The following is a 69,248-nucleotide window of genomic DNA, read 5'->3' on the forward strand; positions in this document are numbered from 1 at the left end:
TGTCCGTCTCTCCTTATTCCTCAGCTGGAACGGACAGGAATTTCCACAACACAGGCAATTCCAGCTCACACAGAAGACGGGACCCACCCTGGCCTTCTGTCTCCCTGATTAGCCTGCCCGCCTGTGTAGCGGGCCGGTGTGGCTCCCCTCCTTCCCGGAGAGGGTTGAGCCCTGGACCCAGGAAGAGGCGGGGTTACAGAGTGGTGGGCCCGCCCCTCAAAGGGTCAGGCAGCGACCCGGAAGGATAAAAGCCAGCCCATCCAGCTCAGTCAAGCCCCAGCCACCACAGGGAGCAGACTTGCCTGAGGGAGCTCCTGACGAGAAGGCCGCTGGAGCCCCGAGCCCTTGCCCGGACTGGCCGGAGATACCCCTGACTCGCTACTGGGAAGACCTGCCAGAGCTTCCCCGCGCCACCTATGAAGAGGAGCCGCTAGGAACCTCCCCATCACCGTGCTGCTACCCCGAGGAACCCCCGGAGCAGGATTGGCCGGACTTCCCCGAGGAGCTGCCCGATCTACCCCCCAGCCCGGGTTGTGAGGAACCCATGCAGTGGGACTTCCCGGGACCTGACGCCGTGGACCAGGTAGGACCAGAGGGGGATAGTGGAAGTGGCCCGGGGGCAGCCGACCTCAGTCGGGCTGCTGACCAGACAGTGCCCATGTCAGTGTGTTGCGGTCAGGATCCCCACTGACCATCAGCGGTAATGACCGCTGCCTAGGGCCCCGGGCCGGGACACAGTGGAGTGGGCGGGCCTGTGTCCCCCCTGCCACCCCACTCACGGGTGGCAGTTATCCCCCTCACCTTACTGCTCAGCCTTGCTACAAGAGGCCTGAGCTCTCCTTGTACTGTTTGCAGCCCAGCCCCTGCACCAGAGGGCCTGGGCCTTTTCTAGACTATTTGCAGCCCAGCCCCCGCACCAGAGGGCCTGGGCCTTTCCTAGACTGTTTGTACTATTTGCAGCTCAGCCTTGCAGCAAAAGGCCTGAGCCCCAACTGACTCTGCCTTTGTTGCCTAGCCTTAAAGGGACAGGACAGAGCCCCCGTGAGACCAGCGGGCCGTGTGGCTCCCCTCCTCCCCTCAGAGGGTTGAGCCCCGGACCCACCTGTTACAGCCTGTCAATCAGGCTGACCTGGAGATTGGCCTCTTGCCATTGTTCTTGGGGACTGTCAGTCTCAGGGTCCTGATTTCCCATCGACCCCTCCCCTTTTAGTGCTGGGAGCTAGCAACCAAACCCCCCACTGAATGTTAGTAAGGGGGCAACAGTTCCCTTACATTTAATTGGACCAACTTCTGTTGGGGAGAGAGACAAGCTTTTGAGCTGCTGTTTGAAGAACGCTGAGCAGCTGCAGATGCTGTTCCCTCACCTGTGTCTCCTTGCAGGAGAAGGGCTGCCAGAGTTTTGTTTGCTGACTGAGAGCCAGGGGGGCTTCCTGGCTTTCTCCCATTTCTGGGAAAGGGGCAGCTCAGCCTGATGCTTTTGGTTTCCATCAGAGTCAGATGAAAATACGTGCCCTAAAATAGCTCTTGGGACTGTCAGAAGCGCCCTGTAAATCAGACGGGGCTGTCTGAGCGATTTAAGATTCTCCATTGCCTGCACCTTGCAAACTCAGGCCTTGTCTACAATGGATTTTGTCGACAAAAGTATTATCAACAACCCAAAAGCATTATAATCACATCGTCAGTGCATGTTCACACTACGCTGCGTGTGCTGACAGAGCGCATCCACTCTTGGTGCTTTACCATTGTTAGGCCTGAATAAAGATGTAGCACAAAACCAGTTGTGCCAACCTGACTAAAATCAGGCTAGCAGAGGTTTCTGGGAAAACCCAGAGTGAAATACTGACAGGCAGAATTGTCTCACAAAGCCCTGGGAAAGAGCAAGATAAGTGAGGGGGCTGATGCCAGCTGTGTTGTGTTAAGACACAGTGTTTGAAGGACCGATAAGAAACACAAGCATCTCACAGTTCTGACTAACTCCCTGGTTTAGTGTTCGGTGTGTTTTTAACTCCCTCACATTCCTAACCTTTGGCGCTTGTTGAGATATTAATAATATAATGCTGTAGAGACTAGGCATGCGTATATATTAAAAGGTGTCTAATTTCTAGTTGTTAGACAAAGGGGGTGGATTGCTTAAGTAAATGATTTATGACGTAATAAAACTGTCTATATAAGCTATACTAAGCTGTAAAGGAGTGGGCTGGTTCTTTTCGGATACGAGCTGTTCTTTACTGATACGTGCACTTGGCAATAAAGAACTTTTGATCGGACCTTGCTGGTGTTGCCTGTCTCTCTCTGAGGTCAGACAACGAACTTCGCTGTTGGGGTTCGAGTCCCCGACACCGTCAACAGTGAGAGCAGTGCACTGCGGGTAGCTATCCCCAGGTCTAGGTTGGATATTAGGAAACACTGTTTCACTAGGAGGGTGGTGAAGCACTGGAATGGGTTCCCTAGGGAGGTGCTGGAATCTCCAGCCTTAGAGGTTTTTAAGGCCCGGCTTGACAAAGCCCTGGCTGGGATGGTTTAGTTGGGGTTGGTCCTGCTTTGCTCAGGGGGTTGGACTAGATATCTCCTGAGGTCTCTTCCAACCCTGATATTCCATGATTCTATGATTAAAATGCCAATAGGCCGGCCCCAGCCTCTCTGAGCTGAGAGAGGCTGTCACGGTCACCAGAAGATGATCCGAGAACAGGCCCGGCCAAATGCTGGAGGTGTCAGCCCGTGACAGATGGAAGCATGATAAATAAATTCGGTCCAACTGGGAGTGGTGCGACCGATCGTCCTCCACCCAGACATAGGTAAAGGTGCTATCATCATCTGGGTGGTGGTTGCACCAGACGTCCACCAGGGAGTGATGATCCATGATCTCCCTGAGGACGCCCTCAGCAGCATGGCAGCTCTTGACTCCTGAGCGGTCCTGGTCTTCAAAGGGGGTGTTGAAGTCCCCACCCAGGACCAGGCACTTGTGTGGATCCAGAGTGTCGAGGAAGGCCAACACCTACTGATAAAAATGTACTTGTTCTGGGTCTGTGTTCGGAGCATAGATGTTGACTAAAGTCAACACCAGTCCCTCCGCACAGGCCAGGACGTGCAGCAGATGACCCAGCATGACCTCAGCAACCCCCAACGCCTCGGGCTGTAGCTCGGGGGAGAACAGGGTGGCCACTCCAGCTGAATGGGCGCTGAGGTGACTGAAACAAACTCCGTCCCCGCACTCCAGCCGCCAGCGAGCCTTGACAACTGGAGCCGTGTGGGTCTCCTGCAGGAAGATCACAGAGTACCCCTCAGGGGCGGCTCTAGGATTTCCGCCGCCCCAAGCAGGGCGGCGCGCCGCGGGGGCTGCTCTGGTGGTCGATGGTCCACGGCGCCGGTGGACCTCCCGCAGACGTGCCTGCGGATGCTCCACCGGAGCCGCGGGACCGAAGGACCCTCCGCAGGCACATCTGCGGGAGGTCCACCGGCGCCACAGGACCAGCGGACCTTCCGCAGGCATGCCTGCGGGAGGTCCGCCGCAGCCGCCTGCCGCCTTCCCGCAGGACAGCCGCCCCAAGTGCGCGCTTGGCGCCCCGGGGTCTGGAGCCGGCCCTGGTACCCCTCCTCCCGAAGGAAGGAGCGCACCTGGCACCTGCAGAGACCCATCCTACAGCCCCAGGTGTTTAATGTAGCAAAGATGGTAACTGTCCTACAGAGGGCTGGGGGGGATCCTCACAGGCAGGGGAGTCAACGGCCCCCAGCAGGCCCCACAAAAACCTGGTTTTGACCCCAAAGGTCAGCAGGGAGTGGCAGAATTTGCAGGCGCGCCGGTAGGCCATGATGTCCTGCCTCCTGGTCCATCGTCCCTCCCACAAAAGGGCCTTCATGGCCCAGAGGCTGTGATGGAGGCGAGATGCACCTTGTCCTTTGAGCCACGGGTGTCCGCCAAGAAGTGGCGCAGCGGGAGGCACAGTAACAAGCCCGCTGCCGTCCTCTGGCTGGGCCCCTGAGAAGACCTCGCGGCCCATCGGGAGACTGGCAAACACGGGGCTGTCCCCATCCCCGGCACAGGAGGGGTTGGCGGAGGGAATAGTTCAGCCCCCACAGTGTCCCGTACATTTCGGAGGCTGCCACAACGGCCTTGGGCCCCACCACCCGCGTCAATGCCCACACCTATGTTTCAACGTGGGGCGAGGCGGGCGCCAGGAGGCAGCGGACGCCAGGCCTCCTGGTCAGTGAGGGGAAGGGACCCCGGCCACCAGGGATGGTACCGGAGGCGGCGGTTGGGGGGGATGGCGCAGTGGCGTGTGGAGGGGCGGCGGCCACCTGGGTGTATGCTCTGGGGGCCAGAGATGAAACTCCCCCAGAGCAGGTGGGAGGAACGGCAGGGGGAGGAGGGGCCGTGGCAGGTGTCAGAGCCATGGCAGGGAGGGCAGCCTTCGCCGGGGGAGGCTTTGCCTTCCGGGCGTGGCCTTTGCCCCTCTTGTTCCGTGGCCCTTTTTGCCAGTGGAAGGGGGAGCTCCCCCTGAGCAGGAGGGGGCAGCGGCCATGTCAGCGACAGATTCGGGACCAGTGGTGGTGGAGAGCTCAGCCGCAGGGGCAGGCAGGGGCAGTGACGGAGGGGGGACCATGGGGTCAGCAGGGGCAGGAGCAGGGACCTCCTCCATTTCAGTGAGGGGTCAGCAGGGGCAGGAATTGGGGCAGGGTCCTTCTCCATATTAACAAAGGGCCGGAGGAGGCACTAATATGGGGTTGGGAAGAAGGGCAGCTGCTCCTCCCCACTAGCCAACACACAGGGGAGGAGGTCCAGTGGGGGGGCAGGGGGATGGGAGAGAGAGAAGGGGGCCAACTGCTCCTCCCCGCTAGGCTGCAGGCAGGGGAGGAGGGTACCAAGGTGTGTGTGTGGGGGGGGAACTGAAGGGGGCACTGGGGGAAGGGAAGAAGCAACCGCTCCTCCCCGCTAGGCTGCAGGCAGGGGAGGAGGGCGCCAGCGGGAGGGGGACACGGGGGGGAAAACAGGGGGCACGATCACAGGCGCAGGGCAGGCTACCGGCTCCTCTGGCTGCACTCGGATGGGGAAGGGCTACAATGGCATCGGGGCGGGGGGGGGGGCAGTGATCAGGGCAGGCAAAGTAACAAACTCAGGAGCCCAGGGCGGGGTCAGGGCAGGGCAGGCAAACTAACAGCGGGGGGGTGGGGGGGGAGATGTTCCAAGGGGCCACGGTATGTGGGGGAGGAAAACAAAGTGAGCTGCAGGGAGCGGGCAGGGCAGGCCACAAAGGGCAAAAGGACAAGCCTTTATGGGGGGGGTAGTGGGGAGCTCCCTGTCACAGAGTGTGGGGGTGTCCGGCCCTGCACCCCTCTTCCTGGGACTCACAGTGACTCTCAGCCAGCCAGTAAAACAGAAGGTTTATTGGACAACAGGAACACAGGATACAGCAGAGCTCGTGTTCAGAGCCAGGGCCCCTCAATCTGGCCTTTCTGGGGGTTCAGGGTGTCCGGGTTCCAGCACAGGTTCCCCTACAAACCCCCCACCCAGCTCCCAAAGCCACAAAACTGACCCCTGACTCCACCCTCCCCACTCAGCTCCTTTCCTTTGTCTCTTTGTCTAGCTTCCCGGGCAGGGGTGTCGGCCTCCCCTCCCCGCTGCCTAGCTCATGTTACAGCTGAATACCTGCCTCTCACCTATCTCCGACAGCCCCTACTCCATCACACCTCTCCCCCCTTCGAGGCTGAACTGAGCGGGGTCACTGCCCAGTGACCCGGGGAAGTTCGGGGCCCCCTCTCCGGGACAGCGCGTCCGCTATCAGGTTGGCACTTCCCTTCACATGGACCACGTCCATGTCATAGTCCTGCAGGAGCAGGCTCCACCTCAGGAGCTTGGTGTAAGGGGACTGTTGCCCCCTTACTAACATTCAGTGGGGGTGTTTTGGTTGCTAGCTCCCAGCACTAAAAGGGGAGGGATCGATGGGAAATCAGGACCCTGAGACTGACAGTCCCCAGGAACAATGGCAAGAGGCCAATGCTCCAGGTCAGCCTGATTGACAGGGCGGGCCGGCTAATCAAGGAGACAGAAGGCCAGGGTGGGTCCCGTCCTCCCTGTGAGCAGGAATGTGCCTGGAGTCAGACAGAGTGGGGCCGAGCTAAGGAGAAAGCAGGGGGCCCAAGCTGAGCTGGAGAGCAGAGCCAGGCCAGATCCAGAGGGGCCAGAGCTGCAGCCAGAGAGCCAGAGGCACAGCCCAGGAAGAGCAGATCCAGTGCTGGGAGCAGAACTGCAGCCCAAGAGCCAGAGACGCAGCCCAGAGAGAGCAGATCCTGTGCTGGGAGCGGAGCTGCAGCCAGAGAGCCAGAGGCACAGCCCAGAGAGAGCAGATCCTGTGCTGGGAGCAGAACTGCAGCCCAAGAGCCAGAGGCACAGCCCAGAGAGAGCAGATCCTGTGCTGGGAGCGGAGCTGCAGCCAGAGAGCCAGAGGCACAGCCCAGGAAGAGCAGATCCAGTGCTGGGAGCAGAACTGCAGCCAGAGAGCCAGGTGTGGTGAGCAACTGGGGCCAGCCAAGGGGGGAACCTTGGTAAAAGGGCCCAGCGCAGGAAGACACCCCAGCCCAGGGTCCATGCAGGCCAGGCTGGGAGGGGGATCTTAACCTGACTGGGGGGCTGGCACTGGGAAGAAGGGTCCCACCACCCAAAGCCTGGAGGTGTGTGGTCACCGCCATTGCAAGTGTCTAACCGGCAGCATAACTGCAGCACAGCCAGGGCCTGAGAGGGCAGCCTGGGACCTACAAGGAACTGACTGCAAAGTGCTTTGATGTCCAGAGACACTGTTTGTGATGTTCCCTGCCACAGAACAGGGTGATGTGTTTTCCTGTAACCTTTCCCGTTTTTTCTTATTCTTTTCTTTAAATTAATTGTTAAGTAAACAACTTGTATTTGCTCTATATTGTATGGAATAATCAGTGGGTCAGGGAGGTGCCCAGTGCAGAAAGGGTACCCCGGAGTGGGGACACCTTAGCCCCTGTCCTAGGTGACCACAGCAGGGTTGGGGGTCGAGCCCCCCAGGAATCCTGGGCCCAGCCTTGTTGGGGCTACGAGAACTCTGCCAGACAGGAGAGTCCTCAAGGGCAGGGAGGCCTCTGGGTAAAGGAAGAGGGAGCGAGGACTCAGATCCTTTCGCTCGCCCACTTCACCGGGGTAGCACAGAAGCCAGGAAAGTTCCCCACAATAGTGGGACCATTCCCCCGCTTACATTGGCGTTGGCTCCTTTCATCTGGTGCAGCCAGGTCAGGGGAGAGTGGTCGGTGTACACGGTGAAGTGGCGCCCAAAGAGATATGGCTCCAGTTTCTTAAGGGCCCACACCATGGCCAGACATTCCTTCTCGATGGCCACGTAGTTCTGCTCCCGGGGTAGCAACTTCTTGCTCAGGTACACGATGGGGTGTCTCTCCCCCTTTTCATCCTCCTGCATCAACACCGCCCCCAGGCCTGTGTCTGAGGGGTCGGTGAACACCAGAAAGGGCTTGTCAAAGTCTGGGTTTGCCAGAACTGGGCCTCTGAGCAGAGCCTCCTTCAGCGCCTGGAGAGCCTCCTGGCACTGCTCGGTCCAGACCACCTTATCCGGCTTCCCCTTCTTGCACAGCTCAGTGATGGGGGCGGCTATGGCGCTAAAGTGGGGCACAAACCTTCGATAGTACCCCGCCATCCCGATAAAGGCCTGGACCTGCTTTTTGGTCTGGGGAGCGGGCCAGTCTCTGATCACCTCCACCTTGGCTGGTTCCGGCTTTAGGCAGCCGCTCCCCACCCAATGGCCCAGGTAAGATACTTCAGCCATCCCCACCTTGCACTTCTCAGCCTTTACGGTTAACCCAGCCTCCCGGAGTCGGTCCAGCACTTGTCTAACCTGGGACACGTGGTCCTCCCAGGTCTGGCTGAAGACGCAGATGTCGTCAATATACGCCACAGCAAAACTCTCCATCCCCCTCAGTAACTGATCCACCAGGCGCTGGAAGGTGGCCGGCGCTCCCTTGAGGCCGAAGGGCAGGGTCAGAAACTCATAGAGCCCCAGAGGGGTGATAAAGGCCGATTTCAGCCTGGCATCTGCGTCCAGCGGCACTAGCCAGTAGCCCTTTGTAAGATCCATGGTGGTGAGGTACCGAGCACCTCCCAGCTTGTCTAGGAGCTCGTCAGGCCTGGGCATGGGGTAGGCATCTGATACAGTGATGGCATTGAGCTTTCGATAGTCCACACAGAACCGGATCGACCCGTCCTTCTTGGGGACCAGCACCACTGGGGAGGCCCAGGGGCTGGCGGACGGCTGGATCACCCGCAAGGCCAGCATGTCCCTGACCTATCTTTCTAGGTCTTGGGCAGTTTTCCTGGTGACCCGAAAAGGGGAGCATCTTATAGGGGGATGTGACCCGGTCTCCACCCGGTGGACAGTCACATTAGTGCATCCAGGCTGGTTGGAAAACAGCTGTCGGTATAGGAGCAGTACCCCTCTGATCTCAGTCTGCTGGGCCGGGGTCAGCTGATCAGAGAGGGGAATCGCCTCCGGGGGAAAACCAGCCTTTGTCCCTGGGAATAGATCCACTAAAGGGTCATCCCCCGGCTCCTCCCAATGTCCACACACGGCCAACACCATATTCCCCCGGTCATAATATGGCTTCATCATATTCACATGGTACACCCGGCGGTGATGAGCCCGGTTCGACAGCTCCACCACATAGTTTGCCTCATTTAGTTGCTTGACAATCTTGAAGGACCCTTCCCAGGCGGCCTGGAGTTTGTTTTTCCTTACGGGGACGAGAACCATCACTCGATCCCCGGTGGCAAAGGCGCGGGCCCGCGCCGTGCGGTCATACCAGACCTTCTGCTTCCTCTGGGCTCGGGCCAGATTCTCCCTGGCCAGGCCCATGAGCTCGGCAAGTTTTTCCCGGAAGGTCAGGACATACTCCACCACCGACTCTCCATCGGGAGCGGCCTTCCCCTCCCATTCGTCTCTCATCAGGTCCAGGGGCCCCCTTACCCGCCTTCCATACAACAGTTCGAAAGGCGAGAACCCAGTTGATTCCTGGGGTACCTCCCTGTACGCAAACAGCAGGTGAGGTAAATACTTGTCCCAGTCCTGTGGGTGCTGGTGCATAAATGTTTTTAGCATCATCTTTAGTGTCCCGTTGAACCTCTCCACCAGCCCGTTGGTCTGGGGGTGATACGCTGAGGCCCAGCTGGGTCGGACCCCACATTTCTTCCACAGGGACTGGAGCAGGTTTGACATGAAGTTGGACCCCTGGTCCGTTAAGACTTCCTTGGGGAACCCCACCCGGCTGAAAATGGTCAGCAGCGCATCTGCCACGGTGTCTGCTTTGGTAGAGGACAAGGCCACCGCCTCGGGGTAGCGAGTGGCGAAATCTACCACCACCAGGATGTGTTTCTTCCCTGACCGGGTCGCCTTGCTGAGAGGTTCCACCATGTCTATGGCCACCTTCTGGAAAGGTTCTTCTATGATGGGCAAAGGCCTCAGAGCTGCTTTTCCCTTGTCCCGGGCCTTCCCCACCCGCTGGCAGGGGTCACAGGATTGGCAGTATTGTCGGACATGGGTAAAGACCCCAGGCCAGTAAAAGTTCTGTAGCAGCCTCTGCCTGGTGCGCCAGATTCCCTGGTGCCCTGCAAGGGGGATGTCATGGGCCAGGTACAGGAACTTGTGGCGAAACTTCTGGGGAACCACCAGCTGCCTCCTGATCCCCCATGACTCCACTTCCCTGGGGGGAGCCCATTCTCGGTACAGGAACCCCTTCTCCCACAGGAACCTCTCCTTGCAACCTCTCCTCATGGTCTGTACTGCACTGAGGTTAGCCCAGTCCCTGAGCTTCAGCAAGGAGGGATCCTTCTGCAACTTGGCCTGGAACTCAGCAGCTGGGACAGGGACGGGGATCTGCTCTCTCTCACTGGCTGGGTCTGCGGCCGCAGCCCCTCTGGGCCGTGTCTCTGGGCGTTCCCTCCCCACCAGGTCAGGGTCCTGCGCCTCGGGCAGAGTACCTTCCCCGTTGTCAGGGCGCAGAGCCCTGCGCCGTCTCTGACTACGGGTCACGACCAGGGCACCCCGGGCCTTGCCTGGCGAGGCCTCGAGGTCCCCCCCCATTAACACATCTGTGAGCAAATGGGGGTGCACCCCCACATCCTTGGGGCCCTCCTTGACCCCCCACTTCAGGTGCACCCTCGCCACAGGCACCTTGAATGGGGTCCCGCTCACGCCCATCAGGGTCAGGTAGGTATCAGGCACCATCCGATCTGAGGCTACCACCTCGGGCCGGGCCAGCGTCACCTCTGCGCCCGTGTCCCAGTACCCAGTGACCTTCCTCCCATCCACCTCCAGGGAAACAAGGCACTGTTTCCGGAGGAGCAGCCCCGTGCCCACCCTGTAGACCATAAACCCTGTGTCTGGAGCATCCAGCCCCCCAGAGGAGCTGGCCTGGGGCCCTCCTCCCTCCTTCCCGGGTGGAACACTGCCAGCCCCCCTTTCCTGGGAATGTTGCCCCTCATCCGACTGGGTCTTTACCCAGTTAACCCTCTGCGGGTTGGGTCTGCTCTGTCTGTCCCTGAGCTTGGGGCACTGGGCCCGTATGTGGCCTTGTTGGCCACAGCGATAGCAGCCCCTGTCTCGTGGGTCCCCTCGAGGGGGTCGGGTGGACCTGACGCTGGATGTTCCCCTTTGGTAGGGGTTCTCCATAGGCCCCTGCTGGGAGGCCCCGTGGTGACTCTCTCTCTGCGTTGAGGCAGGCCTGCTCCTTCGAGACGCCTCCCTGCCATCCCCTGCCCGACGGTCCACAAACTCGTTGGCCAGCTGTCCGGCGTGCTGCGGGTTCTCCGGCTTCTGGTCCATCAACCACAGCCGCAGGTCGGATGGGCACTGTGCATACAGGTGCTCCAGTACGAATAGGTCAAGCAGGTCCTCTCTAGTTTGGGCCCCAGCTGTCCACTTGCGGGCATACCCCTGCGCCCGGTTGACCAGTTGTAGGTATGTGACCTCCCGGGTCTTATGTTGGCTCCGGAACCTCTTCCGGTACATCTCCGGGGTCAGCCCAAACTCGCGGAGCAGGGCCTCTTTGAACAGGTTGTAGTCCCCTGCCTCCGCCCCTTTCATTCGGCTGTACACCTCCACGGCGGTGGAGTCCAGTAAGGGGGTGAGGAACGGGATCCTGTCTGCAGGGTCAACCCGGTGCAGCTCGCAGGCATTCTCAAAGGCCGTCAGGAAGGCGTCTATGTCCTCCCCCTCCTTACGCCGGGCCAGGAAGTTCTTAGCGAAGCTCTTTGTAGGCTTGGGCCCCCCCTCACTCACCGTAGCCGGGGCCTTACTGTTGTTCAGCTGGGCCAGTTCCAGCTCATGTTTACGTTGCTTCTCCTTCTCCTCCCGCTCCTGCTGGCTGGTTCTCCTTCTCCTCTCGCTCCTGTCTCAGTTCTTGCCTCCTTAACTCGAGCACCTCCCTGTCATATTCCAGCCGCCTCCGCTCCAGGGACAGGGAGCTCTGCCGGGACGATCCCCTGCTGGCCACTGAGCCCTCGGTAGTCGCTGGGCTCCCCCTCCCCCTACGCCTAGGCGTGGGGGGTCTCAGGGAGCCCTCAGCGGCCGGCTGACCACTCCCAGCGGGGACAGACACTGGTGCCTGTGCTGCATCTGCCGGGCTGCTTCCCTCAGAGACAGGGACCGGTTCATTGACGTGGTCTCTCTCCTCCAGCTGGGCAATCAGCTGGTCCTTGGTGAGCTTCCCACTGCGCAGCCCTCTCCGCTTGCACAGCTCCACCAGGTCACACTTGCGCTGCTTGGCATACATCTTCCTGCTGGCCGCTCGCAGGCCGGGGTGCTTGCCGCTCCCCACGGGTTCCAGGGGGACCCCTAGTGTGCCAGTCCTTCAGGTCGAGCTGCAGACTCCTCCACCCCTGGGACCGCTCGCTGCGATCCCCCGGGTGACCCTGTTACTGCAAAGTCCTTCTCTCTGGCCACACACTCCCAGGGGTGAATCGCCCCTTCGTTTTACTGCTCCCCAGTCACTTACTGCAGGAAGCGCCGTCCACGGGGTGCAGTAGATCCCACCCCTGCCACCAGTTGTCACAGAGTGTGGGGGTGTCCGGCCCTGCACCCCTCTTCCTGGGACTCACAGTGACTCTCAGCCAGCCAGTAAAACAGAAGGTTTATTGGACAACAGGAACACAGGATACAGCAGAGCTCGTGTTCAGAGCCAGGGCCCCTCAATCTGGCCTTTCTGGCGGTTCAGGGTGTCCGGGTTCCAGCACAGGTTCCCCTACAAACCCCCCACCCAGCTCCCAAAGCCGCAAAACTGACCCCTGACTCCCTGACTCCACCCTCCCCACTCAGCTCCTTTCCTTTGTCTCTTTGTCTAGCTTCCCGGGCAGGGGTGTCGGCCTCCCCTCCCCGCTGCCTAGCTCATGTTACAGCTGAATACCTGCCTCTCACCTATCTCCGACAGCCCCTACTCCATCACACTCCCCCAATGCAAATGGAGGAGCGGGGCCAAGTCCAAGAGAAGGGGGGGCAGGTGCGCCCACAGGTGCTTGTGACGCTCAGTCCCAGGTGTCTGTGCGGGAGGAGCAAGCGGCCCCGCCGAGGGGCGAAGCGCAGGGCCCGGTGGGAAGCTGGGCTGGGAGGGGATGGCAGTGGGGGGGGGTGGAGGAAAGGGGGGGCAGCTGGACTGGGGGGGCTCCGCACCTCTCCCCCGGCCCCCCCCAGCAGCAGAGGCTACCACCGCCCCCGGAGCCCAGGTGTTAGAGTCACTCAGTCCAGCAACCCCCCCCCACCCCTCAGTGTCTAGCAGGAGTCTCCTCCTCCTCCACCAGGCAGCAGGCTCAGGCTCAGGCTCAGGAGCAGCAGTGGCAGGTGGCAGCAGCAGCCATGTGAGGGCCCAGGCAGGGAAGGGGGTAGCTGTGGTTGCAGAGGGGTCCTTGCTTCTCCCTCTGGAGGGGTGGGGAAGGGGGGGGTCAGGCCGGCAGGGCCCCCCCTTCCTCACAGCAGTGGCAGCAGGGAAGGGAGCTCCAACCGGCCAGCAACAGCAGCCCAGGGCAGGGAGAGCTCGAGCCGGCAGGGCAGCCTTATGGGAGAAACCGGGGAGGTGGGTGGGCACAAGCCCACCCACTTCTAAATGCCCCTCCCCCAGCCTAGCGGGAGGGACCACTGGACCCGGGTTCCAACTGAATACTTGGGGCAAGTAATGGGAAAAGAGGGGTCGGAGTGATGGTCGCAGGTTCAGAACAAGGGTACTGGCTGGGGACACCGAGCAGAGGACCCCAGACAGTGCTCACTGCTCCTCAAAGCTGTCAAGGGAGCCAGCGGACGCTGCCCAGTGGAACTCTGCCCAGAGGCGTGAGACAAGTGAAGACCGGAAATCCCCACAGTCACAGAGCGCCCCCCTGTCCACCATCCTCCTCCTGGTGTTATAAATGGTGACTAGGGGCAGGAGGAGGCTGAGAAGGAGGTCTCGTGACTGTGTGGGGCTATGGACAGGGTCAGTGATGAGCTGCCAAAATCTTAACAATCGGTTCCCTATAAAAAGTTCTGATTTAAGGGATGTTTGTCCACAGTATGTATTTTTGTATCTTTTCTCCATAAGAAATGGCAATGCATTGAATCATTGGAAGTCATACTTAAGAATAAAAAAACATTTTTATAAGTTTATTACAATAGAAACAAAGTATTGCTTTATTACATGAATTTAAAATACATTTGAAAAGAAAAAAATATAAAGATGTATGAGTAAGCAAACAATAATAAAGAATTAAATGCCTTTTCTTGTATTTTAAAATATTACATGTGAACTAAGTTATTAAAAAAGTAATATATTTATGTTGAAGCATACAATGCAACAACAAACAACATTTTAAAGAATATTTAAGTACATTTATTACTAATTAGGTAGTAATTTCCAAATGGCTTCTTGATCTTCTCCATAATCTTTGGTGTTGGATACACGAACTCTGGTATCTAATGCAGATCGATGACTTCTCATCCATGATTTAACATATGGTATTGGGTTCCAGGAACTTAGTGGTTTTCCCAACAAATTGATGGTCATAAAGCTTGAGATATGTTTAATTGTTAAATTTGCCCTTTTATCACTACAAATAATATTAATCAACGAAAAAGCTCTTTTTGCTTCTGCAGAACTAATTGCAATTGTGTTCATAATTTGCTTTGCTTTCCTTCTAATAACCAGGGAGGAGTATAAAAGTATTGTTCAGGCATGCAGGTGTGAAATCAGGAAGGCCAAATCACACTTGGAGTTGCAGCTAGCCGGAGATGTTAGGAGTAACAAGAAGGGTTTCTTTAGGTATGTTAGCAACAGGAAGAAAGTCAAGGAAAGTGTGGGCCCCTTGCTGAATGAGGGAGGGAACCTAGTGACAGAGGATGTGGAGAAAGCTAGTGTACTCAATGCTTTTTTTGCCTCTGTCTTCACAGACAAGGTCAGCTCCCAGACAGCTGCACTCTGCAGCACGGTATGGGGAGGAGGTGACCAGCTCTCTGTGGAGAAAGAAGTAGTTCGGGGCTATTTAGGAAAGCTAGACGAGCACAAGTCCATGGGGCCGGATGCGCTGCATCCGAGGGTGCTAAAGGAGTTGGCCGATGAGATTGCAGAGCCATTGGCCATTATCTTTGAAAAATCATGGCGATCGGGGGAGGTCCCGGATGACTGGAAAAAAGCTAATGTAGTGCCCATCTTTAAAAAAGGGAAGAAGGAAGATCCAGGGAACTACAGGCCAGTCAGTCTCACCTCAGTCCCTGGAAAAATCATGGAACAGGTCCTCAAGGAATCAATCCTGAACCACTTAAAGGAGGGGAAAGTGATCAGGAACAGTCAGCATGGATTCACCAAGGGCAAGTCATGCCTGACTAACCTAATTGCCTTCTATGACGAGATAACCGGCTCTGTGGATGAGGGGAAAGCAGTGGATGTACTATTTCTGGATTTTAGCAAAGCTTTTGATACAGTCTCCCACAGTATTCTTGCCAGCAAGTTAAAGAAGTCTGGGCTGGATGAATGGACGGTAAGGTGGATAGAAAACTGGCTAGATGGACGGGCTCAACGGGTAGTGATCAATGGTTCCATGTCTAGATGGCAGCCGGTATCAAGTGGAGTGCCCCAAGGGTCGGTGCTGGGGCCGGTTTTGTTCAATATCTTCATTAACGATCTGGAGGATGGTGTGGACTGCACCCTTAGCAAGTTTGCAGATGACACTAAACTGGGAGGAGTGGTTGATACGCTGGAGGGTAGGGATAGGATACAGAGGGACCTAGACAAATTAGAGGATTGGGCCAAAAGAAATATGATGAGGTTCAACAAGGACAAGTGCAGAGTCCTGCACTTAGGACGGAAGAATCCCATGCACTGCTACAGACTAGGGACCGAATGGCTGGGTAGCAGTTCTGCAGAAAAGGACCTAGGGGTTACGGTGGATGAAAAGCTGAATATGAGTCAACAGTGTGCCCTTGTTGCCAAGAAGGCTAATGGCATTTTGGGTTGTATAAGTAGGGGCATTTCCAGCAGATCAAGGGATGTGATCATCCCCCTCTACTCAGCACTGGTGAGGCCTCATTTGGAGTACTGTGTCCAGTTTTGGGCCCCACACTACAAGAAGGATGTGGATAAATTGGAGAGAGTCCAGCGGAGGGCAACAAAAATGATTAGGGGGCTGGAGCACATGACTTATGAGGAGAGGCTGAGGGAACTGGGATTGTTTAGTCTGCAGAAGAGAAGAATGAGGGGGGATTTGATAGCTGCTTTCAACTACCTGAAAGGGGGTTCCAAAGAGGATGGATCTAGACTGTTCTCAGTGGTAGAAGATGACAGAACAAGGAGTAATGGTCTCAAGTTGCAGAGGGGGAGGTTTAGGTTGGATATTAGGAAAAACTTTTTCACTAGTAGGGTGGTGAAGAACTGGAATGGGTTACCTAGGGAGGTAGTGGAATCTCCTTCCTTAGAGGTTTTTAAGGTCAGGCTTGACAAAGCCCTGGCTGGGATGATTTAGTTGGGTTTGGTCCTGCTTTGAGCAGGGGGTTGGACTAGATGACCTCCTGAGGTCCCTTCCAACCCTGAGATTCTATGATTCTTGTTTCCAGATCAGGAAGATTTTTTGATTGAATATTATTGTCTACATAGTCACGAAAATCATTTAAATCGACTACAAATTTTATGAATTTACTTAATTCATGCACTTTTTCTTCTCCTGATTTCCAAGGTAATCTGACTTCTTCAATATTCCATGAAGTGGGATCCATAACATTGAATAATTCAACTATTTTAGGTGTATTACGAGAATGACCTAAATTGTCTTCTTTATATTTAATGTGCTTTTCGTTTAATAATCTTGCCTTCATTTTTTCAATAATGTACTCTATTACTTTGTCTCGTGGCAGTGATCTAAACTTTACATTATCTTCAAACTCTATGCATTTAAAAGCATCACTTTCTATCATTTCATTAATTTTATTTTCGTGTATACCAAAACTATCTTTTAATTGTATGAAAAAACCAATCGTTCGTTTGATTAGTTTATCTGCCTTTGTTAAACTCAATTGTCTCGCTTGCGGTGCATTTGATAATAATGCAAATTCATCCAAAATGTCAATCATTAAATGCCAAGTCTTTTAAAAATTCTTTGTTTTTTAATCTTTTTGCCATGCCAGAAAATTTCTGATTTTTGGAAAAGTAAATATAAAGAGCTGGATACGCTCTCCGGACCGCTTTGACAGCTCTAAGGCTACAAGAAGCCCATCGTGGACCAAAAACACGTCCTATTTTGATTATTGCAATATACAGTTCTTCAGAAACTTGTTTAAGTTCAAACTGACTTTTATTTGACTGATGAAAAATTGCATAAATCTTGTCCAAAAAAATCTTGAAATGGCTTATTTCATTGATATCATCTATAGCATCATCTAAAGCCAGTTGTAGCCGATGATTCAAACAATGCCAAATTATAACATTTGGAAAATCTTCAATTAGTCTTGTAGCAACTCCTGATTTATGTCCAAGCATGGTGCTCGCGCCATCAGAACAAAATCCGATTAAATTTTTCTTTAAATATTCTGTGTCAAATCCTGTATCAGTTAATGTATGTCTCAAAGCATTATAAATATTTTCTGCTTTTGTTGATTCTAATTCCACCAAATCGAGAAAAATTGTTGGTGAAGAATCTTGTAGTTCACATTTTAGAAGAATTACAAGCACAGTTTTACTTGAAATTGTAGAAGCTTCATCAATAATAATACAAATCTTTGAATAGTTTTCAATGATTTTACTAAAAATTTGTTTTTTTATTAATTCAGCAATATGTTCTACGATTCTGAGGCCGAAAATTGAGAATGTAGGCAGTTCCCTAAATCAGTTTCATTCTTAATTTGTAGCTCTACTTCATCTTCCATATCTGACATTGGTCGGTTTCTTTTTACTAAGCGGTAAACGATGTTGAAAATGTTGCTGGTTGTTGCAATATTTTGTTCAGTAAGTTTATCAATCACTGTAGTGAGAGGTTCTTTTTTAGATTCATTTAAAATATTTATAACTCTCAAATGACAGCTTGATTCAAAATGTTCCTTCATTTTTTTTCTTAATGATGCTTGCTGAACTTTTTTATCAGTTCCAGATGCTTTAATAGTACACTTTTGCCATTCTGAAGAAACGTGTAAAGATTTTCCTCCAAGGACCCCCAAATGTGATGCCTTTGCACAGTGGGAACAGCCAAGTTTTTTGCCTTCAATTATTAAGCCATTATATTTCTTTAAAAAATATTGTGCCTGCTCGGAAGTCCAACAATCGGGTAGTACATTTTCACAATCATGTAAATCCTCTTCCATTGTGGACACCTTTTCAGATAATTCAACTTTTAAGATATTTTCATCACCAAAATTGTCATCAGCGTTTTCAGTAATTAAATCATTATTTTCACTACTCGAACTACTGACTAATGATTTTGTCATTTTACTGGAAAACCAATCACTAATGCTTTTCTGGCGTTTCATTATGAAGGGTAAATAATATTGAATAGAAAACTTTAATCTTCGAATAACAGTCCAGTTAGTATTACACACTGAAATATCACACGCAATTTACTAGAAACAAACAGACCGACTATGACTGGTCGTGTAGAAAACAGTTGCACAAGTGCACGAACAAGGCAAGTGAGGCTACAATTAATTAACACCAGAAACAAGACGTTCTCTCTCTCTCTCTCTCTCTCTCTCTCTCTCTCTCTCTCTCAACAAGATGAACTTTGGGAGCGATGACATTTGACTCACATGTGTATATCAACTTAACGAACGAGGCAAGTGCGACTCTGTTAATAAAATAATAAACTAGACTGGGGTGAGCAAACATTGGCAGGGCCGGCTTTAGACCGATTCCACCGATTCCCCTGAATCGTGCCCTGTGCCCAGTGAGAATCCCTTCCCTGGCTAGAGGTGCCTTTTTAATTTTTACTTACCCAGCGGCGCTCCGGGTCTTTGGCGGGTTCTTTGGGGTCTGCTTGGGGCTCTGAGAACTGCAACAGGCAGCTTGTTTGCAGAAAGTGACCTAGACAGAATGTGTGTGCAGATACTTGGACGGCTGCAGCAACTGTCTGCAAACTCCACAGCTAGTTGCTGCCAGCCAGCCCCAGACGGCCGCTGGGCACAGCACTGCCAAGTGCTACCCAGGCACAGGCTGCTCCATTTGGCTTACCCGGGATAGGATGACCAGACGGCAAATGTGAAAAATCGGGACAGGGGGTGGGGGGGGTAATAGGAGCCTATATAAGAAAATAAACCCAAAAATCGAGACATCTGGTCACCCTAACCCAGGACCACGGACCCTGCCCCGCAAGCCACCGCTCGCCTTACCAAATGCTACTGCAGGAGAGATCTGAACCCACCCAGAGGCAGAACTGGGGGATGACTCTCCCCTGGAGGATAAAAGGAGCCCCCCACACCCTAGTTCATGTATTATGGGAATAAGTAAATAGCTTTTCCTTATCCACTTTCTCAACATCACTCATGATTTTATATACCTCTATCATATCCCCCCTTAGTCTTCTCTTTTCCAAGCTGAAGAGTCCTAGCCTCTTTAATCTCTCCTCATATGGGACCCTCTCCAAACCCCTAATCATTTCAGTTGCCCTTTTCTGAACCTTTTCTAGTGCCAGTATATCTTTTATTGAGATGTGGAGAACACATCTATACACAGAATTCGAGATGTGGGCGTACCATGGATTTATATAAAAGCAATAATATATTCTCAGTCTTATTCTCTATCCCCCTTTTAATGATTCCTAACATCCTGTTTGCTTTTTTGACCACCTCTGCACACTGCATGGACATCTTCAGAGAACAATCCACAATGACTCCAAGATCTTTTCCCTGACTCGTTGTAGCTAAATTATCCCCCATCATGTTGTATGTATAGTTGGGGTCATTTTTTCCAATGTGCATTACTTTACATTTATCCACATTAAATTTCATGGGCCATTTTGTTGCCCAATCACTTAGTTTTGTGAACTCTTTTTGAAGTTCTTCAAGTCTTAACTATCTTGAGTAGTTTAGTATCATCTGCAAACTTTGCCACCTCACTGTTTACCCCTTTCTCCAGATCATTTATGAATAAATTGAATAGGATTGGTCCTAGGACTGACCCTTGGGGAACACCACTAGTTACCCCTCTCCATTCTGAGAATTTACCATTAATTCCTACCCTTTGTTCCCTGTCCTTTAACCAGTTCTCAATCCATGAAAGGACCTTCCCTTTTATCCCATGACAGCTTAATTTACGTAAGAGCCTTTGGTGAGGGACCTTGTCAAAGGCTTTCTGGAAATCCAAGTACACTATGCAGTGGCGTAGCCAGGTTCTAAGAGCAGGGGGAGCAAACATAAAAAAGGCACCCCCCTCCTTGGTTCCTCCACCGGCCACCCCCCCCTGGCTCCTCCGGCCATGCTGTGCCCCCTCCCCCCATTGGCTGGCTCCTCCGGCCACCCCCCCCCCCGGCTCCTCCGGCCATGCTGTGCCCCCTCCCCCTGTTGGCTGGCCACACTGCGGCCATGCTGCGCACCCCCTTGCTCCTCCGGCCACGCTGCCCCCCCATGGCTGTACAGGGAGGCTGGCAGAGGACAGGGGGTTTGAGGGGAGGTGGAGGAGAGGATGTAGGGAGGGTGGCAGAGGACGGAGGTACGTGGGGAGGTGAAAGGGAGGGAAAGGCAGGGACATGGGGTACATGGGAGGGGTACACGGGGTATGGAGCTTGGGGAGGGGTTACCGGGGATGGGAGTGGGCTGGGGTGCTTCCACTGAACCCCGCTAGCTATGCTACTGACACTATGTCCACTGGATCCCCCTTGTCCACATATTTGTTGACCCCTTCAAAGAACTCTACACACAATTTCCCTTTACAGAAACCATGTTGACTATTGCTCAACAGTTTATGTTTTTCTATGTGTCTGACAATTTTATTATTTACTATTGTTTTGACTTATTTGCCGGTACTGACATTAGAGTTACCGGTCTGTAATTGCCGGGATCACCCCTAGAGCCCTTTTTAAATATTAGCGTTACATTAGCTATCTTCCAGTCATTGGGTACCGAAGCCGATTTAAAGGACAGATTACAAACCTTAGTTAATAGTTCTGCAACTTCACATTTGAGTTCTTTCAGAACTCTTGGGTGAATGCCATCTGGTCCCAGTGACTTGTTACTGTTAAGTTTATCAATTAATTCCAAAACCTCCTCTAGTGACACTTCAATCTGTGACAGTTCCTCAAATTTGTCACCTACAAAAGCTGGCTCAGGTTTGGGAATCTCCCTAACATCCTCAGCCATTAAGATTGACGCAAAGAATCCATTTAGTTTCTCTGCAATGACTTCATCATCTTTAAGCACTCCTTTTGTATCTCGATCATCAAGATACAGACTTGTGGCCAGCCTCATGTTTAGAGATCCAGGAGATCTGGGTTTGAATCCAACATCTTGTGACCTGGGACAAATCACTAGATTTTCAAGAATCAACCCACCATGAGCGCCCAGTGCACTGGCTAAGAGGGGAACATAATTCATGTGGGTAGGAGTTACATAGTGGGGGGCTGTACCCTGGAAAGCAGCGATTTGGGAAGGACCCAGGGAATGCTTGTGGAACCCACTGGGTGGAGCTCCCTGCATGACAGGTGAGTACAGCCCTTGGAGGGAGAAGCAGGGGATTAGAGAGTAGGAGCTGGGAGGTGGGGTCCCCTCTGGATGCAGCATGGGGGGGATCATGACTGGAGACTGCGCCCAGCTCTGGGGGGGAGCCACACATCAAACAGGACATTAGACAATTGGGGAGGGTTCTGAGAAGAGCTACAGAAATGATTTACCCCCAGGTGAGAGTGAAGGGAATCGGCACCCATGGCATTACTCCTGATTTACCCCAGGGTGACGCCAGCCAGCGTACGGAGCACCTGGGGCCAGGCTGGGGAATCCCAAGACTTCAAGCTGTGGGTCCAGTGCAGGGGAATGGCAGGGAATGTGGGTGAGGGGCTGGGCCGTGGCCCAGAGCCAACAAGCCAGGGGTGGACACATGGGCTTGGGTCCTGATCCTGGGCCTCAAATCTCCTTCCTTCCTCCCTCAATCATCAGGTACCCGATGCCTCTTCACTGCCACCCAAGTGGGACAGGTAGGGACTGGGAGATGGGTCCACAAACCTGTAATGACCCTGACAGAACTGCCAAAAACCCTCTGGCTGTGGTGAGTCCTGGAGCACAGTCCCCTACTCTACCCACTAGACCATACTCCACTTCCCTCCCCTCCCCTCCCAGAGCTGTGACAGAGCCCAGGTGTCCTGGCTCCCAGCCCCCCTGCTCTAACCATTAGACACCACTTCACCCGGCGGGCTGGGGCACACATCCCAGTCACATGAGGGGAATCTCTGGGGAGAGGGGGGCTTGGACATAGAGGTGCTGTGTGTGTGTGTCTGTGTGTGTGTGTTGCCCCACACCCAAGATACATGGGGGCGGGGGATTTACTCAGTCCCATGGCTGTGTCCATGTCAGCTGGCAGTCATGAGAGTTCTCATTTCCTGTGAGTCCCAGGTCGCACCAGCATGGAGTAGCTCAGTGGGAAGTGTCTGCACTATTTTGTATGAAGACCATCTGTGCCTCCGTTTCCCTATGTGCCTCGCTGGCCCTTAGGGGCTGTAAAAGGGCTGTCTTCTCTCGGGCAGCTTATCACCCGGGGCAGCTGATCCTGGCTGTCTCAATTTGGGGCCTGTATCGCTGGCAAGTCAATGAAGACAATGGCAAAGCCAACCTGCTGGGACATTGCTGATCTAGTAACTAACCCCCAGGGTGATGCCCCCCCTTGCAGGCAGCCAGCTGGGAGAGCGGGGGCCGAGGGCGGACACGCTTGGCTGGGCCCGGAGCTGCCCATGGCCCAGGCTGCAGCTTCCGGCTCTCTGGGCTGACCGAGGACTGGCCATGCTGGGTGCAGCCACCTAACAAACCCACCTGCCCTTCCCCCGCCGGCTGGGAGCCCCAGCAGATGCTGGGGGCGGTGCCCCCTTTGGGGTACACGGCTCCCTCAGGTGCCCGTCTCAGGCGGAGTCGCTGGAGGGAGCGAGGGGGCTGGAGGCGCCGAGGTTGGGTCCCAGGAGGTGGTGAAGCCAAGTGGCTTCCCCTGCTGACAGAGCGAGACCCTAAGGCACCAGCCCTGTGGCTTCCTGACTTCGGCGTCTGCTCCCTGGTGCTGGTTCCGCTGCAGCGCGACTCCAGAGCCCCCTGCTCCACCCTCGGGCCCTGTGGGCAGGTGGGTTCTGGCCCGGCCGAGCCCAAAGCGCCACAGGCCGGGTCAAAGCCCAGACCTGCCCCCCTGGGAGCCCCCGCTGGGGAATGAGCTCTGACTCACCCCCCCCCCCCCGGCCACCCGCCATCGTGCCTGGATCTGGGCTCCCCGTTTGGACATGAAACGAGGCAGTTTGCAAAACCTGGGAACAGGGCCGGCTCCAGGCTTGGGGCGGCCCAAGGGAACGGGGCAGCACGTCCGGGTCTTCGGCGGCAATTCGGTGGCGGGTCCCTCAGTCCCTCTCAGAGGGACCGGCCGCCAAACTGCTGCCGAAGAATAAAGCGGCGCGGGAGAGCAGCCGCCAAAGTGCCACTGATTGCGGCTTTTTCTTTTTTCTCTGGAGCCAGCCCTGCCTGGGGAAACCCTGGGACCAAAGCTGGGACCAGCGTGGCAGTTTTGAAGTAACAAAGAAAAATCAGGCCAAGGTTTTCAATTCTTTTTTGTTTAAAAAAAAGGGGGGGGGAACATTTTCAAAAACCCAAACCACAAACTTTCAGCCCAAACCACCACCTGGGTTTTTATTTTTACCAGAAAGGGGTTTTGAAAATGAATTCTTTTATTCTTTTGTTTTTTCAACAAATGTCTCCCCCCTCCCCCCCCGAAAAAAAAATTGCAGGAAAAATAACTGTAACCAGAACATTTGTGGTTGAGGTTTTTGCTTCTCTCCCCCCAGTTACTCCTGATTTACACCAGAGTGAAGGGGAATTGGCCCCTTGACATCAGTGGAGTTATTCCTGATTTACACCAGAGAGGGGAATTGGCCCCATTGTCGTCCCCCCCAGTTATTCCTGATTTACACCAGGGGCCGGGAGGGGAGCCTGGTTCTAGGGCCGTTGGCCCAGCTCGCCAGCCGGGACAAACCAGTACGACTCAGGCCTGCGGTTTTGCTCAGTTCCCTTTATTTGCTGCGGTTCCCGGCTGCCAGCCCCACATGCTGGGCTCTGCCGGGCTCATTAACCGGAGCAGAGCCCGGGGCAAAGCCTGCCCGTGCGTGTGCCGCGGCCAGGGGGCGCTGTCCTGGCTCTGCCTGCGCAGCTCAATGGGCGACGCCGGCAGGATTCTGGCCCGGCCCCTCTCCCATTCCCGGCTGCTGCTCCGAGATCAGGGCCATGTAGACCTCAGCCGCGGCAGCTACCAACTGGAAAGACTTGCAGGCCGGTGCCAGCGCCTGGAGCTCCTGCTCCAGGTGCCGGGCGGCCGCAGCCAGGGCGTTCCTAGCACGACGCCCCGTGAGGACATCGGGCAGGTGGTCACCCAGACTTTGCACCGTGCCGGCCCCAGAGACGGGGCCATTCTCGGGGGGCTCTGCAGCCGTTTCCCCAGTTGGGTCCCCAGGGGTGGCACAAGCGGAAACAGCCCTGGCGATCTCCTCGGTGCTCCGGAGCAGGGCGTCCATCGGCAGGCGCAGCACCGGGGAGGCCTCCGCCTCCCGCAGAGCCGCCTCCAGCCGCTCGGGGAGGCCGGCGTTCTGCAGCAGCACGGCCACCACGGGGCCACCCACGCTGCCGAAGATCCCCATGGTGGCCTGGTGGAAGTCCCGGACGATGGCCCCCTTCTCCTGCAGCGGGGTGTGGGGGGAGGCCATGCGGGCGTACAGGTCCCGGCTGGCGTTCTTCCGCACGTGTCTGTCCGTCTGCTCCGCCGCGGCGTGCATCTCCCGCGCTGCCCGCAGCAGGCGCTCCAGGCTCTCCCCCACGCCGACGCTGCCCCCCACCGGTTCCAGGGACACGCTGGTGTTAAGGTGCTGGTTGAGGAGGCCGAGCAGCGCCTGGGTGGCCGAGATGCATCCTTCCAGGGAGTCGAGCAGGGACTGGCTGGCGCGCACGAGCCTCTCTCTGTCGCTCTGTGTGCCGGAGAACAGGGAGAGCATCGCGAGGCTGGGAAACAAAGTGGAGTGCGCGAGTGAGGGGCTGAAAGAGTTTCCCCTCCAGGACCCAGTGCAAGGCCAAGGGGATGTGCGATGGAACCGATAGGGAACCCCTACGAAATGGAGTAGAGGGAATGTTGCGCCATATAATCCAGAATTTGTCTGTGGAACTCACTGCCACTTGATCTTCCTGAGGCAAGAGCCCAGCAAGATCCAGAAAAGGGATCTGACATTTATATGGCTAATGAGGAGAACCAGAATGACATTAGAGAAGAATTGTTTTTTAAGTTTGAAAAGATTAAACATTCTCAAGCTCCAGGGCCTGAACAAACCTCTAACTAATGGCTGTCAGGAAGGAACTGTCCCTGAGTCAGAATCTCCCTAACCTGCTACTATGGGGTTCTCTTAACCATCTGGTACCGTCACTATTGGAGACGGGACACAGCGTAAAGGGCCTCTGGACAGAGCCTGTCTGGCCAGTCCAATGGTCCTAGTTATACATAAAATGTTTTCCCGCTGTTCTTCCTGATTTCAATGCACTGAAAGAGCCCAGACAAAGCCAGAAAGGCCCCAGACCTCACAACAAAGCCGGCAGCTTTTGTGTCTCCAGCTCAGGCATGTTTTGAGCAAGTTTCAGTGCAGAGAGAAAAAAATAAAGCACCACAAACTTGCCACAGCGAGTTCTTTCCTGGGGCTTGAAAGTGCTGGGGGGGGGGGTGAATGATTCCCAAAGCACCCACCAGCATTGTCTTCACTACTGAAAGAAGGGCCCCAACCTTCAGAGGTATTTCAGCTTCTCACTCCTTTTGGAACCGACAGAAATCAGGAGCTGAAATCCCTTGAAGCTGACAGCTGCGCAGGGCGAGTTCGGTGCGGGGGAGCTGAGGGCGTCTCTTGTATCTTCATTGTGACAGTTCTGGCTTCCGTTCCAGAGTCTCAGGAGGACGGGGAACTCCTGGCTACCTGGGCTTGCGGCCCCGCCAGCATGGAGCAATGCAGGGCAGGGCAGCCCCTGGAGACCCAGATGCCAGGAAGCTACTAGCCTCGGCCCCGCCTGGATTCTTTCTTTAAAATCTCCTGGGTTTTGGCTGCTCATGTTTTTTCCTTAACCTCAAGCAGCGAGGGGCTGCCCAGAGCCAGGGAAGGAGCTGGAGCAGGCCCCACTATAACCAGGAGTCCAGTGGGTACAGCATCGGGCCGGGAGTCAGAGCGGCCGGGTTCTCTTGGCAGTTCTGTCATATGGACGTTGGGGAAACCCTCCTCCTTTCTCTGCTGACCCGCCCAGCCGTTGTCTGTTTTCTCTCTCTGTACTGTGAGCGATTCAGGGCAGGGCCTGTCTCTCACTTTGTCTGGGGCCACAACGGGGCCCTGATCTCAGCTGGGGCAGGGACTGTCTCTCACTGTGTCTGGGGCCACAACGGGGCCCTGATCTCAGCTGGGGCAGGGACTGTCTCTCACTGTGTCTGGGGCCACCACCCGGCACAACGGGGCCCTGATCTCAGCTGGGGCAGGGACTGTCTCTTGCTATCGATGAAGAATTGGGAATCTCGGATCTGCTTGTACATAGATTAAAAAATAAATAAATAAAAGAGCGTAGTCAGTTAAAGAATCCTGGCTGCCCCACGGTCCCCCATTCCCAGCTGCAGGGTTCCTCCTTCCCAGGGTGACCGCAGGGACGGTTCTAGCTTTTTTGCTGCCCCATGCATGGCAATCAGGCGGCTTTTGGCAGCGCGCCTGTGGGAGGTCCGCCGGTCCCACCACTTCGGTGTACCCGCCGCCGAATCCGTGGGACTCTCGCAGGGACTGGCAGGGCGCCCCTCACGGCTTGCCACCCCAGGCACGCGCTTAGAGCGCTGATGCCTGGAGCTGCCCAGCAGAGGCCAGCGATGGTGATGTACACAGGGGCACTGCTGTGCTAGAGGGGGTGCTGAGTATGTCAGTGTGTTACCCACTTCACAGCTGCCGTGGGCCCTGAGAGAGCCATGCTGCAAACTGGAGCAGTGCACCATGGGAGGGGTCCCAGCCCTCCGCAGCCAGCCCAGACTGGGGGAATCCCGGCCTGGCCCTCCGCAGCCAGCCCAGACTTGGGGGGGGGGTCCCAGTGGCCCTCACGCACTGGCTACAAATCAGAGAGGGGATGGTAAAGGGAACTCTCACCTGCAGCCGCTTGTCTGCTGCTCTGGCAGGGTGAAGGAGCGGAGGACCCCCAGCTCTCTGGTTCTAAATCTTCTGTTAGGAGAGAAAGTGAGAGTTGGTGTAAGGCCGACAGACCCCAGTTGTCAGCAGGTGGGATCGAACCTGGGGTCTCTGGTGCTTAGTGCATGAACTAAAAGCTACGTGGCTGTTAGCTAATGCTGTAGAGGAGGCTCATTTTATTTCTTTTTCTAAGTGGTCTCAGTGCCACTGGATGGGCCAGACCACTGCACCCCGGAGGTGTGTGGGGTACATTGGCACAAGCCAAGCTGCAGATCAAGCTGCCTGCAACTGGCATCGCAGGGCTAAAAGGGGAAGTTGTTCTGGCCCTGACCATATTAACCAGAGTCTGCTGCCTCCAGCCCTGGTGGAGGAGCTTCAGCGAGCTGAGAAACTGCTTCTTCTGCTAATGCCAGAAGGGGACGCTCCATACAGAGACCTGAGGCCAACTATCGCTGCTGCTCTAGACGAGCTAGTTAGATCCCTGCTCTAAGCACCAGCCTCCGAGGGGGGGAGAGAACCCAGGAGTCCTGGCTCCCAGCCCCACCCCCAGCAGACCCCACTCCCTTCCCCTCCCCCGGATGGGGATGGGACCCCTGGGCGCTGACTCTGACTCGCCGCCTTTCGCCTCTCTCCCTGCACTGGCCGGTTCCACGATGGGAGAAGCCTGGAGCCGCCTCCACGGAGGCTGGGTGGACTCCGAGGGGCGCTGGCGGAAGCAGTTGCCCTGGGCAAGGCCAGCTGCAGGCGGGGCCCGGAGCCTGGCTGGGGCTCGCTGGCTCCTGGATCTTTCTGCCCCGCACGACTGAAGAGGAAACCAGGACTTGGAAACCAGCCAGACCCGAGCTCCTGGAAACCACGTGGGGAACCCGCCCCCCGGGTGTGGGCTCCCTTTGCGGTCCGCAGCCTTCGCCTCTTCCCGCAGCCTCCCGCTCGCCTATAAAGGCGAGTCCCGGCTCCGGCGCGCACAGAGCGTCCCAGCCAAGGGATCCTCCCCGGAGAGCCCAGGCTGCCGCCCGCGGAGCCGAGCCGAGCTCTGCCCAGGCCAACGGCCCCGCAGCTTCCCACACGCCCGGCGAGCAGGTAACTCGCCCCGTCGGACCGGGCAGAGGAGGCACAAATGGGAGCAAGGGTCGTGCGGTGAGAGCCCCCCGGATCGCCGGGCGAACTGGGCTCCTCCAGAAACGGGGGTTTCCCGCAGCCCCCGGCAAGGTGCCAATCTAGGGACAAAAAATATCAGTCACCCCCAGGCGGGGGAGTGGGGGGAGCTGCCCCGTCTGTAACCGCTGGGGGGCGGGGGGGGGGGTTCTGCTTTCCAGAGGGGGACCCTGGCGAGCGGCAGCTCTGGGAAGGACCCAGGTGTCCTGTGGAACCAGCTGCCTGTGAGCCCCCCCGTGGGATGCTGTGGCTAAGCGGGCGAGAGAGACCCGGGCTGGGGAAAGTGGTGAATAGCGAGTGGGAACAGCCGGGAAATGGGATCCCCTCCGGATAGCGGGGAGACCCTGACTGGAGACTGCGCCCAGCTCTGGGGAGGAGGCGAAAAATGAAACTAGTCCCAGGTGCCCCTTGAAGCCAGAACAAAGCTGCCCAGCTGCGCGCAGCTCCAGGCCGGGCGTTTTGTGCAAGTTACTTCACGGGCTAATTTGCGGACAGCCGGAAACTGCAGCGTCTGACCCCCAGCGGGGTACCCGGGCAGCGGGGGGGGGGGGGGAGAGCAAGTTATACAACTGCCGAGCACTCGGCAGCGCCGCGGCTGGGGCGGGAGGCGGCCGGGTAGGTGGCGGATGCTGCCGCGCCTCTGGGGTGGATGGATTGGGGGGGGGGCTGGAAGGAGCTGGGGGTGCAGGGGGCTGGGTGCTGGGACAGAGATCGGGGGAATGTGGGGAGGTAACGTGTGGGAGGAGAATTGGGGGTGTCTGGGGAAGAGGCACAATGAAACTGTTTTTAATAAAGTGCATGTTGTGGCAAGTTTTCCAATAGTGTGAACTTGTTTGTGTTGCTAAGAGCAAGTCAGGCACAGGGAATAAACAGAAATTGCATCCCCGCTATGGAACGGGAAGGGAATTGCCACAAGAGGTTCCTATTGGCCATTCCATTCTACAGGTGGATCAAAAAGACCATTTAATTAAAGAATGAGCATTAGCTTAAGTTTGGTTAAGAACACAATATGTGGGTGTTGTGATGAAAGGCCCTGACTAGCTTGAACATCATGAGTTCTGAGGCCTAAAGGAATGAAGGACGGATGGTGGATTTACTAGGAACCATTTCTGTAAAACTCTTCTCATCATCTCTGACCCCTGGGGTTTGACCCAGGCAATCAGTGACCCAGTAAAACCTGGGGCAGCCCAATCAGTCCAGAATCGCTGTAGGTTCCCCCGGCCCCAACATTTTTGGAAAAAAATTGTCCCAGTCCCAAGTCGGACTGAAAAGTTGAAACTCTCCCATGTTTCCATGAGCCGAACCTTTTCTTCAGTTCAATCCCGCAAACCGTTTCCTTTCAATCGTTTAGAAATGTCTCATCTCAAGCTTGGACCTTTGCCCCCTCAACGTCTGAACTGAGGGGTGAGGGGGTTGTTCAGGGTCTGCTCGGGGGTGGAGAGGACACGAGACCGGGGTGGGGGACTCTGGGGACCACTTGGGGGTGGGGGGGCACAAGTCTGGGGTGGGGCTGCGGGGCGGGGATGCTGCATTTGGTGTCCCGGCACAAGGGGATGCTGTGGGACCTGGTTGGGCACTTACCAGCCTGGTTGTCCAGTAGGCCCATGAGTTGTGGCTCCAAGGCCCGGCCGACCCGACCATCTCCAGAGAAAGTGGAGAAGAATTTGAATTAGGGTCCCAACAGTGCTGCCCTCAGGTCGGGCTGCAGAGTGACCATGTCATACCCCATAGCTCCCTGATTGGCGGGGCAGGGCATAGTGGAGACACATGAGGCTGTCCTCGGGGGGGGGGTGTAGAGACGTCCCCCCTGAAACATCACTGCTTCCCCTCTTCCCATCCCTGTGCTGCTGCCAGTGAAGCTGCGGCTGACACACTGAGCCTCGCATCCCGGCCCCACTGCCAGCCCCTGGCTGGAGGAGTCCTGCACTGGGGAGCGGGCACAGCTCCACACGGCTCCAGCCCCAGCTTGACTTCAGCCTGAAAAGCATCAGACAGGCTGGATTTGGCCTGTGCTTCACCTATTGACTCCCCCTGCCTTCCCCTATCCTGATCTCCCTCGTGACCACCCTCATCCCCTCTCCTACTCTGACCTTAACCTTTCACTTGCTAAATGTTTTGAAAATACAGTGTACTGAGCAGGTGGTTTGGAACTGAACTTTGGCTGTTGATTTTCGCCTCTTTAATTTAATCAAACATCCCAGAGCATCTGCTATTGCTAGAGGTTGGGTGTTTGCTTCTAGGAAAATCAGCCAGTGTTAAACTTTGTTACAACCTCATATGGTTAAAATTGATGTCAAAATGAACCTTTCCCCCAGCCAGAGGCAGGTCCTGAAGGAAAGGGGTTGATCTGATTTATCCTGATAAAAATAAATCACTGGAATTTTTATTTTTATTTTTCTAAGATCTGTGGTAAGAGCAACTGAGCCACCACCAAAGGCTGCCATGGCTGGTAGACTCTCCAGAAGGGAAATTGAAGAACTACAGGCCATTATTGAGAGTGGAAACCTCGCAGCAGCAGCAGCTAAACTTCAGGAGAAGCTGGAATCATTAGAAAACACCCCACTGGACATCGCCATCACGGGAGAGTCAGGTGCAGGGAAATCGTCCTTCGTCAATGCCATCCTGGGCCTGAATGATGATGATAAAGGTGCTGCTGAGACTGGGGTGACACAAACAACGATGGAGCCAAAGGCTTATCGACACCCCAGGCTCCGAAATGTAAAACTATGGGACCTGCCAGGAATTGGGACAGAGAGTTTTCAGGCAGACAATTACCTTAATCAGGTACAATTCAACAACTACGACTTCTTTATCATTGTCACTGCTACACGCTTCACTTCCCACCACACCACCCTGGCCCGTGCCATTCACAAGCTGGGGAAGAGGTTTTACTACGTGCGCTCCAAAGTGGATGCTGACTTGAAGGCTGAACAAAGGAAAAGGAATTTCAACGAGGTGAGAACCCTGCAGAAGATCAGGGAGGACTGCGTAGAGAACCTGAGAAAAGCAGGTGAGGCCTCCCCGCGGGTTTTCCTGCTCTCCAACTGGGAACTGACTGAGTACGATTTCCAGCTCCTGCAGGAGACCCTGGAGAATGAGCTGGATGAGCAGAAGAGACACGTTTTCATCCTGGCCATGCCCAACATCTCGGCAAAGATCCTGGAGAAGAAAAAGGCCGAACTGCAGGAGCATATTTGGGAAGTGGCCCTAATATCATGTGCTATTGGTGCTCTTCCTGTTCCAGGCCTCTCTCTCATCTGTGATGTAGCCATCTTGGTTGTTCACATGGAGCGTTACTGCCTGGCCTTTGGCTTGGATGAAGAGTCTCTCACTAGACTGGCTCAGCAGGTTGACAAGCCTGTTGCAGAGCTGAAATCTGCTATCAAAAAGTCTCCGCTGGCCTCAGCCATAACAAAAAAGTTTGTACTGACTGTGCTTTCCAGATCTCTATGTGGAGCACTGATGGTGGTAGAATTGATTCTGAATTTTGTACCAGGCCTTGGCTCCCTAGCAGGGGGAGGGATTTCTTTTGTGACCACGCGCTACATGCTGCGGAGCTTTCTGGATGAGGCTGCAGAAGATGCTCAGAATATTCTGACCAAGGCTCTTGAACCCAAAGCTGAAGAGTCCATATAACAGCACGAAGACCGCCTATGCCTGCCCATAGAAAACCAGACACACCTGTCCCAGCCCTGCCAGAATCTCTAGACATGGGTGAGCCCAGCAAAAACAAAACAACACCCTAAACTGACAAACAGCAGAGAGACCGACCAAATCAGATCAGACAGGATTCTGGTGAATCAAAAGCTTGTCCCTTCCACCAACACTATGTCAGGTTAGATAGTTTTGCCTGAAAATAAACTAGCTGGGATGGAGCTGGTCTCTAAACCAGTCTATGAATCCAGGAGAAATGTTCTGGGAAGAAGACGATGCTCCAGTATCTCTGCTTGGCTCACTCTCCCTGGCCTCATGTGAAACAGAATCTGTAAACCCAACAGTTTCTATGCAAAAGAATAAATGGACACAAATCTGACATCAGGAATCGCAACAATCAAAAACCAGTTGGAGAACACTTCAATCTCCCTGGTCACTCAATAACAGACTTAAAAGTGGCAATTCTTTAACAAAAAACCTTCAAAAACAGACTCCAACGTGAAACTGCAGAACTGGAATTAATTTGCAAACTGGACACCATCAAATTAGGCCTGAATAAAGACTGGGAGTGGATGGGTCATTACAAAACCTAAAACTAATTTCCCCCTAGGGTTACTCACACCTTCTTGTCAACTGTTTGAAGTGGGCCACTCTCATTACCACTAAAAAGTGATCTTTCCTCCCTTGGTATCCTGCTGTTAATTGAATTGTCTCGTTAGACTGACCTCACACTTGGTAAGGCAACTCCCATCTTTTCATGGATTTATACCTGCTCCTGTATTTTCCACTCCATGCATCTGATGAAGTGGGTTCTGGCCCACGAAACCTTATGCCCAAATCAATGTGTTAGTCTCTAAGGTGCCACAAGGACTCCTCGTTGTTTTTCCTGTGAAGTCTGGTACAACTGCGTCCTCAGGGCTAGATCCATGAAAAGGAGTTAGGTGCCTAACTGTCGTTTTAACCCCCCAAGTCCAGCATGGGGCACCCGGGCATTCAGAAAACCACCGCTCAGCTGCCACCTGACCCTGTGGGTTTCTAAAGTCGCTCGACAGCTACATTTCCACCAGTAAAGCCCCAAGCTTCCTACGTTTCTGCCAGTGAGCAGGGGCACAGCCGCATCGGTCTAGGCACCAGGGAACCTGCCTCACGCCGACACCCCAGAAGGTTCCATTCCCTCGTCTGTCTGGCCTGCAGGGCCTGATCCAGGAGTGTTCTCAGGACACACCTAACCCCCCACAAAATGGATGGAGGGGGAGGTGGTTGTCAGGATTCAGGACCTGCCACAGAGCAAGTCTCATGGTAACACAATGAGCACAGTCAGCCAGTAGCAGGCTGCCGAAATGGCTCCACAGCATGATTGGCTGGAAGAGTCAACAGAGCAACTTCAGTCCAGCAACAGCAGGAGGTCAGCAGCTGCTCAGAGTGTTCAGAGATGGCTCCTGCTCATTCCAAGCCTTGCTCCTGTCTGTTCCAGCCTTGCTCCTGCCTTGGACCCAGCCTTGCCTCACGCCAGGTAACCTGGTTCTGACCCTCGGCTCCAATTCCTGACTCTTGCCCTGAGCCTGGGCTCTGATTCCTGGCTACTGATGCCTGCTCCAACCACTGGGCCTGATCCTGCTCTAACTGCTAGGCATGGCCACCCATGGCCCAGTCACTGACAGTGGCGGTGCCTCTCTAATAGACTGGACTGTTCCAACAAGTTCAAAGAGCATCATAGAATGTGGCAAGACTTTGTATAAAACTCCATTTGAAAGTTAAACTGGACATTTCAGCAGCCAGCAAAGTGCCGAGGGCAAACAGCAGCTTGGCCAGCATAGGATGCAATGGTGATCGGAGTGCATTGCAAGAGGGGCCCTTGGAAAGCAATCTGTGAAAGGAGGTTGCTGAGCGGAGCTGAGCAGCAGGTGTTCACTGGCTGTCCCGAGACGGTCGTACTCCTGGCTATGGCCTAACTTGTCCTACACAACCTGGTGTCACACCAGGAGTTTTGCACAAAAGAGACTGGAATTTTCAAGACCCCCATGTAAGAACTCACAAGACATGCCTGAGGCTGGGTGGCGAGAAGGATACAAGTCTCATTTTGGTTGGACATTTCCAGCCTTCATCACAAGCATGGGCCACCATTTGATTGGTCCATGCCAGCTTCTCCTAGAGAAAGAACCAAGTTGAACTCACAGCAGAAAGGGGATAAAATGGCCTGTCTCCTTCAGCACCTCACTTCCTGAAAGCCAAGAAAGGGAGAAGACTGGAATTTTGAGTTGGCCATTTGGGAATCCTCACTCCTGGTGACATTAAGGACCCCTCAGTTAGGTACCTTTAACTCTCTCTCTCTCGCTCTCTCTTTTCCAGAGTTATAGCTTGTGCCCTTGTTTTGATAAAGTTTGTTGTAAAATAGCTGTGAAATAGAACGAGTTACAATTCCTAAACACTGTACATCCCTCGTAGTTAATGGCTGCACACTGCCTGTCCAGTTCTAGGTGTAAACAGACATAAAATAAGACTACGTGTGAAAGCCTCTTGAACTGCATGCAGCTTGTCATAAAAATATAGGCGTTCTTGTTAGGTGGTTAGGAGTGTTTATCAGATCCTGAATATAACTGGTGTGAGTATTGGTTAAAAGGGGTAACTACAAGAGATCCATTGGGAAGGAAACTATGGTGGGTTGGCATGTGAGGAATTGCTCAAGTTGTTTTATACATTAGCCTAGAATTGTTTTCCACTGTTAAGTCAAGCAACAATGGAGATTTTAACTAATGGGCTTGAGTGTTTTCCTTCTGCTTTAAGGGACTCAGACAAAATTCCAAACAGTCACCTTTGCAGGATAATTATTGAATGAGGATTTTAGGTGTATACAGACAGAAAATAAGACTACGTGTGAAAGCCTCTTGAACTGCATGCAGCCTGTCATAAAAATATAGGTGTTCTTGTTAGCTGGTTAGGCGTGTTTACCAGTTTACCAGATTCTAAGCTAATATAACTGGCGTGAGTAGATCCACTGGGAAGGGGACCTTGGTGGATTGGCATGTGAGTACATTTTCTTAGGCAATGGTGCACCACCTTGTTACACAGGAGGGCCACTGTAACCTAAGCACAACCTTGTGTGAGCCAAACAGATTCCACATAGTTTAATAAGATTTAAAGTCACCTGTATTGATTGATATTTTTAGGTCAGCTTGTTTCGTATGTATCTAGCTAGAAACAGCCTATGTAGAGCATTGTCTATTTACACACCTGTGTGAACTAAAATGATGGAAACATGATGCTAAAATGCTAATGAATTGGCTGTTAGTATATTGTGCTGAAGCAGGTCCCGGGCCGTATGAAATGCTCTGGTGGGCCCTGTACAGCCCAGGAGCCATGGGTTGGGCACCCTGATGCATGAGCCTGGAATTGTTTTGCACTGTGGAGTCAAGTACCACTGGAGAGTTTTACTAATGGGCTTGAGTGCGGTTCCTTCTGCTTTAAGGGGCTTGGTCAAAATTCCAAACAAAGTCGAAGGATAATAGTTGAATAGGAATTTCGCTGCTTTCTGCTATGGATGTGTTGTGTGATTCTTAAAACCTGGATGGTTCGCGTGTTGATCTGTTTTTCCCGTTTCTCTCAGTCCAATCATAAAGCAGTGCCACTGGGCGTTCCTTTCTATTATCTGCTTTTGGCTGCTGTTGATAAGGGTAGCCAATAAAACTGAAAAATCAAATCTGAGTCCTTTCCTTTCGTTAAGCAGTCCGTATCCAAAGACCCCTAAGACAGGTGATTTGGGTAATCAGCTGAGCAATTACCTTAACCAAGGTTTTATTTGATACCTTCCTCTCTTACATGTTCCAGGAGGGAAACACACTCTGTGCATCACCTTAACTAGCCACCAGGTGCCAGCACAATAGGGTGCTGATCCCAGCCCGGGGCCAGGGAATGTTACCTCACTAGTGATAATTAGTGATCAAGGGGCAGCAGGGGGTGTATCCCACACCCTGAGGCTGAGAAGGGCAGAGTCTGCCGGGCATTCCTGCACCGGCTCTGCACTCACAGACCTGCCCTGCCTCCCTGCACAGACTCCCCCCCTCAGACAGCCCATGGGGCAGCCTGGGCTGAGCTGGGGTTTGTGCAAAGCCACCTGGTGCTGAGTGACCCCTGAGCCGAGCAGACGAGGTGACTGGGCTGCGGAGGCCCTGATGGGCTGCAGGAGCAGCCGAAAACAGAGCCAGCTCCTCTCCCTTCCTGGCCAGAGCCCACTGGGGTGACACATCAGGGGTTCCCAGACCCAGCCAGGGGTGGGCATCCTCCCCTCCCTGTCTCTCCGGGGCCAACCACATCCTCCCCTGGAACAACCCTGCCACCCCCTCAGCCCCTGGCAAACAGCCAAGCTGCCCCCTCCTCCCTCCAGCGGGTGAAATCTCCTGTCCCGTTCTTCCCCTCCCCTCCCTGCCTTCTCCAGACACGCGCTAGCTCAGCGCCAGGCCAAGGGTCTGGTACCCTGCCCCGGCTGCAGAGCCAGGCGTGCTGGTGATGGGCGCAGGCACAGCCGTGCTGGGAGCTACCTGTCCCCCTCCCTGGGTGAACGGCCCTCCCAGGGATGTTATTCCTGTCACACGGAACTTACACTGATTCCTTTAGATCCAGGCCTGCTGCTCGGAGCCTCTGGTCAGGCTCCTCTGCTGCTGTTCTCCACATCCAAGTGCCATCTGTGTAACCTTACAACCCACTGTAGCAGAGGTGGGCAAACTACGGCCCGCGGGACCGTCCTGCCCGGACGCTGAGTCCCCAGCCACTCCCCCGCAGTGCCCCCTCCCCTGCAGCCACGCCACCACCCGGGCAGCACTCTGGGCAGTGGGGTTGCATCTAGGTCTGGCCAGGTGGCACAGCTGCCAGACATGCTGCTCTGAGTGGCATGGTAAGGGGGTGGAGGATCCCGGGGGGAGCCAGGGAGTGATTGGATGGGGCAGAGGTTCGAGGGGGGTGGTCAGGGGGCAGGTGGATGGGGGGACGTATAGGTATGGGAGTCCTGGGGGGGGGCTGTCAGGGGTGTGTGGATAGGGGTCCGGGCAGTCAGGGAGCAGGGGGGCTGGATAGGGGGTAGGGTCCTAGGGAGGGAAACAAGCAGCCAGAAAAGCTGTGGTGTGGTGAGAAAACACAGCTGACAAAGGGCAGAAGTACTTGAGAGATGGCCATCAGGTGTTCTTGGCCCAGGTGGAGACGGCTGTGGGATGAGATTAGATTAGTTCAGTAACTGACCAATTCTAGGTCCCGCTGAGAGAATTTTTCCTTGAGGAAATGTTTCCTCTCATACTGGAATGAGTGTGGCCAGAGGGCAGCGCTTTCCCTGCTCAGCTGTACGAAGGCTGGTTTAACCCAAATCGCTGTACAGCTGCAAGTGTAGCCAGACTCTGTGTCTCCAAACTGAGGCAGACTCATAAGAAGTTAATCATGTCCACACTGGGTCAGACCAATGGGTTCCCTACGGAGGTGATGGAATCCCCTTCCTTAGAGGTTTTTAAGGTCAGGCTTGACAAAGCCCTGGCTGGGATGATTTAGTTGGGGATTGGTCCTGCTTTGAGCAGGGGATTGGACTAGATACCGCCTGAGGTTTCTTCCAACCCTGATATTCTATGATTCTGTTCCCCCCACCCCCCGTATATAGTCAGCTTATAGGTACTGACCTTTCTGAGGCGCTTTGAGATCTACAGATAAAAACACCAGCTAGAGGGGAAGGATGGCCCAGTGGTTGTTGGGCACTAGTCTGTGACTTGGGAAACTCAGGCAATTCTCTCCAGACTTCCTGTCTGGCCTGGGGCAAGTCACTTTAGGCACCCAGCTTCCCTTGACATCTGTGACACTGCCTGAGTCTGCAGAGAGCCTGAGCCAATTGCTCTGAAATCAATGGAAGTGACATGCTTAAATACCTGTGAATTTCTGGGCCTGAGTTTCCCCATCTGTAGAATGGGGGTAATAGCCCTGCCCTATCCCCAGGTGTGGTGGGAGGATAAAGACATTAATGAAGCCTGAAGCACTTTGAGCTCTGCTGATGAAACGTGCTGTGTAAGAGCTAGATATCATTTATTGTGCTGGCTTTAATGGCGCTGGGCTAAGTCATGGTAGATGAGATCTGATCCCCACTGCCTTATTTTCACAAGTAATGGTAACTTGCAGCTTGGTCTGGAGTCCTCTGAGCAGGTGATTCTCCTCCGCCTATGGCAGCATGCAGCTGATCTTCATGATGGCTTTGTTATACTCCTTGGAGGCTGGCTTGAACTCACTCACCAGCTCACTGAGCTCCTGAATCTTTGCCTCCAGTTGGTCTCTCTCTCTGGCGCCCAGGATCGCACTGATAATCAAGTCGACACCCACGCCCAGTAACATGCCAGCCATGGCGCCAATGACGGAGGCACCAATCTTGGCCAAGACCATGGTTGTTTGGCTCAGGACTCTGCTTACCACCTGCGATAATGCCAGCTTGATGAAGAACCCCATGGCCACGGTCCCAGCGAGGCCACTCACAAAAGTGGCCACATTGCGCAGAATCCGCATCTTCGTGGCATCAGGCTCCTGGAAATCGTGAAGCTTTCGGTAGAGATCTGGCTCCAGGTTGCTCTTCAGCTTTGCATCGATGGCCTGCAGAATGTCTTGGATGGACTTTATGGCTGCGAGGAGTATGTCGCAGTTCTCCCGGATGGTGCCGTTCATGTTCATCTTAATGCGGTGCAGCTTGAACTGACAGTGTGTGTTTAAGGCTTCAATCAGCTCATTGGTGGTATCAAAATTGAGCTCTATGCAGTTGATCAGCTCCTGGTGTAACCGCGCCACCTTCTCCCGCCTCACCGGGTTGTCTGGGTACAGGATATCGCTCCAGGACATTCTCGGGAAAGCTGTCAGGAGAGGAAGAAGACAGAGGCCTTAGCCAGAGCTCCCTACTGTGCCTCCCCTCCCCCGGCTCAAATCACAGACTTAGCTAGTGCAGAGACTCAGCTGCCATTAAAACAAAAAAAAAATCTACAGGGCCCTGATCCTTTAGGTGCCTAATTCCCCATCAATCCGTGGGAGTTCTGCGCCTAAGCACCTTGGAGGTTCTAGGGTGGAAGGACTCGGGCCCTGTCTCCCCCCCCCCCCAAACCACGTGGTCTCAGGAGGACGGGCTGGCTCCTCCCTGCACTGAGCCTCCAGCCGGGAGGGGGAGAATCCGCCCAAGAAAGCTCAGAACTCTCAGCCCCACTCCCCCAACAGACCCTAAATTGCCAGAGATGCCCCCTGGCCCCAGCAGTGTCCCAGCTACTGCCCCAGACACCCCCACTTCCCCTCCCACACGTTACCTCCCCACATTCCTCCGATCTCTGTCCCAGCACCCAACCCCCTGCACCCCCAGCTCCTTCCAGCCCCCCCAATCCATCCACCCCAGAGGCGCGGCAGCATCCCCCATCTACCAGGCCACCTCCCGCCCCAGCCGCGGCGCTGCCCAGTTCTCGGCAGTTGCATAACTTGCTCCCCCCACCCGCCCTGCTGCCCGGGGACCCCGCTGGGGGTCAGACGCTGCAGTTTCCGGCTGTCCGCAAATTAGCCCTTGAAGTAACATGCACAAAAAGGCCAGACCTGGAGCTGCGCGCAGCTGGGCAGCTTTGTTCTGGCTTCAAGGGGCACCTGGGAAATGTTTCATTTTTCGCCTCCTCCCCAGAGCTGGGCGCAGTCTCCAGTCAGGGTCTCCCCGCTATCCGGAGGGGATCCCATTTCCCGGCTGTTCCCACTCGCTATTCACCAGTTTGCCCAGCCCGGGGTCTCTCTCACCCGCTTAGCCACAGCATCCCCCGGGGGGCTCACGGGCAGCTGGTTCCACAGGACACCTGGGTCCTTCCCAGAGCTGCAGCTCGCCAGGGTCCCCCTCTGGAAAGCAGAAACCCCCCGCCCCCCATCGGTTACAGACGGGGCCGCTCCCCCCAGCCTGGGGGTGACGGATATTCTTTGTCCCCGGATTGGCACCTTGCCGGGGGCTGCGGGAAACCCCCGTTCCTGGAGGAGCCCAGTTCGCCCGGCGATCCGGGGGGCTCTCACCGCACGGCCCCTGCTCCTGTTTGTGCCTCCTCTGCCCGGTCCGACGGGGCGAGTTACCTGCTCGCCGGGCGTGTGGGAAGCTGCGGGGCCGTTGGCCTGGGCAGGGCAGGGCTCGGCTCGGCTCCGGGGGCGGCAGCCTGGGCTCTCCGGGGAGGATCCCGTGGCCAGGACGCTCTGTGCGCGCCGGAGCCGGGACTCGCCTTTATAGGAGGCCGCTCCGGGTCCTCACTGTCCCGGTCAGCCCCCGCGATCCCATTGGCTGGGCCGGAGCGCGGGGCCAGGGGGTGTCACATGGGCCTTCAAGCGGGTGTTCCCGGGACTCAGCTGCCGCTTCGAGCCTTCGGCTCCCAGTTCCCACCGGGTTTTCCGGAACTCGAGTCTGGCTGGTTTCCAGGTCCCGCTTTTCCCCTCAGTCACGAGGGGCTGGAAAGATCCAGGAGCTGATCAATCCGCAATCGCTTCCCGCAGCGCAACTCAGAGACCATCCTCCTGCCATGGAGGGAGGCTCCGCGCTTCTTCCAGTCCAGATCTGGCCAGTGCAGGGGGAGAGGGGAAAGGGGCAGAGTCAGGGGCCCCGGGTTCCCTCCCCAGCTCTGGGAGGGGAGCGCGGTCTAATGGTTAGAGCAGAGAAACCCCCAGCTCCGCTAGAGCAGCAGCGACAGTTGGCCTCAGGTCTCTGTGTCCAGCGTCCCCTTGGGGCATTAGCAGAAGATGTAAAATCTGTTTTACCTAAAGCTGCGTTTTGGTTGAAGCGCCTGGGAGAGCTCAGCTCCCGTTGCAAAGGCTGGTGGAGGTCCCGGTTCCCAGGAAGCAGCGGGGAAGGAAGCGCTGAGCTGACCCTGGCCTGGGTTCTGAGCAGTGCGGGGGGTGTATTACCGGGGTACAGGGCAGGAGTGGGGGCAATTGGCAGGAGCCTCCCTATCGGTGGGTCAGGAGTGGCTGGGGCCCATTGACGTGACCCCACTGAGTGTGTCCCAGCCTGGGGATGCTGTGGAAGTGCAGGGCCTGCCAGAGGCTGGAGAGGCAGCCCAGGCCGGTGCGTTTGGAAGGCTCAGCGGTGCCACCGTCCAGGTTGTAGCCTGAGGGCCCCATCACAGCCCCTGGATCCATCCACCCCAGCATCCCCAACCCACCCGGCCACCTCCTGCCCCAGCCGCGGAGCTGCCCAGTTCTCGGCAGGTGCAGACCTGCTCCCTCCCCTCTGCTGCCCGGGATTCATAAACTGAAGTTTCTGGCTGTCTGCAAATTAGCCCATGAAGTAATCTGCACAAAATGCCAGGCCTGGAGCGGGTCGCAGCTGGGCAGCTTTGTTCTGGCTTCAAGGGGCACCTGGGAATTGTTTCATTTTTTCGCCTTCTCCCCAGAGCTGGACGCAGTCACGCTCTCCCAGCTATCCAGAGAGGATCCCACCTCCCGGCTCCTATTCGCTATTCACCAGTTTCCCCAGCCCAGGGTCACGCTCACCCGCTTAGCCACAGCATCCCCTGGGGGGCTCACGGGCAGCTGGTTCCACCAGGACACCTGGTGTGATAGAGCAGGGACGGTCTCTGTGTGGTTGATAGGTGAAAGCCAGGTATGCAGCTGTAACATGAGCCTGGCTGGGGGAGGGGAGGTGACACCTCTGGCTGGGGCTAGACAAAGGGAGGGGGAAGTGAAGGGGGTCTGGAGTTTGGGAGCTGGGTGGAGGGTTTTCAGGGGATCCTAGGCGGGGATCCAAGCACCCTGAACCCCCAGAAAGGCCAGATTGAGGGGTCCTGGCTCTGAACGAGAGCTGGGCTGTATCCTGTGTTCCTGTTGTCCAATAAACCTTCTGTTTTACTGGCTGGCTGAGAGTCACTGTGAGTCCCAGGAAGAGGGGTGCAGGGCCTGACTCCCCCACACTCCGTGACACCTGGGTCCTTCCCAGAGCTGCAGCTCGCCAGGGTCCCCCTTTGGAAAGCAGAACTCCCCCGCCCCCCATCGGTTACAGACGGGGCAGTGTAGTAAGATGAGGCCCTGAAACATAAACCCTTATCAGAGGCCCAGTATGAGGCCTGAGGCCTGAACTAAAGTAATGGTCAGGCCTTTGCGAACATACAGCAAAGTGAAGCTGTGAGCCAGAGGCAGGCCCTGCTCGCAGAAGCTGGCAAGGAAAGGGCTGATGCTGCAGACAGAGACACACCTAAAAGGTTCTGGACACCAGATATCAGAACATTCGCATCCTTGTTCACTCCCCACAGATAACAAGGAACAGGCCGACCCATCCCACTGACCGGGCCAAAAGGGGAATATCAGGGATCGGGTTGTTTTGTTGGAACCAACATGTACAAGGTGAGGGGCAGAACCTTGCTGCGCAGAGGGGTTGTACCTTGCTGCGTGGAGGGGCTGCACCGCAGCACGTCAGGAGTGATGTGTCACTTGTTTGTGCCTGTGTAAGAAGGCCCCTGAGTGGACGTCTTTGTCCGGCCTAGGGGGCAGTGGAAAGTCCCGTCGCTGACTGAGCTGAGTCCATTTTCAGGGAGCACATATGTACTTGCTGGCCGCACCTCAGCAGCACCTTGGGCTTCTATGCCAGGGAGCTGGAGACTGTGTTTCTCTTCGACAATAACCTGGCCAGCTGCCTTCGTTCCTTACTAGCGTCTGTGTCATTGGGGGTTCTCCCGGGGTCTGCTGGGTCAGCGATCTGCCGAGCCGGGGCAGCAGCCAGAGGGAGCACACACCACCCCAGGAGCATCTCACAACAGGCAGCTCCCCCCCATCACAGCGACCGCCCCCCCCCCCAGCCTGGGGGTGACTGATATTCTTTGTCCCGAGATTGGCACCTTGCTGGGGGCTGCGGGAAACCCCCGTTCCTGGGGGAGCCCAGTTCGCCCGGCTATCCGGGGGTCTCTCGCCGCACGACCCCTGCTCCCCGACGGCAGCCCCAGCAGCACAACTGGCAGCCACTGCCCAGCCCGTTGGCCAGGCTGGGGAGAGCTCGGCGCTGTCCCTTGGCCGCACTGGCTGCTGGTGGAGACAAGGGCCGGTTTCCTGAGGGGCTTCAGGGGCCTAAGGAGGCGGGGATGCGGGGGGGGGATGGGCTTGTTCATAAGCACCTAACTCCTAACTGCAGAACCCAGGCTCCGATTGCGGGGGGGCCGCTGACCCGGGGACCCCGCTCCAGCTGCCCGGGGAAGGGGGCGCGGGAGGCTGCTGGAGGGTGGAAATGCGGCGGGGCGCTAAGGCAGCCCGGGGGCGGGGGGCGCTGGGCGCTGGGGCGGCCTCCTGGTTTCCATTTCCCCGCGCGGTTCCCGGAACTCGAGTCTGGCTGGTTTCCAGGCCCCGGGTTTCTCCTCGGTCACGAGGGGCTGGAAAGAGCCGCGATCTGCTCCAGCCGGGAGCCGCCGAGCCCCGCCCGGGACCTGCTCCCGCGCCGCTCGCCCGGGGCCACTTTCACTCTCCGCCCGCCGGGAGCTTCATAAGGGGACGCGGAGAGACGCCGCCGTCCGCCCCTTCGCCCGCCGGGCCCGCAGCCGCGCCGAGCGGTGACAGGTGAGAGCTCCGGTCCCGGCCCCTCTGGGTCCAGCCAGCGGGAGCAGCAGCCGGGACCCCCCGCCCCCAGGTCCGAGCTGGCTGCGGAGAGCCGGGCCGCTTACACCCCCCTCTCTCCCCCAGCAAATCTGAGCTGGCCGCCCCACCCCCCGGTCTGAGCTGGCTGCCGAGGCTCGTCCTCGAAATACGGTCCCACTAGATCTCACGCCCCCCCGTACAATAACCTCGCACCCCCTTCTGGGGCAGGACCCCCAGTTTCAGAAACGCTGACTTAGGAGTTTTCGAAATGATCTTCAGAGGGTGCAGATCACTTCCCCCCTGCGTCACCACTGATCCACAGCTCCGCATCCAGCTGCTTGGGGACCCCGGGGAAACTTTCTCGGTGCAGCCCTGCCCGGAGCTGGAACCCGCAGCCAGCCCCCGGCCCCTGGGTGCGATGCGGCCCTTCAGGGTATGTCTGCGCTGCAATTACACACCCCTGGCTGCCCTGCCGGGCTGCAAACTGGCAGTGTGGACGTGCAGGCTTGGACTGGAGCCCCGGTGGTGGGACTGTGCCTGGGGGGACGCTCCCAGAGCCTGGCCTCCAGCCTGACCCCAGATGTCTACATGGCAATTTTTAGCCCCCCAGCCTGAGTCAGACCAGACGCCGCCGTTCCGGGGGGCTTTTATTCCAGTGTCAATGTACCAGAGACTCCCCCATCGCTTCCACACACCCTGTCCCCTGGCTCCACCCCAGTGGTGCTGCATCCAGTTCGCAGCAACTGCGAAGTGGGTAACGGACTGAGGTGCTTTGCACGCCCCATCTCGCACAGCAGCGCCCCTGTACCTCACCACCGCCGGCAGGGACAGTTCCTGCCTGACAGCCTTTAGTTAGAGAGTCATGCCCTGGAGCAGGAGAGTGTTTAATCTTATCAAACTTAAAAAAAATAAATTTCTAATGTCATTCTGGTTCTCCTCATTAGCCATATAAATGTCAGATCCCTTTCTGGGTCTTGCTAGGCTCTCGGCATCAGCAAGATCATGAGGCAGTGAGTTCCACAGGCAAATCTGAGGGTTGTTGTGAAACAAAGTTCCCTCTACTGCATTTCGTAGGGGTTCCCTATCGGTTCCGTCGCACATCCCCTTGGCCTGGCACTGGGGATCCTGGAGGGGAAACTCTTTCACCCTCTCACCTGTGCTCTCCGCTTTATTTCCCAGCCTTGCGATGCTCTCCCTGTTCTCCGGCGCACAGAGCGAAAGAGAGAGGCTCGTGCGCGCCAGCCAGTCCCTGCTCGACTCCCTGGAAGGATGCATCTCGGCCACCCAGGCGCTGCTCGGCCTCCTCAACCAGCACCTTGACACCAGCGTGTCCCTGGAACCGGTGGGGGGCAGCGTCGGCGTGGGGGAGAACCTGGAGCGCCTGCTGCGGGCAGCGCGGGAGATGCACGCCGCGGCGGAGCAGACGGACAGACACGTGCGGAAGAACGCCAGCCGGGACCTGTACGCCCGCATGGCCTCCCCCCACACCCCGCTGCAGGAGAAGGGGGCCATCGTCCGGGACTTCCACCAGGCCACCATGGGGATCTTCGGCAGCGTGGGTGGCCCCGTGGTGGCCGTGCTGCTGCAGAACGCCGGCCTCCCCGAGCGGCTGGAGGCGGCTCTGCGGGAGGCGGAGGCCTCCCCGGTGCTGCGCCTGCCGATGGACGCCCTGCTCCGGAGCAGCGAGGAGATCGCCAGGGCTGTTTCCGCTTGTTCCACCCTTGCGGGCCCAACTGGGGAAACGGCTGCAGAGCCCCCCGAGAATGGCCCCGTCTCTGGGACCGGCACGGTGCAGAGTCTGGGCGACTACCTGCCCGATGTCCTCACGGGGCGTCGTGCTAGGAACGCCCTGGCTGCGGCCGCCCGGCACCTGGAGCAGGCGCTCCAGGCGCTGGCACCGGCCTGCAAGTCTTTCCAGTTGGTAGCTGCCGCGGCTGAGGTCTACATGGCCCTGATCTCGGAGCAGCAGCCGGGAACGGGAGAGGGGCCGGGCCAGAATCCTGCCGGCGTCGCCCATTGAGCTGCGCAGGCAGAGCCAGGACAGCGCCCCCTGGCCGCGGCACACGCACGGGCAGGCTTTGCCCCGGGCTCTGCGCCGGTTAACGAGCCCGGCAGAGCCCAGCATGTGGGGCTGGGAGCCGGGAGCCGCAGCAAATAAAGGGAACTGAGCAAAACCACAGGCCTGAGTCGTACTGGTTTGTCCCGGCTGGCGAGCTGGCCCAATTGCCTTAGCCAGACTCCCCTCCCAGCCCCTGGTGTAAATCAGAAGTAACTTGGGGGGTGGGGCGGACAATGGGGCCAATTCCCCTCTCTGATGTAAATCAGGAGTAACTCCACTGTTGTCAAGGGGCCTATTCCTCTTCACTCTGGTGTAAATCAGGAGAAAGGAGAGGGAGGGACGGGGGGGCGTCAAAAACCTGAACCACAAATCTTCTGATTATAGTTATTTTTCCTGCAGTGTGTGTGTGTGTGGTGGGGGGGGTGGGGGGCGTTTGATGAAAAATCAAAAGAATAAAAGAATTGATTTTTTCAAAACCCCTTTCTGGTAAAAATAAAAACCCAGGTTGTGGTTTGGGCTGAAAGTTTGTGCTTTGGGTTTTTTAAAAACTTCCTTTTTTTTTTAACAAAAAAGAGTTGCAAGCCTTAACCTGATTTTTCTTTGTTACTTCAAAACTGACACGTTGGTCCCAGCTTTGGTTCCAGGGTTTTTCCCGGTTTTTGCAAACTGCCTCGTTTCATGTGCAAACAGGGAGCCCAGATCCCCCGGTATCAGGGGCTTTGTCTGTGACACCCCCCAGACCAGGCACGATGGGGGGTGGCTGGGGGGGGGTGAGTCAGAGCTCATTCCCCATCTGGGGCTCCCAGGGGGTCAGGTCTGGGCTTTGACCCGGCCTGTGGTGCTTTGGGCTCAGCCGGGCCAGAACCCACCTGCCCACAGGGCCCGAGGGTGGAGCAGGGGGCTCTGGAGTCGCGCTGCAGCGGAACCAGCACCAGGGAGCAGATGCCGGGGTCAGGGAGTCACAGGGCCGGTGCTCTGGGACAGTCCCTGGGGGGCCTACAGCCGGGCAGCCCCCCTTAGGTTCTCGCTCTGTCACCAGGGGAAGCCACTTGGCTTCACCACCTCCTGGGACCCAACCTCGGCGCCTCCAGCCCCCTCGCTCCCTCCAGCGACTGCACCTGAGGGAGCCGTGTACCCCAAAGTACATCTGCTGGGGCTCCGAGCCGGCGGGGGAAGGGCAGGCAGGTTAGTTAGGTGGCTGCTCCCAGCATGGCCAGTCCTTGGTCAGCCCAGAGAGCCGGAAGCTGCAGCCCGGGCTATGGCTGGGGGGGAGGGGTAGCTCAGCAGTTTGAGCATTGGCCTGCTAGACCCAGGAGTGTGAGTTCAATCCTTGACAAGGCCACTTAGGGATCTGGGGCAAAAATTGGTCCTGCTGGTGAAGGCAGGGGGCTGGCCTCAGTGACCTTTCAAGGTCCCTTCCAGTTCTAGGAGATTGGTATATCTCCAATTATTACCTATGGGCAGCTCCGGGCCCAGCCAAGCATGTCCGCCTTCAGCCCCTGCTCTCCCAGCTGGCTGCCTGCAATGCAGGGAGGGTGTCACCCTGGGGGTTAGTTACTAGGTCAGAAATGTCCTAGTGGGTTGGCTTTGCCATTGTCTTTGTGGAGTCGCCAGCAATGGGCCCCAAGTTGAGAAAGCCAGGGTCAGCTGCCTCGGGTGGTAGCCTGCCCAAGAGAAAACTGATCTTTTCCAGCCCCTAGGGGCCAGCACGGCACATAGGGGAAACCGAGGCACACACGGTCTTCACACAAAATAGTGGAGACACTTCCCACTGCGTTACTCATGCAGGTGCAACCTGAGACTCACAGGAAACATGCGTGAGCAGAACTCTCATGACTGCCAGCTGGCATGGACACAGCCACGGGACTGAATAAATCCCCCGCCCCCATGTATCTGGGGTGTGGGGCGACACACACACACACACACACACAGAGTGGGGCTCATCCCCTGCAGCAGGGACACACACACACAGCGCACCTCTATGTCCAAGGGGTTCCTGTGTGCATCAGATAAGCCCTTCCACCCCCACATCTTCCTCTCGTGACTGGGGTATGTGCCCCAGTCTGTGGGTGACGTAGTGTCTAATGGTTAGAGCAGGGGGCTGGGAGCTAGGACACCTGGGTTCTGTCCTGGCTCTGGAAGGGGAGTGGGGTCCAGTGGGTAGAGTAGGGGACTGGGTGCCAGGACTCACCACAGCCAGAGTGTTTTTGGCAGTTCTGGGCCCATCTTCCAGTCCCTGCCCGGCCCACTCCCACTATTGTTTGGCAATGTGAAGGCACCAAGCACCTGATGGTTGAGGGGAGGAGAAGGAAGGAGATCTGAGGCCCAGGACCAGGACCCAAGCCCATATGTCCACCCCTGGCTTGTTGGCTCTGGGCCACGGCCCAGCCCCTCACCCACATTCCCTGCCATCCCCCTGCGCTGGACCCACAGCTCGAAGTCTTGGGATTTCCCAGCCTGGCCCCAGCTGCTCCGTTCGCTGGCTGGCGTCACCCTGGGGTAAATCAGGAGTAATGCCATGGGGGCCGATTCCCCTCTCCCTCACCTGGAGGTAAATCATTTCTGTAGCTCTTCTCAGAACCCTCCCCAATTGTCCAATGTCCTTTTTGACGCCTGGCTCCCCACCAGAGCTGGGTGCAGTCTCCAGTCATGGTCTCCGCCATGCTGTAACCAGAGGGTACCCCAGCTCCTATTCTCTAATCCCCTGCTTCTCCAGCCCAGGGCCGCGCTCCTCCTCTCGCCCAGGGAGCTCTGGCCCAGTGGGTTCCACCAGGATCTCTGGGTCCTTCCCAAATCGCTGCTTTCCAGGGTACAGTCCCCACCATGTAAATCCTACCCACATCAGTTGTGTGCCCCTCTTAGCCAGTGCGCTGGGGGCTCATGGTGGGTTGATTCTCCTTCAAAATCTAGTGATTTGTCCCAGGTCACAAGAGGAGTTGGTAGCAGATTCGAACCCAGATCTCCTGGATCTCTGAACACGAGGCTGACCGTTATCAAAGCGTCTGTAGCAAATTAGGGATATTAGCAATTTACATTCATGGGCAGTGCTGTGGCCATTGGGAGATGCCACCCCATAGAATGCACAGCCATTGGGAGATGCCAACTCTCAGAGTGCTTGGCCATTGGGAGAGACACCATTGCTCTCTGATGCTCCTTTCATCAACCATGGGTGCCAAGTGGAGTTGATTTGGCACCAACCATTGGGGATCTGCCAAGCAACGCGTCGAAGCCTCACTCCTGTACCCGACGTGACCCCTACGCAACAGGAACGGCGCCGGGTGAAATGACGACAACCCGCCAATAGCAGGTAGTTAGGCTGGGGAAGGAAGGACACATTCTGTGACCCAGAAACCCTGCTCCCCGGCTGGGAGGGGGTTTAATGCTAGAGAATGTTGGGAGAAGGATGAGGCGGGGAAGGATCGGTCTGGATGCGCCATTAACATGGGTGGAGATTGGGGGAGAGCATGGCGGTCCCGGCCCCCCAAACTGGATACGACCCAGGGGCGAGGTGTGGGGAGGCACCTAGATTTCTCCGTTGCAGTTGGTCCTGCTTCCTCCCCATGGAGGAACATTGGGAGCGGTGGCGGTGGGGTGACACCAGGAGCTCTATCCTGGGCTGAGTACAGGGAGGGCAGCAGAGCAGTGACCCGCGGCAGAGCTGCACTTGGTACGGAACCATCTTCTGTTGCGGAGAGAGAGAGAAGCTTTCGCGTGGCTGTTGGATGGACTCTAGGCTAAACAACTCCCAGTGCTGGCCCCTCACCTGTGCTGCCAGGCACAAATTAAGTTCTGCCAGAGTTTTGTTTACTGACTGAGAGCCAGCCCCGTTTCCTGACTATCTCCCATTTCTGGGAAAGGGGCAGCTCAGCCTGTTGCTTTTGGTTTCCATCAGAGTCAGATGGAAATGCAGGCTCCAGACTGGCTCCCGAGACTGTCACAAGCTCCCTGTAAATCCGACGGGGCTGTCTGAGAGATGAAAGATGCTCCTTTGCCTGCACCTTGCAAACTCAGGCCTTGTCTACACTAGAGTTTTGTCCACAAAAATATTATCGATGACCAAAAAGCGTTAAGCCAACATCAGTAGTGCATGTTCACGCTACGCTGCGCGTGCTGACATAGCTAGGGCCGGATTCACTTTTTGTGGGCCCGGTGCCAAACGTACTGTGGTTGTGACGGGCCCCTTCCAAGTGTGGGCCCGGCGTGGCAGCACCACTGATGCCATAGTAAATGTGATATTGCCGGGATGGGGATGAAAACATTCAGTATATCATCAGCTCCCAATCTGAGTTTCCTGACCTGCTGTGTGCCATGGAAAGGAACAGCACCGGATTACTTCTGGCATTCACGGAACAACTGAGCATGGTGGAGCGTCACTTTTGGGCTCATGAAACAGCCACTCAGTGGTGGGATGGCATCGTTCTGCGGGTCTGGGCTGACGAGCAGTGACTGCAGAATTTTTGGATGAGGAAAACCACATTCACAGAACTGTGGGCTGAGCTCGCCCCAGCCTTCTGGCGCAGGGACAGCCAAGTGAGAGCTGCTCTGTCAGTGGAGAAGCACGTGGCGATACCCTTGTGGAAGCTGGTGATTCCAGACAGCTGCCGCTCATTGGAGAAGTCCACCATAGGGGCTGCATTAACACAAGTATGAAGAGCCCCCAAACAGCCCCCCAGAGAAAGAGGATATAGTTACATAACCACGACCTAAACTACCACCCCCTTCCTTTATCCGAGGGTGCCTTCGATCCCAGGATCGTATCCGCCCAGCGCGGAATTGCAGGCCAGCCCCAAAGCTCCTCCAGTGTCTGTTGCCTTCCTAAGGTATCCTGTCCCTATGGGCATGGCCCTTGTTCCACTTCCCTTTTATCAAAGAGGGTGGGCTCCTCAGCCATCCCCTATCCCTCTGAGCCCCCTAAAATCTCATCCGAGGTTGACCCCTGTACCAGGAATGGGCCCTTATTCTTCCATGTCCTTTTATCCAAAAGAACAGTTATCCCTGGGGGAGACAGTACAAATGGGACCCCCCCATTACCCTACCTGTTTCTCCAGAAACCCCACCAGCTCCTGACTACCAAACGGTCCATTGAACTTACCAAGGTCCATGGCGAACAGCAGCGATTAGTCACTGGTCTATCTCTGGATCCTGTTTGTGATGCCCAATGTTGGGGTATATGCCTTTGGACACAACAGACGGACACGCAATTCGGGTAGCCTATGTCTTCCGACACGGCCAAGAGACACCCAGGAACACACGGAGACCGGAGTCTTCGGTTACAGTTGTGCGTTTATTGTAGCAGAAGCTCCACTACACCCTGCAGAAGCACAGCTGTACCACACTCGTTCCCTCCCCCACATCCCGGGGAGGGTGCCCCGTGGTTCTATTGCATTTCTCCTTTATTGTAATCATCTGCCCTCCCCTGCCCTAGGTGGGCAGTCCTGGTCTTGGCCTTCCCCCAATAATGGCCCTCTAATTACCCTACTAAATCCCCTGTCCTGTTTATATTTATCCCTGCCATGATCTTTGTCACCTTACAAGGAGCTGTGTTTTGAGCACTTGGCTGTTTTCATCACTGAACACCCGTAGGCCTATGGGCTTGGGGGTTTTCCACATGCATCATGGATCGTCTCTGCCAGCACTTTACCAGACAGACTCGATGAAGCCTGGAGATAACTCCCCACATTAAGTGGTGGGAGCTGAAGATGTTGCATCCAGCAGGGCAGCCAGTGGAGAGGAGCCTGGACAGCAGAGCGAGAAAGGTGCCTCCTTACCCCAGCCCCAGGGTGGGTGGTGAACTCTGCAGATGCCCCTCTGAACTCTAGGGCTGCACTGACCAAGGACAGCAACTGTGAGTGGGGTGCAGAGAAGGGACAGGCAGGTTAAAGGGACTTTTGGTTGCTGGACTTCAGCACCCGAGGGAAAAGGACACTGGCCCAACCCACTTCGGGGTGGGTCTTTTGCTCATGGATTATGTGCATGAACTCTGTTTGTGGTGTTTTCCCAAATGAACGCCAAGTTACTTCCCTCCTTTTATTAACAGTTTTTTCCCTATACTCAGACTCAGTGTTTGTGAGAGGGGAAGTGTTGCCTCCTAGAGGCGCCCGGGGGGCGGGTATGTAATTGTCCCAGGTCACTGGGTGGGGGCTCGAGCCGGTTTGGCATTGTGTTATTGAACCAGAACCCCTGGATACTGAACCCGGCCCTGTTGCTGCCAACTGTGACTGGGTTACACCTGTCCACAGCTGCAGGTTGAATCATTCTGTCCTCAGCAATTGCAGGTCCGCTTCTCTTCTCCCCAGGGCAGCCTGGTAACCCCTTCCTCAGCCCTCTGCCAAGTACAGCATAGACCCAAATCCCGAACTCTCTGTCCCCACCCCCTGCCTGGTGCATAAAGATAAACATGGGAAATTGGTTCCTTCCCAATCTGTCTCCCGCTTTGGAAGACCCGAGGAGATCAGGCTTTGGGCAGATTCTCAGCCGTAGAATCATAGAATCGTAGGACTGGAGGGACCTCGAGAGGTCATCTAGTCCAGTCCCCTGCACTCATGGCAGGACTAAGGATTATCTAGGCCATCCCTGGCAGGGGTTTGTTTAACCTTGAAAACCTCCAGTGATGGAGATTCCACAGCCTCCCTGGGCAATTTATTCCAGTGATTAACCACCCCGACAGGAAGGTTTTCCTAAGGTTCAATCTAAACCACCCTTGCTGCAATTTAAGCCCATTGCTTCTTGTTCTATCCTCAGAGGCTAAGAAGAATTTTTCTTCCTCCTCCTTGTAACAACCTTTTATGTACTTGAAAAATATTATCATGTCCCCCCTCAGTCTTCTCTTCTGCAGACTGAACAATCCCAGTGTTTTCAATCTTCCCTCATAGGTCATGTTTTCTAGACCTTTAATCATTTTTCTTGCTCTTCTCTGGACTTGCTCCGGTTTCTCCACATCTTTCCTGAAATGCGGGGCCAGAACTGGACAAAATATCTGGTTGAGGTCTAATCAGTGCGGAGTAGAGGGGAAGAATTACTTCTCGTGTCTTGCTGACAACACTCCTGCTAACACATCCCAGAATGAGGTTTGCTTGTTTTGCAACAGTGTTGACTCATCTTTAGCTTGTGATCCACTAGGACCCCCAGATCCCTTTCCACAGCGCTCCTTCCTAGGCAGTCATTTCCCATTTCGCCTGTGTGCAACTGATTGTTCCTTCCTAAGTGCAGTACTTTGCATTGGTCTATATTGAATTTCATTCCATTGACTTCAGACCATTTCTCCAGTTTGTCCAGATCATTTTGAATTTTAATTCTATCCTCCAAAGCACTTGCAACCTGCCCAGCTGGGTGTCACACATAGAGAGTACACAAGCTTTATAGGTGTATTCTCTGTGCAATTATCTAAACCATTGTTGAAGTTATTGACCACAGGGTACAGAACCACGTTGTGTCCTCATTTACACCAGTGCAAAAAGGGTCTAGAATGCTGCTCTTCTGGCTCAGTAGAGTTGTCCACCCACTTTGCACTGGTGTGAATGAGTTTGCAAGGTGCTGGCAATGGAGAATCTTTCATCCCTCAGACAGTCCCGTCGGATTTACAGGGAGCTTGTGATGATCTCAGGAGCCAGTTTGGAGCCTGCATTTCCATGTGATGGAAACCGAAAGCAACAGGCTGAGCAGCCCCTTTCCTAGAAATGGGAGAAAGGCAGGAAGCCACCCTGGCTCTCAGTCAGTAAACAAAACTCTGGCAGAATTTAATTCTTGCGCGGAAACATAGATGAGGGTCTGGCATTTGGAGCTGTTTAGCCTGGCGTCCATCCAACAGCTGCAGGAAAGCTTCTCTTCCTCCGCAGCAGAAGATGGGTCCATACAAGATATCACCGTGATGAGGCTGTCACGGAGTGTGGGGGAGTCAGGGCCCTGCACCCCCGGCTCCCAGCGATTCACCAGGACTCTCAGCCAGCCAGTAAAGCAGAAGGTTTATTTAGACGACAGGAACACAGGCCAGGACAGGTCTTCCAGGCACAGACAACAGGATCCTCCCCAATTAGGTCCATCCTGGGGTCCTAGGAGCCCCACAGCCCCCTTGGGGAGTCAGAGCTCTGTCTGTCCTTCCCTCCATTCCCCAGCCAGCTCCCATCCCCCAGTGCAAATCGTCCTCCCAGGCCAACACCCTCCACTCAGCACTCACAGACCACAGTAAGAACAGTCCCAGTTCATCACAGAGATCCCCGGGGTGCAACATGAAGTGTGGGGCTGCTGAGCCTCTTTTCCCCACCAGCCTAGGCTGCCGCTCACACTGTGCTGCTGCTGTCAAGCTACACCCCTCTGATAGGCCCTGCGCTCACACAGCCACCCACAGGCAGGGAAATACCCAGCTGAGTTCCATGAATGCGTCTCCCGGCCGCTCATGAACCAACAATAGAGAGGTTCCAGCAACTCCCCCTTCCAACCCCACCCCCCTGCAGCTTCCCAGCCTTGCACCGCACAACTGCACCGTCCGGTCCTGGTCACAAGCCTGGCGAGTGTGAGTTCATTACCCAGTTCACCACTTCTACAAAGGAAAGCGGACGTGCACCGCCCTGGGGGACCTGAGCAGATTTTCCAAGCACTTCAACCAAAGCACACTGGTTTAGGTAAAATATAGATTTTAAAAAAACAGGAGTACTTGTGGCACCTTAAAGACTAACAAATTTATTGTAGCATGAGCTTTCGTGAGCTAAAGCTTCGAAGAAGTGAGCTTTAGCTCACGAAAGCTCATGCTACAATAAATTTGTTAGTCTTTAAGGTGCCACAAGTACTCCTGTTTTTTTTGCGGATACAGACTAACACGGCTGCTACTCTGAAACCTATAGATTTTAAGTGATTATAAGTGCCAAGCGCAGACATCAGAGGTGGTTACTTAAGAAACAAAAATAAACTTGTAGTTTACATTGGACAAACTAAACAGGATTTGAATCGAGCAGTGTCTCACCCTGACAGATGGTACAAAAAGGTCCCAGATCCTCAGTACGTAGGCTGGGACTCTCCTCCAGCTTGGGACTACCTCCCCCGGTTCAAAATCCACCGGATGTGTTTCCAGGTGTTGAGTAGTGGGGGGAGTGAGGCCAAGTTATGATGTCACTTCCCCTCTTTATAGTTTCTTCCAGCTCACTGAAAAGATCTATGCTGCGACACGGGGGTCAGTCAGTCCCCATTGGTCAAGCAGTCTCCATTGCTCACCTGATCTCTCTGAGAAGTCTCCATTGCATACAGTCTCTGGGACAGTGGATTCTTTCCTTGGTGTCAAGTATCAGAGGGGTGGCCATGTTAGTCTGTATCTGTAAAAGCAGCAAAGAGTCTTGTGGCACCTTATAGACTAACAGACGTTTGGGAGCATGAGCTTTCGTTGGTGAATAGTGAAAGCTCATGCTCCCAAACATCTGTTAGTCTATAAGGTGCCACAAGACTCTTTGCTGCTTTTCCTTGGTGGGTGTTGATGAGCCATGAACCGCTGTCTGGCTACTCCACTGTTGTACCTGAAAGGTTGGTTGTGGGTGTTCCCAACCTCACAGTGTATTTCAGTAACACACCCAGCAGTATGACTTCACATACAATGATAGCACGTACCATCCCACAGGATATTAATGTTCAACAGAGCAAGAGTTTTAAAAATGATACCTCACAAGGCAGACTGAGTACAAAACCTATCGTGATATGTCAGTGGTGAATAAGGGGGTTCCAGGGTGCTGCTTTGAGGTACACCTGTCATTAATAAAAATGCCCTTTGGCCCTCACTGCGTGTCTGTGCAATACCCAGCAAGAACCTTGCTCTAAGTCAAGGTCTGTGCACAGACTAGCGGTGACAGGGTGCTTAGCGGAAAAACTGCTTAGCCAACCCTCTGTCACTCCAGCTCCAATGCAGGGAGGTGCATTGGAGCTGGACAGACCACCTGGCCCTGGCTGGGGAAGCTTGAACAGCTGCTGCCTCATCAGGCTGGGGCTGGCTCAGAGCCTCAGGGGAAGGGAGCCGGGGGGAGCTGGAGAGAGGAAAGCTGCACTACAGGGAAGGCAGGGAGGGGGTTTCCCAGCTTGGCCCCTCTCTCCTGCCACTGGACTGCAAGAAGGGGACGACTTGTGTGGTGGAAAGGTGGTGGGAGCCCAGCCTGTAAATAAAAGCACCAGGTGGGCACCGCACCTAAAGGTCCCTGTGTGACATTCTCAGCCCGGCGGGGCAGGAGCCAAGGGGGGCCCTGCAGGGACGCTGTTACACTAGCACGATGGGGGTGGGTCCCTGATCTCTGTCAGGTCCCATATCTCAGTCAGCGCTGCCCTGGTGCAAATACTAATAAAAGTTGTACTCTGGGAGGGTTTGGAAGCATCTGGCGGTTAAACCCCAACCGGAGACTAAAGTCTTAAATTGCTCCTGTCAGATTTCTGTTTTATTCCTGAGCTGCAGCTTCAGCTCCTGCTGCTGAATTTAGACACTGACGTGCTTGTTGAGGCTGAGCTTAGGGTTGATCAGGTGTCTGGGAATCATGGACACTGCTTAGACTAACCTGGGGCGGACAGACTTTAGCTGCATTGTTTTGGGCTCTGATAGTGGTTGGTTCATATGATGCTATGAACCAATTTGTTGCAACAGAGTTGCTGTGTACTCTGCAGTCAGGAACCAGCATGCGTTCCATCTCCCTGCTCCATGTATTCATTGCCCAGGGTTTAGTATTCTGACTCTTGCGGACCCACTTTAATAAACTGATGTGACCTGGCACGTTGTGCATCTGAGCTTTATTGCTCTTCGAAAAACACAGATTAAGGGGCACCAGCTGCACCCCGGCAGGTTGAGTATTTCTACTTTGGGAAGGGAGCAGATATTCAACTGGACACCAGGAATATCCAGAGTTGTCATAATTAATCATTGCAAAAATGTGGGAAGGGACGTTGAACTTCATGCTGAAGGGCTTAAACTGCTCTTAATGATTGGGGGTGGGGGCAAGGCATACTATGGGGAGAGGTTCTCCCACATCTGCTACTGTGAGGTTATTACATCTTCCTCTGCATCTCCAGTGCTGGCCACCGGCAGAGGCAGGATACTGATGTAGACGGACCTCAGCTCTGACCCCATCTGGCAATGGCTACATTCCAGTGATGAATTTGGGGACCAGATTACTTTATTTGTTACACCTTCAGGGCCATGGCTTGGGATATAACCTTCCTCCAGACTGCAAGTCCTGCCCAGTGCCCGGCTAACACTTTGGCACACACGGCACTTGGGCACAGATCTGTGTTACTGGAAGGTGTTAACGGCTCCCCCGGCTGTCCCCACATTATGAGCTGCTCCCTTTTCTCTCATTGCATAAACTAGACAGCTGTGAACCCACGTAACAACTGTAGAGAATACAAATGCATTCAAAGATTGAGGCAAAATTACTAAATAAAAACCTTGAGTGATTTTATGGGTAGGGTTTTCTGGAGACCCCTTTTGTTGAATTGTCTGAGTGACCCAACACGTGGGAGTGCCAGGCACAGGTAGAATATAGTGAGAAAGGGGGTTTCCCTGCTTTTGTTTTTGTTTTTTCACCTGGGAAAATGTGACAAAAGAAAATGAGTTTATGAGTGAGCCAATGTGGGTGAAGTAATGTCTTTAATTGGACCAACTTCTGTTGGGGAGAGAGATAAGCTTTTGAGCTGCTGATTGAAGAACGGTGAGCAGCTGCACATGCTGTTCCCTTGCAGGAGAAGGGCTGCCAGAGTTTTGTTTGCTGACTGAGAACCAGCCCCGCTTCCTGGCTTTCTCCCATTTCTGGGAAAGGGGCAGCTCAGCCTGTTGCTTTTGGTTTCCATCAGAGTCAGATGAAAATACGTGCCCTAAAATGGCTCTTGGGACTGTCAGAAGCGCCCTGTAAATCAGACGGGGCTGTCTGAGCGATTTAAGATTCTCCATTGCCTGCACCTTGCAAACTCAGGCCTTGTCTACAATGGATTTTGTTGACAAAAATATTATAATTATAATCACATCGGCAGTGCATGTTCACACTACGCTGCGTGTGCTGACAGAGCGCATCCATGCTTGGTGCTTTACCGTCAACAGTGAGAGCAGTGCACTGTGGGTAGCTATCCCCAGGTCTAGGTTGGATATTAGGAAACACTATTTCACTAGGAGGGTGGTGGTGAAGCACTGGAATGGGTTCCCTAGGGAGGTGGTGGAATCTCCTTCCTTAGAGGTTTTTAAGGCCTGGCTTGACAAGCCCCTGGCTGGGATGGTTTAGTTGGAGTTGGTCCTGCTTTGACCAAGGGGTTGGACTAGATACCTCCTGAGGTCTCTTCCAACCCTGATATTCTATGATTCTATGATTAAAATGCCAATAGGCCGGCCCCAGCCTCTCTGAGCTGAGAGAGGCCGTCATGGTCACCAGATGATGATCCGAGAACGGGCCCGACCAAATGCTGGAGGTGTCAGCCCGTGACAGATGGAAGCATGATAAATAAATTCGGTCCAACCGGGAGTGGTGCGACCGATCGTCCTCCACCCGGACATAGGTAAAGGTGCTATCATCATCTGGGTGGTGGTCACACCAGACGTCCACCAGGGAGTGATGATGGTCCATGATCTCCCTGAGGACGCCCGCAGCAGCGTGGCAGCTCTTGACTCCTGAGAGGTCCCGGTCTTCAAGGGGTGTGTTGAAGTCTCCACCCAGGACCAGACACTTGTGTGGATCCAGAGTGCCGAGGAAGGCCAACACCTACTGATAAGTATCAGAGGGGTAGCCGTGTTAGTCTGGTTCTGTAGAAGCAGCAAAGAATCCTGTGGCACCTTATAGACTAACAGACGTTTTGCAGCATGAGCTTTCGTGGGTGAATACCCACTTCTTCGGATGCAAGTGGTGGAAATTTCCAGGGGCAGGTTTATATAGGCAAGCAAGAAGCAAGCTAGAGATAACGAGGTTAGTTCAATCAGGGAGGATGAGGCCCTGTTCTAGCAGTTGAGTGAAAACCAAGGGAGGAGAAACTGGTTCTGTAGTTGGCAAGCCATTCACAGTCTTTGTTTAATCCTGAGCTGATGGTGTCAAATTTGCAGATGAACTGGAGCTCAGCAGTTTCTCTCTGAAGTCTGGTCCTGAAGTTTTTTTGCTGCAGGATGGTCACCTTAAGATCTACTATTGTGTGGCCAGGGAGGTTGAAGTGTTCTCCTACAGGTTTTTGTATATTGCCATTCCTAATGTCTGATTTGTGTCCATTTATCCTTTTCCTTAGAGACTGTCCAGTTTGGCCGATGTACATAGCAGAGGGGCATTACTGGCATATGATGGCATATATTACATTGGTGGACGTGCAGGTGTCGGCAGATCATCTACACCAGCGACACCATCACAAGACCTAACCAGATCAGCCACACCATCACCGGTTCATTCACCTGCACGTCCACCAATGTAATATATGCCATCATATGCCAGCAATGCCCCTCTGCTATGTACATCGGCCAAACTGGACAGTCTCTAAGGAAAAGGATAAATGGACACAAATCAGATATTAGGAATGGCAATATACAAAAACCTGTAGGAGAACACTTTAACCTCCCTGGCCACACAATAGCAGATCTTAAGGTGGCCAGAGTTTTTGACCCAGTTGACCTGGGCTGAGGAGGCTGCCAAGTAAACGGCCTGGCAGGCCTCCACCCGCACCAGGTGGCCCGGGTTCTGAACCACGAGGAGCATGTCATCAGCATACGTCAACAGGAGCAGCTGCAGCTCTGGCTCCCGAAGCACCAACCGCGTCAACCGGTGCCTCTGGAAGGCGGTTCCTCCCTGCCAAGCTGTTGCAGCGGCCCAAGCCTGGCAAAGCCAGTGAGTGGATTTGGGGTGGGGGCTGCTGGGGTGGGGTGGGGAGGGCTCGTGGGGGGGCTGTGCACACTCCAGGGGAGTTCAGGGGGCGAGGAGGGGGGAACCTGGCCTGGGGAGCAGCCCCTGGGCATGGCTGGCCCCTGGGGTCTATGACTGGGACTTCCTGCTACAGACCGAAGCATCAGAGGTGGGCCTGGGGGCAGTCCTTTCACAGGAGGTAAATGGGGAAGAACACCCCAGATTATGTATCAGTCGTAAACTGTTCCCCGAGAATGAAAGTATGCAACGGTTGAGAAGGACGCACTGGCCGTCAAGTGGGCCATGGATGCTTTTTGATAGTCTCTCATAGGCGGCCCCTTTGTACTAGTAACTGACCAGACACCTCTGAAGTGGCTACAAACAGCAAAGGTGACAAACCCTGGGATTATGCGGTGGTGCCTAACCCTGCAGCCTTATGCCTTCGCCGTTCGGCATTGAGCATAGAATCATAGAGTTGGAAGAGACCTCAGGAGGTATCTAGTCCAATCCTCTGCTCAAAGCAGGACCAACCCCAGCTAAGTCATCCCAGCCAGGGCTTTGTCAAGCCTGACCTTAAAAACCTCTAAGGAAGGAGATTCCACCATATCCCAAGGTAACCCATTCCAGTGCTTCACCACCCTCCTAGGGAAATAGTGTTTCCTAATATCCAACCTAGACCTCCCCCACTGCAACTTGAGACCATTGCTCCTTGTTCTGTCATCTGCCACCACTGAGAACAGCCTAGATCCATCCTCTTTGGAACCCCCCTTCAGGTAGCTGAAGGCTGCTATCAAATCCCCCCTCATTCTTCTCGTCTGCAAATTATATAAGGCCAGTTCCCTCAGCCTCGCCTCATAAGTCATGTGCTCCAGCCCCCTGATCATTTTTGTTGCCCTCCGATTGACTCTCTCCAATTTGTCCACATCCTTTAGTGGGGGGACCAAAACTGGACACAGTACTCCAGGTGTTGCCTCACCAATGTCAAATAGAGGGGAATAATCACTTCCCTGAATCTGCTGGCAATGTTCCTACTAATACAGCACAATATGCCATTGGCCTTCTTGGCAACAAGGGCACACTGCTGACTCATATCCAGCTTCTCATCCACTGTAACCCCCAAGGTCATTTTCTGCAGAACTGCTGCTTAGCCAGTCGGTCCCCAGCCTGTAACAGTGCCTGGGATTCTTCTGTCCTAAGTGCAGGACTCTGCACTTTTCCTTATTGAACCTTATCAAATTTATTTTAGCCCAATCCTCCAATTTCTCTAGGTCACTCTGGACCCTATCCCTACCCTCCAGAGTATCTACCTCTCCCTTCATAGTGTCATCCACGGACTTGCTGAGGGTGCAATTCATCCCATCATCCAGATAATTAATAAAGATGTTGAACAAAACCGGCCCCAGAACCCACCCCTGGGGCACTCCGCTGGATACTGGCTGCCAACTAGACATGGAGCCGTTGATCGGTACCCGTTGAGCCCAACAACCTAGCCAGCTTTCTATCCACTGTGACAGACCCAGGCCAGTGGGGTACAGGAGTCTGGTCCTATTTGGTATCCAGGAAGTGGGCAGGCGAAGCCCGCCCACTGCTAAAGGACCTCCCCCCAGCCTAAGGGGAGGATCCACAGGTCTGGGATACCAACTAATTACAGGGGACAACCAATGAAAAAAACAGGATCGGGAGTGAGGTCATAGAGCTAAACGAAAGGAACCTGATGGGGACACCGAGCAGAGAACCCCAGACAGCGCCCACTGCTCCTCGAAGGCGTCAAGGGAGCCAGTGGACGCCGCCCAGAGGAACTCTGCCCGGATGCGTGAACGGATGGAGGAGCGGAAATAGGCCCCACAGTCGCAGGAAATCCCGTCGGCCAACCTCCTCTCTCTGGTTTTGTAGATGGCTAGTTTGGCCAGGGCCAAGAGGAGGTTGACAAAGAGATCCCACGACTTTGTGGGGCCACGGATGGGGAGTGCATAGATGAACAGGTGAGGGGAAAAGTGCAACCAAAAACGCAATAGGAGAGTACAGGAGTCTGGTCCTATTTGGCATCCAGGAAGTGCTAAAGGACCTCCCCGCAGCCTAAGGGAAGGATACCAACTAATTATGGGGGACAACAAATGAAAAAAAAACAGGACCGGGAGTGAGGTCAGAGGGCTAAATGAAGGGAACCTGAGGGGGACACCGAGCAGAGAACCCCGGACAACGCCCACTGCTCCTCGAAGGTGTCAAGGGAGCCAGTGGACGCCGCCCAGAGGAACTCTGCCCGGATGCGTGAATGGACGGAGAAGCGGAAATAGGCCCCACAGTCGCAGGAAATCCCGTCAGCCAACCTCCTCTCCCTGGTTTTGTAGATGGCCAGTTTGGCCAGGGCCAAGAGGAGGTTGACAAGGAGATCCTGTGACTCTGTGGGGCCACGGATGGGGAGTGCATAGATAAACAGGTGAGGGGAAAAGTGCAACCAAAACGCAATAGGAGAGTACAGGAGTCTGGTGCTTGAAATGCTAAACTACCCCACCAGCAGGCCAAGTGGGTGTAAGACTTCACTTCTAAGAAAAGACGGAGGGCAAGAAAGTCAAACTGCCTCAGACATCCTTGGGAGTTTAAAAATGTGGATACTAAGGCTTAATTTGAGTCTATAGCTAGCAGATAGGATGCTTTAATAGCTCTTTTCACTCTGAAGTGTTTCTTTCCTTGAACAGATTATTAGACAGCAAGGATTGAGGATACCAACCTTGAATCATGAAAACGTGTGTCTATACCGGAGAAGTGTTATCATGAAATTATAAACATTTGTAATAGTTTAGGATCCAATGGGCTCAAGACCTTTTGCTTTTAAAAACATGTTTTAGAATGTTATCATTCTACAGCAGCATTTTCTCTGCTCTTTATCTTCTAAATGCTTTCGGACACACAGACCATGGGATTAATTATACATGTGAGCAACAATTCATGAATATTTAACATATTCATTTATACTTAATGAATAAATTTGCATTTTGACAGTTTAATGTGTTTTAAGGAAATACTGCTCATTACCTTTCAATTTTGTAGATCAGTAGAATGTAATTGGAATGATAAGGTGAGATAGAGAGAGCATTATTTACTGTAATTATTCTTACAGTTTTGTCTTTTAAACATCTGTATTTGTTTTATTTTATCTCTCTCAATCATTTCACCTTGGTTCTTATTTTAAAACAAGTATCTCAGAGGCGAGAATATCCAATGCAATTTAAATAATCAAGTGTTATGTTTTAGAACACTGAGTTCCCCTCTTAACAACAACAAAGAGAATGCCCACTCACAATTGCCACTGACTGGCATCAAGAGTTGACTGATTCAAGAGAAGTGCCACGGTCTGAACAAGCAAAACAAAAACATTTCCTCTTACTCTTGGAGACAGTTTTTCTTCATATTAGAGTTTTGGGGCAGACCCGGAAAGAACTGTGTGGGGAAGCTGGCACTGTACCTCTTCTGTAAATGTTGCTGTTTGTAGGCCACAGTTTTCAAACCTGAGTGCCTAAATTAAGATTTTAAATCATATTTTCAAAGGTGCTGAACACTGACAGCTCTCCAAAGCTTCAATGGGTCTTGTGGGTGCTCAGCACCTTTGAAAACAGGCTACTTGTGCAGCATTCCCAACTCTCATTATATCAGTGCAATTCTTGTAATACATGGCGTCCTTCTCAAAACCCCAGTTTCTAGATTCTTGTGATTATATGCCAATCACAACTTGAATTTTTTTAAAAAGTTCATTTCTAGCTCTTATGGTTATAGAGAAAAACTTTATAAACTGAGTGTACTCTAGAGGCTCAAAAGCCAGAAGGCAAAGAAAAAAAGGCTCCAAAATATTTTTAAGACAATCTCATGGATTTTTTTGAGCCTGACTCATCACTTCCAAATGTTTAGATAATACTACTGGCTGAAATCCTGAGTGAAGTCAATGAGAGTTTAGCTATTGATTTCAGTGGGGCCAGGATTTCACCCCTTATATTTAGGTGCATATATATAGGTTTGGAATAAATTATGCCAATTCAAGTCTGACAATTTTGGCCTTAGTGTGTATGATACACTTTTAGACAAATATGGATATAAAGAGCTTAAAATAATAAGAGGCAAAAGGAAGAGTTCAGTCTCTAGGAGCTGATGGCCTTGCACTCTTTATATTCACAAATATCAATTTTAAAGATGTAGTAGGCAAATAAACAAAAACATCTCATAGGATTCTGTGACAGACCCAGGCCAGTGGGGTACAGGAGTCTGGTCCTATTTGGTATCCAGGAAGTGGGCGGGCTTCGCTAAAGGACCTCCCCCAGCCTAAGGGGAGGATCCACAGGTCTGGGATACTAACTAATTACGTGGGAAAACCAATGAAAAAAACAGGAGCGGGAGTGAGGTCATAGGGCTAAACAAAGGGAACCAGATGGGGACACCGAGCAGAGAACCCCGGACAATGCCCACTGCTCCTCGAAGGCGTCAAGGGAGCCAGTGGACGCCGCCCAGAGGAACTCTGCCCGGATGCATGAACGGACGGAGGAGCGGAAATAGGCCCCACAGTCGCAGGAAACCCCATCGGCCAACCTCCTCTCCCTGGTTTTGTAGATGGCCAGTTTGGCCAGGGCCAAGAGGAGGTTGACAAGGAGATCCCGCGACTTTGTGGGGCCACGGATGGGGAGTGCATAGATGAACAAGTGAGGGGAAAAGTGCAACCAAAAACGCAATAGGGGAGTACAGGAGTCTGGTAGAGGGCAATTATACTGGTCACTGGCTGAGTAGGTTTCTGTTCCCTGAGTGACCCGAGCAGGGGCTGCACTAGAGTAACCAGGAACCTGCTAGAACCAGTTAAGGCAGACAGGCTGATTAGATCACCTGCAACCAATCAAGGCAGGCTAATCAGGGCACCTGGGTTTATAAAGGAGCTCACTCCAGTCAGGCCAGAGGAGAGGAAGTGTGTGTGAGGAGCTGGGAGCAAGAGACGCAAGGAGCTGAGAGGGAGAGGATGAGGATGAGGATGTGCTGCTGGAGGACTAAGGAGTACAAGCGTTATCAGACACCAGGAGGAAGGTCCTGTGGTGAGGATAAGGAAGGTGTTTGGAGGAGGCCAGGGGGAAGTAGCCCAGGGAGGTGTACCTGTCATCCAGCTGTTCCAGGAGACACTCTAGACAGCTGTGATCCACAGGGCCCTGGGTTGGAACCCGGAGTAGAGGGTGGGCCTGGGTTCCCCCCAAACCTCCCAACTCCTGATCAGACATAGGAGGCGTTGACCCAGACTGTGGGGGAGATCACTGAGGTGAGCAAATCTGCCAATAAGCACAGGACCCACCAAGGTTGAGGAGGAACTTTGTCACAACACCTTATAGACCATTCATCCAGCCCATACTTCTTTAACTTGCTGGCAAGAATAGTGTGGGAGACTGTATCAAAAACTTTGCTAAAGTCAAGATATATCGCATCCACCATTCCCTATATCCACAGAGCCAGTGATCTCATCATAGAAGGCAATTAGGTTAGCCAGGCATGACTTGCCCTTGGGGAATCCATGCTGACTGTTCCTGATCACCTTCCTCTCCTCCAAGTGCTTCAAAATGGATTCCTTGAGGACCTGCTCCATGATTTTGCCAGGGACTGAAGTGAGGCTGACTGGCCTGTAGTTCCCCGGGTTCTCTTTCTTCCCCTTTTTCTTCCAGACAGAGCTGGGTGCCAAAGTGATCAATTTTGGCTGCTGTTGGGTTACAAATCATGTCAGTGCAGGGATCATGAACTGTTGTTATGCTGATTGTGTGAGTAAAACGCAGCAGAACTGTGCTTCGTCTGGCCTGATTGAGGGGGTCACCCTCAGCTGAACGGAACTCGCTAAGCAGGGGGTTCTTATGCCAGCGCCCCATGCAGAGTGAGAGGGGGTGGGGACAGGCACGTTGCCTGGTGATGTGGGCTCTGCTGAAGAGCCTTGTGCCCTATTAACTTGCCTCTTTCCACTTGTTTAAAGATAACTTGCCTCTTTCCACTTGTTTAAATAAGCTCAATTGAGAGTCTTTTGTTTTGTTAAGCGAGCAGTAGTCAGGTGTAAGTGCTGCTTAGGCCTGCTGTGGAAGTGCTGCCAGCTGCATTAGCAGCCAGGTTCCCCCACTCACAGCTGAAATCACTGACACTGGGTGGAACCTCAAGAGGCTGAAGTGGCAGCAGAAGATGAGGGTGTGGTGCAGTGGCACCTGTGAGCAGCAGTGAACGTATTGCTGGATGTTTCTCCGCTTCCCCTCTGGGTGGGAGGTGATCTCCTGAGAATGCACCTTGGGACTCTGGGTCTCCGCTGACCAAGAGCAGCACCTGTGAGGGGGAGGGACAGGGGAGTAGCTGCTTTCCACCTGCAGATTCTCAACCAGTTCCTCCCTGTTTGTCAGGTTCAAACCCAGAACAGCCTCTGCCCTGGTCACTTTCTCCACCTCCTGTAATAAAAACCTTGTCTCCAGCAGAGCAGGTCACTCTCCCATGGGAACCTGAGCTCCCACAGCCAATCAAGTCACTCACTTGCCCTGTCCTCTGCAGATGCAGCGTAAGCTCAGCCCAGAGACGTTGGGCTCTGCCCCATGAGGCTTCTCCAGGAACGGCTCCCAGGTGGGCCAAGACCCCCTAAGGGTCAAACCCCTGCAGCCCCTTATCCTCATTCACATCTCCCATCCTTGGAGATCTTGTGAGGGTGGGAGGACAAGGGCCCTGGTCCTGCTGGATTTAGGAGAGAGATGATTGGGGGCGTCTGGACAGCAGGAAACCTGGAGGAAGAGCAGGGACATATTCCCACCAGTCACTGCTGCTCCATGGACAGGGGCAGCTCTAGGCACCAGCGTGCCAAGCGCGTGCCTGGGGCGGCAAGCCACGGGGGCGCTCTGCCGGTCCCCGGGAGGGTGGCAGGCAGGTTGCCTTCGGCGGCATGCAGGGGGGTCCGCTGGTCCCGCAGCTTCGGCGGACCTCCCGCAGGCAAGCCGCAGAAGACAGCCTGCCTGCCGTGCTTGGGGCGGCCAAATAACTAAAGCCGCCCTTGCCCATGGAAATACGCTCTGTGCATCCCCCCAACTAGCTACGAGGTGTCACCGCTGCTCCGCTTGTAGGGAGGGGTGGGGGGAGGACACACTCTGTCCATTACCTGGACTGGCCACCAGGTGTCACTGCTTGTCACGGAGTGTAGGGGAGCCAGGCCCTGCACCCCCGGGTGCCCTGCCGATTCACCAGGACTCTCAGCCAGCCAGTAAAGCAGAAGGTTTATTTAGACGACAGGAACACAGTCCAACACAGGTCTTGCAGGCACAGATAACCGGATCCCCCCGGTTAGGTCCATTTTGGGGGCCTTAGAGCCCCCCTCGGGGATCAGAGATCTTTCTCCCTGCTTCCCCTGTTTTTCCAGCCAACTTCAGTCTGCCTAACCCCCTCCGGCCCCTCCTCTCTCCTTCGCTTCTTTCCCGGGCCAGGAGGTCACCCGACCCCTTTGTCTCCAACACCTTTAAATGCACCTTTGCAGGGAGGGGCCGGGCCATCAGTTGCTAGGCGACAGAACGTCAGGCATTTGGTTGCATGGCCTTTTGCTGCTAGAAACTTAGGATCTGTACCCAGCCCCCAGTAAGACCAGTCCCACTTCGTCACACTGCTGCTCCAAGGCTGACACGCTGCAGGTGCAGGAGCAGGGTCAGTTCTAAGGGTCGGATTTCCAGACGGGTGCAGCACAGCAGCCCCCCATGAGGACCAAGGGGAGCTGCCGGATGCGGGTCTGTTTGGAAAATCCCGTGAGAATTGTGCATCTCATGAGCATGGTGTGGCCGCCCCAGTGGCCGAATGTGTTACCTGCTGTGCACAGCGCGGCTGGTCTGAGTCCTGCCCTCTCCCCTAGCAAGGGACTCGTCTCAGCTCCCAGCTGGATGGACCAGCTCGTTCCCTGCCTTGTGCCTGGGACAGGTCCCACTGAGCAGCAGGGACACAGAAGTACAGTGTCCCCGACAACCAGTGCGTTCTGGGACTCTGGACGAATGTATCCCTGAGAGCCCAGCACCATCCCTGGGAGCAGGGGCTTTTGGGTAATTCCCATGTGCAGAGCATTGCACTGTGGGAAGGAGTCAGTCAGTAGGACGGGCTGAACCATGACTGCCCCAAAGCCGATGGCTCCTCATCCATCCCGGGAACCAGCTCACAGGGCCCGGCATTGGGGGCGTTGGGCCTGCGCTGGAGACACCATCCCATGTGTCGCTACCAATCCTGTGACCAGCCTGTGACAGCTGCAGTGTGGGGATGCCAGGTGCTGGGAGCAGGATACCAGCCCCCAATGTTCAGAAATGGCAAATCAGACCCAAAAAACCATGAGACTTTTTCCAAAACCCACAAGTTTTCGCAAAAAATCCTGAGCTATTTTTGGAAGGACGATACTGAGGGGTTTGGTGTTTTGGTTTCTGAACTCCCCCTGCCCCGGCGTGTGTGTCAGACAGTGACTGTGCCCGGCTCTCCCAGACGTACAGAGCAGGTGACTCTGGCTCTCCTGGCTGATGGGTAGAAAGGGGCGTCTAGCTTCTCCCCAGACCCCCACATTATCATTAATTACTTTTGTGCCCCCTGCCCAGCCCCCATCTGCCCCTCCCCCAAGTCCCACAGCCCCTGCTCCTGTGGCTCTGGGGGAGGGTCTTCTCCCCTCTCCCCCTCCCCTACCCAAACACTCCCTTTCCTCCTGAGGGGAGGGGGGAGAGAGCGGCCTGTCACCTGCAGCAGCTCTGATTGGCTGCCCTTCCCCAGGAGGTGGGGCAGTGGGTATTTCTGATGGTGCAACAGTGACACCTGGTGGCCAGTCTGGGTAATGTTTCCTTCATTAGCCCAGCAGTGACTCCCTCTGGCTAATTCGGGTAATGCACAGCGTGTATTTTCTAAGTGGAACAGCAGTGACTGTGCATTGCATGTTACTGCTGCTTCATTAAGTAATAAAATCTGAATTTTGAGGGGGAGAACTGGGAGCCAGGACTCCTGGTTTCTATTGTGAGTTCAATGTCTATAGTTGTGCTATCTTGAGCAAGTCACTTATTTTCTCTGTGCTTCACTTTTCTTTCTGTGAAATGGAGATCCTGCTCCTTTGAGGTCTGAGAAAGAAATCCCAATAGCTCCAATGGGAACAGCGCTGTGCCCAGAGAGGGATCACAGGGTTAATTCATATCTAGAAAACTGTATGGTGACAGGCTCAGGAGAGAATAGTTCCGCGGTCGGCAACCTTTCAGAAGTGCTGTGCCGAGTCTTCATTTAGTCACTCTCATTTAAGGTTTCGCATGCCAGTCATACATTTTAATGTTTTTAGAAGGTCTCTTTCTCTAAGTCTATGATATAGAACTAAACTATTGTTGTAAGTAAAGTAAAGAAGGTTTTTAAAATGTTTGAGAAGCTTCACTTAAAATTAAATTAAAATGCAGAGTCCCCCGGACCAGTGGCCAGGACCTGGGCAGTGTGAATGCCACTGAAAATCAGCTCGTGTGCCGCCTTCGGCACCCATGCCACAGGTTGCCTACCCCTGGAATAGTTCATTATTAAGCAGTAATTATGGGGCTGTGGGAGCAAGACAAACAGTTCATAAGAGAGTGAGAAATCGTGTGTGAGGGGAGGACCTTATTTTTGTCTTTTGATTTAAGAACAAACCTGAGTACGTGGCTGGGAGATTCTTCCCCTGAGCACTTTCCAGTCGGGGTGACTGACGTCTGTCATGTGTGATTCGGTGCCTCTCACACTCTCTTTGCGCTGTGTGTGCAGTGGGTTTGTTGTGGGAGGTGTCACAGGCTGACCGGCCCTTTAAGGCAAACCAAGCTCAGCCTGGTCTGTGAGCGAGCAGCGAGCCCCTCGCTGGGGGTGATAAGGCAACTTAATGATCATTGGTGACCCCAGCTGGGCCAGGGCCAGGAAGAGGATACAAGGGAGGGGAACCCAGGGAGGGGCAGACCCGGGAGAGAGGAGGGGGAGCCCTGGGACCTGAAGTCCATGAGCGAAGGCAGGTACCAGCGGGAGCTCTCTGCTGCCATCTGCTGGAGGGCAGAGGGACTGAGTGAGGCCGTAGCTCATTTACATATCCACTGTGGGTGGTTTGGGGACATCGGGGTTAAATGCGGCTAGTTCTGTAGTTGGGCTGATG

General features: G+C 54.5%; 4 protein-coding genes across 5 annotated transcripts; 2 read left to right on the forward strand and 2 right to left on the reverse strand.

Moving 5' to 3' along the window:
* Positions 1 to 23,683: 23,683 nt before the first annotated feature.
* Positions 23,684 to 27,777, reverse strand: LOC123351698. Its single transcript, XM_044991249.1, has 3 exons — positions 27,472 to 27,777; positions 26,828 to 26,899; positions 23,684 to 24,680 (listed from the first exon to the last, which is right to left on the reverse strand). The coding sequence occupies exon 3, from the start codon at positions 24,671 to 24,673 to the stop codon at positions 23,840 to 23,842; it is 834 nt and encodes a 277-aa protein (XP_044847184.1). The 5' UTR covers positions 24,674 to 24,680; positions 26,828 to 26,899; positions 27,472 to 27,777; the 3' UTR covers positions 23,684 to 23,839.
* On the forward strand, positions 27,656 to 32,144 carry LOC123351691 (interferon-inducible GTPase 5-like). The gene is made up of 2 exons (XM_044991240.1): positions 27,656 to 27,946; positions 30,424 to 32,144. Exon 2 carries the CDS (start codon positions 30,464 to 30,466, stop codon positions 31,655 to 31,657), a length of 1,194 nt encoding a protein of 397 aa, XP_044847175.1. The 5' UTR covers positions 27,656 to 27,946; positions 30,424 to 30,463; the 3' UTR covers positions 31,658 to 32,144.
* A 5,565-nt stretch (positions 32,145 to 37,709) lies between these two features.
* On the reverse strand, positions 37,710 to 39,950 carry LOC123351700 (single-pass membrane and coiled-coil domain-containing protein 3-like). Of its 2 annotated transcripts, none has more exons than XM_044991255.1 (2): positions 39,767 to 39,950; positions 37,710 to 38,535 (listed from the first exon to the last, which is right to left on the reverse strand). In XM_044991255.1, the coding sequence occupies exon 2, from the start codon at positions 38,522 to 38,524 to the stop codon at positions 37,859 to 37,861; it is 666 nt and encodes a 221-aa protein (XP_044847190.1). In that variant the 5' UTR covers positions 38,525 to 38,535; positions 39,767 to 39,950; the 3' UTR covers positions 37,710 to 37,858. The 2 variants fall into 2 exon arrangements, with proteins under 2 accessions (XP_044847190.1, XP_044847191.1); XM_044991256.1 differs by lacking the exon at positions 39,767 to 39,950 and adding an exon at positions 39,638 to 39,761.
* A 3,003-nt stretch (positions 39,951 to 42,953) lies between these two features.
* LOC123351747 lies at positions 42,954 to 45,598 on the forward strand. Its single transcript, XM_044991342.1, has 2 exons — positions 42,954 to 43,219; positions 44,417 to 45,598. The coding sequence occupies exon 2, from the start codon at positions 44,424 to 44,426 to the stop codon at positions 45,255 to 45,257; it is 834 nt and encodes a 277-aa protein (XP_044847277.1). The 5' UTR covers positions 42,954 to 43,219; positions 44,417 to 44,423; the 3' UTR covers positions 45,258 to 45,598.
* Positions 45,599 to 69,248: the final 23,650 nt, after the last annotated feature.

Source organism: Mauremys mutica, chromosome 17 (genome assembly GCF_020497125.1).
Source record: "Mauremys mutica isolate MM-2020 ecotype Southern chromosome 17, ASM2049712v1, whole genome shotgun sequence".
NCBI classification, from domain to species: domain Eukaryota; kingdom Metazoa; phylum Chordata; order Testudines; family Geoemydidae; genus Mauremys; species Mauremys mutica.

Excerpts from the sequence above, each read along its gene's own strand:
- LOC123351698 (XM_044991249.1), bottom strand. The coding sequence starts at position 24,673 with ATGCTCTCCCTGTTCTCCGGCACACAGAGCGACAGAGAGAGGCTCGTG.
- LOC123351691 (XM_044991240.1), top strand. The coding sequence starts at position 30,464 with ATGGCTGGTAGACTCTCCAGAAGGGAAATTGAAGAACTACAGGCCATT.
- LOC123351700 (XM_044991255.1), bottom strand. The coding sequence starts at position 38,524 with ATGTCCTGGAGCGATATCCTGTACCCAGACAACCCGGTGAGGCGGGAG.
- LOC123351747 (XM_044991342.1), top strand. The coding sequence starts at position 44,424 with ATGCTCTCCCTGTTCTCCGGCGCACAGAGCGAAAGAGAGAGGCTCGTG.